Source organism: Triticum aestivum, chromosome 1A (genome assembly GCF_018294505.1).
Source record: "Triticum aestivum cultivar Chinese Spring chromosome 1A, IWGSC CS RefSeq v2.1, whole genome shotgun sequence".
Taxonomy (NCBI): domain Eukaryota; kingdom Viridiplantae; phylum Streptophyta; class Magnoliopsida; order Poales; family Poaceae; genus Triticum; species Triticum aestivum.
Genome location: NC_057794.1, coordinates 438247955 through 438318812, shown reverse-complemented (window position 1 = coordinate 438318812; position 70858 = coordinate 438247955). Strand labels below are relative to the sequence as shown.

The window sequence follows — 70858 nt, the reverse complement described above, 5'->3', positions numbered from 1 at the left end:
CTCCCAATAAATAGTTACTTAACATTTGCAAACTTTCCTAATCAGACACGTCACAAACGGGTAGGTACTGATATCACGTTACCAAACAATAAAACCCCATTTGCATAGAAATCAGTTCAAAAATCCCAACTTTCCTAAATTTTTACCTTTCCTTGAAAACAACCAATATTTCATATGTTTTCCACCTATTGAAGGAAATCACCCCTCCATCGATATTAGCATTTTTTTGGAATGAGATCTCCGGGTTATGATTTTTTTTGTGATTCTTTCCAATTGTGACCTCTCCTTCCACTCCGGCTCCTTCTCGCATAAACACCTCCACCACAGCCAGGTGACACCACCCCAGACCTCTTGCCTCTCCTTACCTTCTCCGCCACCTCCTTCTCGTACTCCATTAACAATTCCTCCGCCACATTTGTCCACAGTGGTGTCGAGGGCATGGCGAAGCAACGTACCAGCGGTAGAGCAGCGCATAGCAGCAGGAAGCAGCACGCATCAGGCGGGGCGAGCGGCCGACGATGGAGGGCAGAGATGCGGCCGGCGTGGCTGAGGGGGCGGCCGGCAGAAGATGGCCACGACTGGAGGCGGCGGGAGGCAGGGGTGCGACAGCGGGGCGATCGAAGGGATAGGCGGCAGCAGACGGGGCGAGCGCAGCCAGCGAGAGTGTGGCGCGCGGCCAGGGTGTGTGTCATGCGGAGCACAGTGGTGCGGTGGCAGCGGCGAGCGCGACGGCAGCGGAGGGCGCGACCGACGCGGTGTAGCACGGGCGTGGGCATGGAGAGGGAGTGGCCCCGCAGGCGCGGAAGAAGAGCGACAGGCTCGGGCATGGGCATGCATAGGAGCGGGCATGTGCCACGGGGTCAATCCGAGGAGCTCGGTGGCTACCCCTGCAATGGCCATGGCGGACGGCGGTTCTCGGCTGAGGGAGTCCTGGATTAGGGGGTCTCCGGACAGCCGGACTATATCCTTTGGCCAGACTGTTGGACTATGAAGATACAAGATTGAAGACTTCATCCCGTGTTCGGATGGGACTGTCCTTGGCGTGGAAGGCAAGCTAGGCAATACGGATATGTAGATCTCCTCCCTTGTAACCGACTCTGTGTAACCCTAGCCCCCTCCGGTGTCTATATAAACCGGAGGGTTTAGTCTGTAGGACAAGATACAATCATACCATAGGCTAGCTTCTAGGGTTTAGCCTCTATGATCTCGTGGTAGATCAACTCTGGTAATACTCATATCATCAAGAACAATCAAGCATGACGTAGGGTATTACCTCCATCAAAAGGGCCCGAACCTGGGTAAACATCGTGTCCCCTGCCTCCTGTTACCATCTGCCTTAGACGCACAGTTCGGGACCCCCTACCCGAGATCCGCCGGTTTTGACACCGACATTGGTGCTTTCATTGAGAGTTACATTGTGCCGTCACCGTAAGGCTTGATGGCTCCTTCGATCATTGGTAACGATGTGGTCCGGGGTGAGGTTTTCCTCCCCGGACAGATCTTCGTATTCGGCGACTTCGCACTATGGGCCAATTCGCTTGGCCATCTGGAGCAGATCGAGAGCTACGCCCCTGGCCATCAGGTCAGGTTCGGAAACTTAAACTACACTGCCGACATCCGCGGAGACTTGATCTTCGACGGATTTTAGCCCATGTCAGGTGCGCCGCACAGTCACGACGAGCATCATGTAACTCTATCGTCGGACAATATTCGGGAGATTGCATCTAAAACTACTCCGGCCGTCAATCCGGAGCAAATCGCGCCATCCGAGAGCGGAGGGATAGACCCCGCCATGCAGGCCACACTCTCAGTGGCGATAGAGCTGGATACTGACCTCATACCTTACGAGAGCCGTGTCGTCGAACCACTGGATTCACCTCTAGCCACGGACTCCGAGCCGCTTACATCCATGCCCGTCGAATCCGACTGGGCGCCGATCATGGAGTTCACCTCCGCGGATATCTTTCAGCACTCACTTTTCGGCGATGTGCTAAATTCCTTAAGGTCTCTCTCCTTGTCAGGAGAACCTTGGCCGAACTATGTCCGGCTAGAATGGGATGCGGACGACGAAGAAATTCGCTGCCCACCCACCACCCACTTAGTAGCCACTGTCGACGACTTAACTGACATGCTCAACTTCGACTCCAAAGACATCAACAGCATGGATGAGGATACAGGAGACGAATAGGAACCAGCGCCCACAGGGCACCGGACAACCACTTCATCACATGACATATTCATGGTGGATACACCCAAACAAGGCAATGGCGAAGAGACAACAGAGGATGGCCCCTCCAAGAAGCAACCCAAGCGCCAATGTCAGCGGCGCCGCTCTAAGTCCCGCCATAGCAGAAACAGCGATAACAGCGCAAGAGAAAATAACACTCCAGTCGACTCAAGAGGAAACGACGACCACATTGCCCCGGCGGCAGAGCATGATGAAGCTGCAAGCGGCGAACATAGTACGGATTCGGCGTCTGAACACAGCGACACCGAGGATAAACCTCATCAAACCCCCTCTGGGGAGGAAAACAGTCCGGACAAAGATGCACACATCATCCCAAAAACGTACTTGGAGCAAGAGAACCTCCGCAGAAGGCTTATTGCCACAGCGAAGAGTCTGAAGAAGCAGAAGCAAAGGCTTAAGGCCGCACAAAATACACTCAACAGCAGGTGGAACAAGGTGCTCGACAATGAAGCAAAGTATGGTGGAAGTTATCACACAAAGAGCTATCCAAAGCGCAAGCTATTGCCTGAATTCGACGACGAGACCTTAGAGCCCACACAACCAAAAAACGAAACGGCCAACCGGTCGGATCAACCACCCTGTGACCGCAATAGAGCGGCTAACAAGGTCGCAAATAAGTCAACACACGATCTACGTGAGGACTTGCGCCAAAAATCCAGTACGACCAGATCCATCTATGAATCTAGGGAGCGCGCTCCGGCACAAAATCAAAACCGAATACTACAACCGTCCGAATGCCATGGTACATCCAAGTACAGGGGTGCCGCACACCCCCTATGTTTCACCGATGAGGTGCTGGACCACGAATTCCCAGAAGGATTCAAACCAGTCAACATAGAGGCGTACGACGGGACCACAGATCCTGGGGTCTGGATTGAGGACTTTATCCTCCATATCCATATGGCTCGTGGAGATGATCTCCATGTCATCAAATACTTGCCCCTCAAGCTTAAAGGACCAGCTCGGCACTGGCTGAAAAGCCTCCCCAAAAACTCAATTGGAAGTTGGGAGGAGCTCGAGGACGCTTTTCGGGCTAATTTTCAAGGGACCTGCGTCCGACCTCCGGATGCAGACGATTTAAGTCATATAATTCAACAATCTGGAGAGTCCGCCCGAAAGCTTTGGAACAGGTTTCTCACCAAAAAGAATCAAATCGTCGACTGTCCGGACGCTGAAGCCTTAGCAGCTTTCAAACACAGCGTCCGAGATGAATGGCTCGCCAGACACCTTAGCCAAGAAAAACCGAGAACAATGGCAGCTCTCACAAGTCTCATGACCCGCTTTTGCGCGGGCGAAGACAACTGGTTAGCCCGCAGTAGCACCAGCGACCCAAGCACATCCGAAGTCAGGAATGGCAATGGAAAACCATGACGCAATAAAAGCAAGCGTCGAAATAAAGAAGATAGCCCAGATAATACGGCGGTAAATGCCGGATTCAGGGGCTCTCGACCAGGTCAGCGGAAAAAGCCTTTCAAAGGCAGCAGAGACGGACCGTCTGGCCCAAACAAGATTCTTGACAAACTATGTCAGATTCATGGCACTCCCGATAAACCTGCAAATCACACCCACAGAGAATGTTGGGTCTTCAAGCAGGCCGGTAAGCTAAACGCCGAACACAAGGGGGGAGACACCAAGCGAAGACGAGGACGAGCCTCGCCAGCAAAGCACTGGAGGACAGAAAAAATTCCCGCTAGAGGTTAAAACATTCAACATGATCCATGTGACGAAGAGGAAAAGCAAACATGCACTCCGAGACACACGCGCCATAGAGCCCGTCACCCCTAGGTTCAACCCCTGGTTGGCATGCCCGACCACTTTTGATCGCGGGGATCACGCGACAAGCATCCGACATGAAGGATTGGCTGCCTTGGTGTTAGACCCAATAATAAATGGATACCATCTCACACGAGTCCTCATGGACGGCGGCGGTGGTCTAAATCTGATATATCAGGACACAGTCCGCAAAATGGGGATAGACCCGACAAAAATAAGCCACCGTACTACTACCTTCAAGGGAGTAATACCAGGCCTAGAGGCCCGCTGCACGGGCTCTCTATTACTAGAGGTTGTATTCGGTTCTTCCGACAACTTCTGAAGCGAAAGGTTAACTTTCTACATCGCTCCATTCTGAAGTGGCTATCAGGCACTACTTGGAAGAGCGGCTTTCGCTTGTTTTAATGCAATACCGCATTACGCTTCTCTCAAGCTTAAGATGCCCGGTCCATGTGGCACCATCATAGTTAGCGGAAACACTGAGCGTTCTCTATGCACGGAAAAAATGTGCGGTGGCTTTAGCCGCCGAGCACTAGACGGCCTCACCAACCAGAAAAAATGACAGGTCGTCAAGACCACGGACACGGTTAGACAAGTCCGGTGCATCACTACATATACATGAGATTGGTTTGATGATCAAACCCTCCTAGACGGTACCAGGGGCTTCCCGCGTGTAATCAGGGCTAGTCTGGCTCAACTTAACTTATCTTGAATTTTAATGGTTTATTGATAATAACCAATTTTCTGGCACGGCAACTTTCACCTAAGTTCTTCTCTTTTATAGATGACAATCGTGCTACACCCGTCCAGGACACGGCACAACGGAGACACAGGCGCAGACGTGCAGCAGGGACCCGCTCAAAGGTTTCTTTTTAGATTAAGACCCAGCGTAAACCTTTTTTACTGTCTCTTGTTATTCACATCCTCCGGATACTCAATACAACCGAGAAGGATGCCGACGTATTGGCATGTGGCCACGTCAGGATATTGCACGTACCTGGACACCCGGGGTTTATTATTAAGGGCATTGTTCAGCCCGGCATATGTTATAAAGGCCGAATACCTTAGGGAGTGTTCGGCGTCGCGAGTTTGGCCTTATATGCATCAACTCCGAATCATGTCTTTGGTCAAATGTTGGGATTGCCCGGCTCCCATGTTTTGGTACCTTACGTTCCGCTATATCGGCTAAGGTAGCACTGGGAGAACTACTGCGATTGTGCCCTGGTTCATCCGGATGAGCACCTCATTAGAGAAAGCCAAAAACTGACTGTCATGATATACCACGAGACTGGTCAACCACTCGATGACTCAGCGGAATCTTCGGGATTCCTCCACATTAACGAAGGGCCGTTTCCCGGTCATGTACGTACGCGCCCTGTAGGATCGAAAGTATGTCTAGAGGGGGGTGATTAGACTACTTGACCAAATAAAAATCTAGCATTTTCCCAATTTTAGTTCTTGGCAGATTTTAGCTATCTTAGCACAAGTCAAGCAATCTCCACGCAATTCAAGCAAGCATGCAAAAGAGTATATGAGCAGCAGAAAGTAAAGCATGCAACTTGCAAGAATGTAAAGGGAAGGGTTTGGAGGATTCAAACGTAATTGGAGACACGGATGTTTTTGTCGTGGTTCCGATAGGTGGTGCTATCGTACATCCACGTTGATGGAGACTTCAACCCACGGAGGGTAACGGTTGCGCGAGTCCACGGAGGGCTCCACCCACGAAGGGTCCACGAAGAAGCAACCTTGTCTATTCCATCACGGCCGTCGCCCACGAAGGACTTGCCTCACTAGCGGTAGATCTTCACGAAGTAGGCGATCTCCTTGCCCTTACAAACTCCTTGGTTCAACTCCACAATCTTGTCGGAGGCTCCCAAGTGACACCTAGCCAATCTAGGAGACACCACTCTCCAAGAAGTAACAAATGGTGTGTTGATGATGAACTCCTTGCTCTTGTGCTTCAAATGATAGTCTCCCCAACACTCAACTCTCTCTCACAGGATTTGGATTTGGTGGAAAGAAGATTTGAGTGGAAAGCAACTTGGGGAAGGCTAGAGATCAAGATTCATATGGTTGGAATGGAATATCTTGACCTCAACACAAGTGTAGGTGGTTCTCTCTCAGAAAATGTGTATTGGAAGTGTAGGTATGTTCTGATGGCTCTCTCCACGAATGAAGAGTGGGTGGAGGGGTATATATAGCCTCCACACAAAATCTAACCGTTACACACAATTTGCCAAACTCGGTGGGACCGAATGGTTAAACTCGGTCGGACCGATTCAGCAAACCTAGTGACCGTTAGGATTTTCGGTGGGACTGAGATGCAACTCGGTAGGACCGATATGGTTAGGGTTAGGGCATAACGTAATCTCGGTGTGACCGATTACACAAACTCGGTGGGACCGATTTTGGTAATAAGCTAACCAGAGAGTTGGTCAGGTAAACTCGGTGGGACCGATTCGCTCATCTCGGTGAGACCGAAGTGTTACAAAAGGGAAACAGAGAGTTTACATTGCAATCTCGGTGGGACCGATCGCTCATCTCGGTAAGACCGAAACGTTACGAAGGGAAACAGAGAGATTACAATCCCATCTCGGTGAGACCGAGATCCCTATCGGTGAGACCGATTTGCCTAGGGTTTGTGGCAGTGGCTATGACATTTGAAACTCGGTGGCGCCGGATAGAAAGAATCGGTGGGGCCGAGTTTGACTTTTGGTTTAGGTCATATGTGGATGTGGGAAGGTAGTTGAGGATTTTGGAGCATATCACTAAGCATTTTGAGCAAGCAAGCCATTAAGCAACACCTCATCCCTCCTTGATAGTATTGGCTTTTCCTATAGACTCAATGTGATCTTGGATCACTAAAATATAAAATGTAGAGTCTTGAGCTTCAAGCTTGAGCCAAACTTTTTGTCCTTAGAATTTTGAGGGATCCACTTTCCTCATCCATGCCATGCCATTCATTGAGCTTTTCCTGAAATATTAATCTTGGAATAATGTTAGCTCAATGAGCTATATGTTGTTAGGAATTACCAAAACCACCCAGGGATAGTTGCACTTTCAATCTCCCCCTTTTTGGTAATTGATGACAACATATAGATCAAAGCTTCGACAAATGATAATAAGAGTGAAAGATATTGTCGCTTTGAGAAGTATGTGAAAAGCAAGAGCTCCCCCTAAATTTGTGCATATCTTAAGATTTGCTTTGGACTGCAAATGCACAATGAGTTAGGATCATGGGTTACTCTTCCATGTCACATACATCTTGGTGGAGCGCTCAAAATAATAAAGATTGAATACATGCACTCATCACCAAGCAAAGTGAATGATCATATAAGGATAAGTAAGATAATATCATCTAACAAGCATAAGTGTAGCTTATGATCAACCACATGATCATCAATGTCTCACAGATAATAGCATAGTATCTCAAGCAATCAAAAGACAAACAAAGTTCAACCATCAAAGCAAGAGAGAATAAAAAGCAACGCTCTCTCTCGAAGCCTATGATCTATACATGTTTCTCCCCCTTTGGCAACAAGTTACCAAAAAGTTCATAGAAAATGCATAGCACTAAAACGTCTCTCAAGCTTGGTCTTCAGGTGGTGGTGTCCGGAGAACTCCAAGAACGAAGGCTTCAGTCAAAGTAGATGGAGCTGATGGAGTAGGTGCTAGAGCTGGTGGCACTGAAGCTGTAGCTGGTGCAGATGACGTGGCTCTGGTGTCTGGAATAGGCACTGTAGCAGACCTCTGAGCTCTAGGCACTCTGGTAAATGCATCAGTGGTTGTCTTGCCCTTCCCCTCCTGCATATCATCTTGAAGTTGCTCCACAACAGACTGAATCTCAGTTACCTTCACATCCAAGTCATAGAATTTTTGCTCCACGATTCTTTCCAAGCTCTTCTGGTTTTGAGTCAGGGTGGCCAGTCCCTTCTCAATCCTCGGAGTGGATGCAATCAGGTAGCCAAGCTGATCTTGCTTGCTCTTTAGGAGATACTGAGATGCTTCTTCAGTAGTTGGCATCCTTGCAGCTTTTTCTGTTTTTGCCTTCTCTCTCTTGGCTTGTGCTTGTACTGAGAATGGTTCATCTTCATCCATAACCACTTGGTTGTCCTCAAAGTCAGGATAGAGACAAAGTGTTCCTTATCCAACAGATATTTTCCTGTGCCCATCTTTGAGTTAATCAACTCCTGAATTTGTGGGGCATATCCACAACTTCTCTTTTGCTCTGGTGCTGTCCTCTTGATAGTCTCAACCATGAGGCTCATGACCTTGAATTTTTGTGGCACATCAAATATGTGTAGCAAATTAATTGCATGCTCTCTGATCATGTTGTGGTCACCTGACTTGGGCAAAAGAGTGTGCCTTAGGATCCAGTTGATCGTTGGCAGTCCTGACAGAAGAAAATGGACTGACCCAAACTTGAAAGTCTCAAGAGCTTTGTCTGGGATCTCCTTGTACATCTGTGACATAGAATTGTGATCCATCTTTTTCTTCGCATAAACATCCAAGTCATCTTCACTCTCTTTTGGGGCATTGATCAGATTGGCCCATTCCTCAATAGTTGATTGGTATCTCGTTCCTTCAGACATCCAAACTATTCTGCCATCTGGATAGAAATGTGCTGTGGAGTAGAATTGCATAATGAGCTCATCATTCCAGTTTGTGAGCTTCTGCCCAACAAAGTCTGCAACTCCACACGCACTGAAGCTGTCATACACTCCAGGATAGTGTTCTTCATTCTCCTTCATGTAGGTCCAGTCGACCCACCTCATATCACACACTATAGGCTTCTTGTCCAACAAGATTGTCTCATAGAAATCCTGTTGTTCCTTTGTGTGGAACCTGTAATCAACAGCAGTCCTTCTCCTGGTGGCATATGGATCTGACTCTCTCCATAGCCTCAACCCTGAGTCTCTCCTGATCTTCATGTTCTCAGCCACAGGATGAGCATCATTGTGGTCTGGAATCTTGGGTTTGAGCTTCCTCAGGACTTGTCCTTCATCATCTTCATCAGCAGCAACTTCAGGCACTGGGGCCTTGTTCTTCTCAGCAGCTGGTATACTCCTGGTATTCCTCTTAGGTGCACTCTTGGGCTTGGAGGCTGCTTTGGGTGCTTCTTTGGGCTTTGATGTTGCAGCCCCTGACTTTATAGCATCACCCATCAGCTTTTGTGCCTTGGGTGCTGGTGCAGCAACCTCTTCTTCCTCTTCCTCTTCAGAATCTCTCATGATTGAGGATCTCCCAAGCACTCTAGCAGTGGTCTTTTTGATCCTCTCCTTCCTCTTCTTCCCTTCTGCAGCAGCCTCTTTGGGTTCAGATCCCAAAGGGACTTGAGTAGATGCTCTGGCCTTAGACATTGGAATTCTCTTTGCAGGAACCTTTTGCTTCATGCCTGGCTTGGTGGCAGCAGCAGTGCTATATTCCTTCTTAACCACTTTCTTCTTGGAAGTGGCCTCATCCTCAACTGCCACATAGTCTTCATCCTCAGATTCAGAGGTCTTCTTCTTTCTGGCCCTGGTGGCAGCTTTGGGTAAGTTGCTTGGGGTGCTCCTGCTACCATCATCTAAACTGCTAGAGGGACTAGTGCCCTCACTCAGGTGAACCTGCTCCTCTGACCTGTTCTGTCTATCACTCTGATCAGACATATTGCAAACACTGACAGCATACCCTGTGAATAGATATAGATGAGATAGAGTGGATGAGCATCACAAAATGCAGAGGTTTTTGCAAAAGAATGAGTCAAAAACATAGTTTTAGTTTTCCACAGAAAGCATTTCGGCTCAGCCGATTTGTAAACTCGGTGATACCGAAGCAGCTGTTGGAACCTAAACTAGTGAACTCGGTCAGACCAAGTCATAGTTCGGTGGCACCGAGACTGCTAGGGTTTCACAAAGTCCTGAACTCGGTCACACCGATTTGCAATTCTCAGTCAGACCGAAAATTACATGTGCAATGGCTTGAGCCGAATCGGTGGTACCGAGTTCCACAAATCGGTGGGTCTGAGATGGTTTCGGCAGAAACCTAACCCTAAATTTTCAATTCAACTCTAATATATGGAGTGTTTTGACTGGATAAGATTTTTTCAATCATGGCAAGATTCATGGCAAACACAATGTGCTAGGAATCGGATTGAGGATAGCACAATGATCAAGTTTATACCCTAGTTCGGCGATGAAATTGCTACGGCGGCAACGGCGGGGATGATTCCCATTGATGGCGGTGGAGACCAGCGGCAGGAGGCGGCTGGCGACGAGGAAGACGATCCGGAGACCCTGGAGGCAGAGCAGGCTAAGCGCGGGTCGAGGAGGTTCGGAAAGTTTTCCAAAATTTGACCCATGGGTATATATAGCCCGACCCTGTCGGTGTGACCGAGTGGAACAACTCGGTGGCACCGAGATTCATAACTGCAATCAGTTACTGAAACTCGGTGGACCGAAAGGTTCAAATCGGTTGCACCGAGATTGAAAACCTAGATCGACTTAGTGATCTCGGTATGATTGAAATGGATGAATCGGTCAGACCGAAACGCACAAAGAAGTTTTGGAAGTTTAAGTCTATGACGAATCGGGGACTTTGAGTGCTCCTCACACAAAGTGGTTCGAATCTGACTTGATCAAATTTTGTGATGTAGCATGAATAGAGTTTGCGACGAGAAAAGCATAGATAGCTAGAGAGGGTTCTTAGGCATTCTTGTCCATCCACTTGGCAAAAGAAAAGAAAACCAATCAATCAAAACAACAAGTGGATGTCCTCAAATGAGTAAAATATGCAATCAACATGCTCACACAATAAAATGGCAATTGAAATATGTGGCAAAGCATGCACAACCAATTCTAGCATCTATCAAACAATTTGCGATGACTAGGTCATCTATATATGAGTATATTGACTTAGGAGTCAAATGAGAACATTTGATCATAGGTCATACTCATCGTTTAAGCACAAGTGGGGTTACCACTTTTACATAAAGCATTGTTGTGTTCACACCATTAGAGTTGCTTTAGCTCAATTCTTAGAGTAAAGCTCCCCCTAGATGTGAGATCCCCCCTAAGAGGGATGAACTAACCTTGGGTTTTGTCGATGATGACTTCATGTAGATGTTGAAGATGTGGATGCTCAATGTTGATGTAGATCATTTGAAGCTATCCATTGGAGTGAGTTGCACTTTCAATACCTACACGGGTTAGTCCCACAAGGAACAAACAAGGATATCCATAGACATAAAGTGATGCACACACAAGATGATGTCTATGAAAGCTTTTAGGTTACCTTGTCCCTTGTCTTACCAACAAGAGGGTTTGTGACTCCTTGAACTAGTGCAAGATGTGGAAGTTGATTGCACTTGTTCTTGCCAAGATGATAAGAGTGAAGTATGTTGGCGGAGTCACCCTCAAGAACTCTCTAGTTCTTCTTCTTCGGGATCCACACCATCTTGATGGGAATCCTCGGTGTTGTAGTTGTACTTGATGAAGTGGAACTTGAAGTAGTCTTGGGAACCCACTTGACCAAGGCCTTAGGAGCTTCTTCAAATGCATCAATTTCCTCTTGAAGCTTGTCCTTGCCTTTTTGCTTGTGGTCTTGTGGTGGAAGATCATCTTGAGCTTGTGTCCCTTTGAAAGAAGTAGGATCATACTTCTCTTGTTGAGGAACAAACTTCGTCTTGGGGTATTGATCTTCTTCCCACTCAACTCCATTGGCATTGAACTTTCGTTCAAAACCAACACCTTGATTCTTCCGGTGCCTTCCTTGCTTGCGTACAATTTCCTCGAATTGCTTACTTCCGGCAAGGCTCTTGTAAACACCTTTCTCTATAATTCCCTTCAATAAGCTATTTTCTTGCTCAAGTGTAACTTGGCTAAGAGAATCATTAGTGGAATCAAGAGAACTACTAGAAGCAACAATATTGGATTTAGCATGATTATTGTTACTACTAGAGGAAGAATCTTTCTTGTTCTTGTTACTAGACTTGACTTGAGGCATGTAAGTGGATAAGAGTAAACGCTTGGCAATGTAAGAAGAACTTTTCTTACGAAGATCATCATTGATTGCTTTTAAGAACTCATGCTCTTGCTCAAGGTTGAGCTTTTCAAAGCGTAATTTCTCATGAGTCCTTAAAAGTTCTCGATGATCTCCTAAGATAGTTTCATGAGCTAACTTAAGAGTGTTTAGTTCTTTAGTTAGAGACTCAATCTTCTCCTTATCATTGTCATTCGTTTTATCTTGATTAGCATGATTAATTGACGTTTCATCACAGTATTCATCACTAGAGTTGTCAACAAATAAATCATCATCACCTAACAAGTCATCTTCATCACTATTGAAATCAACATACTCGGGGTGTGATACCTTTGGGCCTTTAGCCATGAAGCATGTTCCAACTCCTTCATTTGGTGAGTCAAATATGTCGTAGGAGTTGGTTGTCACAAGTGCTAGACTGGCAACACCTTCATCTTGAGTATATTCGGAGTCGGAGTGATAGCTTCTCTCGGAGTGGTTGTCGGAGTCGGAGCCGGATACCCATTCACCAACATGAGCTTGATGTCTTTGTTTTGTGTAGCTCCTTGATGACTTGTCTTTCTTTCCGAATCCTTGCTTCTCCGTGAGGGTCTTCGTTCATAATGATCATCTCTACTCCTTCTTTCTCTAAATGGTGATTCTTCTCTTCTACTTCTTCTCTTGGGAGAATCTTCTCTTCTCTTGTAGGGGGGCGTACACTCATTGGAATAGTGTCCGGGACTTCCACAATTGTAGCAGTTTCGCTCTCGACTAGAAGATCTTTTGTCATTGTAGGACCTTGACCTGGAGCTTCTCTCTTTGCTTCTACTCTTGTAGAACTTGTTGAAGTTCTTCACCATTAAGCTCAATTCTTCATTGAAGGTTTGTTTCTCACTCGATGATGTGGGGGCTTCACATGAGGCTTTGTAAGCACCACTTGATTTGTTGTGAAGTTCCTCTTTATCCTTGAGTGACATCTCATGAGCAACAATTCTTCCGATGACTTCTGTTGGCTTGAGATCTTTGTAATTTGGCATCATTTGGATCAATGTGCACACGGTATCATATTTTCCATCCAAGGCTCTTAGGATCTTCTTGATGATGATTCTATCTGTCATCTCTTCACTCCCTAAGCCGGCAATCTCATTTGTGATAAGAGCAAGCCTAGAGTGTGTTGATGATGAACTCCTTGCTCTTATGCTTCAAATGATAGTCTCCCCAACACTCAACTCTCTCTCTCACAGGATTTGGATTTGGTGGAAAGAAGATTTGAGTGGAAAGCAACTTGGGAAGGCTAGAGATCAAGATTCATATGGTTGGAATGGAATATCTTGACCTCAACACAAGTGTAGGTGGTTCTCTCTCAAAAAATGTGTATTGGAAGTGTAGGTATGTTCTGATGGCTCTCTCCATGAATGAAGAGTGGGTGGAGGGGTATATATAGCCTCCACACAAAATCTAACCATTACACACAATTTGCCAAACTCGGTGGGACCGAATGGTTAAACTCGGTCGGACCGATTCAACAAACCTAGTGACCGTTAGGATTTTCGGTGGGACTGAGATGCAACTCGGTAGGACCGATATGGTTAGGGTTAGGGCATAACGTAATCTTGGTGTGACTGATTACACAAACTTGGTAGGACCGATTTTGGTAATAAGCTAACCAGAGAGTTTGCCAGGTAAACTCAGTGGGACAGATTCGCTCATCTCGGTGAGACCGAAGTGCTACAAAAGGGAAACAGAGAGTTTACATTGCAATCTTGGTGGGACCGATCGCTCATCTCGGTAATACCGAAACGTTACAAAGGGAAACAGAGAGATTACAATCCCATCTCGGTGAAACCGAGATCCCTATTGGTGAGACCGATTTGCCTAGGGTTTGTGGCAGTGGCTATGACATTTGAAACTCGGTGGCGCCAGATAGAAAGAATCGGTGGGGCCGAGTTTGACTTTTGGTTTAGGTCATATGTGGATGTGGGAAGGTAGTTGAGGATTTTGGTGCATATCACTAAGCATTTTGAGCAAGCAAGCCATTAAGCAACACCTCATCCCTCCTTGATAGTATTGGCTTTTCCTATAGACTCAATGTGATCTTGGATCACTAAAATATAAAATGTAGAGTCTTGAGCTTCAAGCTTGAGACAAACTTTTTGTCCTTAGAATTTTGAGGGATCCACTTTTCTCATCCATGCCATGCCATTCATTGAGCTTTTCCTGAAATATTAATCTTGGAATAATGTTAGCTCAATGAGCTATATGTTGTTAGGAATTACCAAAACCACCCAGGGATAGTTGCACTTTCACGCCCCGTATTCGGACGAGCGCAGAAGTACAAGGGGCTATATAGTAGCCCCACAGTCAAACTCCTATGGCTAAGTGAAAGTGTTAAAGCAATATAGTCTGATTGCCTCGTTCGCTGTGCTACCACCTCCTTCATGGACCAAGACGTTGGATCAAGTGTGAATACGCGTTTTTTGCGAACACCCCTGCATTATATGCGTGGGGGCGGAAGCCGACGACTGCAAACTTTCAAGTTATATACATACATATATATATATATATACATACATAAACGGCCGCACAGGAGGCATCATAATACTTTCAGGCAAAAGTATAAACACATCCTTGATAACTCAATAAAACATTGTTCTTACAATGGGAGTACATGTCACTAGAACATAATATTCTTTGAGCACTGAGCCTCTATCGAACGAGCGCCTTCAAGAACTTCTTCAAAGTAGTGCTCGGCAGCCACTCGGCCCACGGCCGAACCCTGTGTTGCAACAGTGGTGGCCTCCATCTCTGCCCAGTATGTCTTGACACGGGCGAAGGCCATCCGCGCACCCTCTATGCATGCCGACCTCTTCATAGCATCGATGTGCGGCACAGCACCAAGGAATTGTTGCACTAAACTAAAGTAACTATTCGGCCTTGGCCCTCCCGGCCACAGATGATCCACAACGAACCTCATGGCGAGTCCGGACAACCTATGGAGCTCGGCCCACTCGGCCATTCGCTCATTCAACAGCAGCGGACGCACTGGAGCATGGAACTGTGACCAGAACAACTTTTCCACTTCGCGATCTCTTTGATCCTTGAAGTACTCGGCTGCATCAGCAGCACTTGCCGCCAAATCCACGTAGGCATCCGCAGAACTCCATAGTTGATCAAGAGGAGCATACTTCGGATCTCCGAACTTAGTCCGCAACAAGAAGGGCTTCCCAGCCACGATATCTGCGGCTTGATGCAGCTCCTCCTTCGTCACTCTGATTTTAGAGAGGGCTTCCTTGGCTGCTACCATGGCCTTCTCCAGGTCCATCGCCCTCGCTTGGCTTTCTTCTTCAAGAAGCTGGTAACGGTCAGCGGCATCTTTCAACTCAATGGCCATCTTGGCTATCCTTTCCTTGCTCTGGAGATGCGCGGACTGTTCGGCCCTCGGCTCTTCGACCGCCTTTAGAGCGGCCGCATCGCTATTCCTTGCTTGTTCCTTGGCTCGGGCAAGCTCTGCCCGAAGGGTCTCCACGGTGGCAGCTCCATCTGCAATCACAACATATTAAAGATACTGGCATCATGCTCATCTTACTATGCGTTGATCACCGGAGAAATCACTTACCCTGTTCCTCGTCAAGCCGCTTGTTGACAAGCACGATGTCGGCATCTGCCGCATCAACTTGTCGCTTTAGTTCGGCAAACCCATCAGTCCAGCTAGCCACTGGAGCTTCAGCCACCTGCACATAAAGGCGGTCTGGTTATTACCTGGAACTATGATCCTCTGTTTGCCGCCGTTTTCGACGACAATCAGAGTCTCAGGGGCTACTATCTGCATAGGGCACACCTAACATGTGCGGTACTGTCAAAAACATACACTATTTCACGTACCTCAAAGCCTTTCAGCAGACTCATAAAAGCTTCATGCAATCCGCTTTCAGTGGAGGAAATCCTTTCAATTACCGTACCCATTAGCGTACGATGCGCTTCTGAGATGGCCACTTGCTCCAGAAGACCCTTCAGTGCGTCCGACCGCACACTGTACGGTTCCGGACTTTTTCTGTTGCTATCTTTAGGAGCCGAATACTGAGGACTCCTGGTGGCCAAGGGATTACCCCCTGGCCTTGGAAGATCAGGAGAAATCCTCCGCGACGACACTTCAGGGTCGCCCGCCTCATGAGGCGGGGTGGCAGGGGGAGGTGTTTCGCTGGCCGAAATCACTATTCTGACCCTTTGAACGAACTTTGTCACAAAATGAACTCGATGTGAAAGTATTTCACGATCTGACCCTTTTAGCAACGCCACAGCCCGCGATGTTTCTGCCCAACATAGAAACGCCGAGGTAGCTAGCGCTTCTGATCAAAGAAGAAACGCCGAGCTAGCTAACATTGCGGACCAGGTAGGAAACGCCGAAGGCGCTGGCGTTTTTGGCCATCATAGAAACGCCAAGGAACCATGGCGTTGCTGCCCTCTTTAGTCATAATTAATTAGACTTATTAATTAGGATGTTCATCCACATTCCACATGCACATGAAAAAGGGCAGCAACGCCATGGTCATTGGCGTTTCAATGATGGGCAGCAACGCCAGCGCCTTCGGCATTTCTTACCTGGTCCGCAACGCTAGCTAGCTCGGCGTTTCTTATTTGATCAGAAACGCTAACTACCTTGGCGTTTCTATGTTAGGCAGAAACGCCGCGGGCTGTGGTGTTGCTAAAAAGGTCAGATCGTGAAATACTATCACGTCGAGTTCATTTAGTGACAAAGTTCGTTCAAAGGGTCAGAATAGTGAAAAAGGCATGTTTCGCTCTCCATCATCCCCGGAAGAAGATCCCCCGAAGACGAACTCTGTCGAGAAGGGCTACGACCCAAGCTACAAGATATAAGCTTCGGTTATTGTCTTCAGAAGTAAGGTAGGATATTTTCACTACTAAGTACTTTTCGATTACTTACAACTCGGTAGAGGGTTGATTCCCTTGCGGACACTGTGCGGCAAGGGTACCCCCCGAGGCAGGACCCTCTGGCAAAGATTTCTTCTCCCGCTTGGAAACCTCTGTTTCCGGATCTTCAGAGGTGGTCCTCTTCCTTCCTCGGGGAGAGGGAATGTCATATTCTTACCCCTGGTCATCCTCCTTCGCGGAGGCACTCATTCCCCCGGTTAGGACAAGTAGTGAGTGAGGCTCGCTTTCAGCCTCTTTATCCTCCCCTTTATCTTCCTTCGAGGGCACCTGATAAGGCGCTGGTTCCAGCATTCTGTCTAGTACTGGATTGGCCAAGCCCTCGGGAAGGGGGGCCGGACACCTGATCATCTTCGCCTTTGTTAGCCTGTCCTGGTCAAAGAATGAATTTTCAGAATAATGTTATGATAAATAAGAGAAACAGTGTGTTCGGCCATGGGATTACTTACTTGGGTATCCGGGCGATTACAGCTCAGACCCGCATCCTCGGTGGTGTCCGGACACTTTATTTGTGGTCCGAAGAACAGCTTGTACATCTCCTCGAGCGTCATGCCGAGAAAGTGCTGAATTATTTGCAGTCCCTCCGGATTGAACTCCCACAAACGGAGAGGTCTACGTTTGCAAGGCGGGACCTGGCGGACTAGCATGACCTGCATCACCGTGACCAGGTTGACGTCTCTCTCAATGAGATCTTGGATGCGACTCTGCAATATTGGCACATCCTTTACTGGACCCTAGTTTAGCCCCTCGCTGATCCATGATGTCAGTTGTGGTGGGGGGCCCGAGCGAAAGGCAGGGGCGGCTACCCACTTGGCACTCCGGGGAGCTATGATATAAAACCACTCCCGCTACCACAAACTGGACACCTCTGGGAAGGAACCCTCTGGCCATGGAGCCTCAGCGCTTTTGCTGATTAGGGCACCTCCGCACTCTGCGTGCCGCCCCTCGGTCATCTTCGGCTTCACATTGAAGGTCTTGAGCCACAGGCCGAAGTGAGGGGTAATGCGGAGGAAGGCCTCACATACGACGATGAATGACGAGATGTGAAGGAGGGAATCCAGGGTCAGATCATGGAAATCCAACCCATAATAGAACATGAGCCCCCTAACAAAGGGATCCAGAGCGAGGCCTAGTCCTCGGAGGAAGTGAGAGATGAACACAACACTCTCGTTGGGTTTGGGAGTGGGGATGACCTGCCCTCGGGCAGGCAGCCTGTGCAAAATTTCGGCGGTCAGATATCTGGCCTCTCTCAGCTTCTTGATGTCCTCCTCTGTAACAGAGGAAGGCATCCACCGACCTTGGAGGTTGGATCCGGACATGGTTGAAGGTCCGAAGCGCCTGACCTGAGCCTTGGGTGTTGGAACTCGAGGCGGGGGAAGGATTCGTTTGAGCGCGAGAAGAAAAAAGGACAGGTCTTGGCCACTTTATAAAGAGGGTGAATGTAAAGCGTCCTCCTCGCGTCCATTTTGGACTCACCTAAAATCGAGGAGTCATACCAACGGGCACGAGTGGGTTACCCATGTCCGTATTGATGAGAATCTCGTAATAAGGGGGACACGATCTCTGCTTCGACAAGACGTGTCAAGAAAACCGCCTCGCGATATGTGCGGTGCCGGTTGAGAAAAACGGTTCGAATAATGACTGGGCCATGACGTGACATCATGCTGTCAAAACGCGTCAGGAGATTAGATTTGTGGAAATATTATTCTCTCTACGATGGTATGTGGAAATTATTTTGCAGGGCCGGACACTATCCTTGGGTCCAAAATCTTCTATGGAGTATTCAGAGGAGGAACCCGCCTTGCAATGCCGAAGACAATACTACGCGCTGGACTCATCGTCATTGAAGCCTGGTTCAGGGGCTACTGAGGGAGTCCTGGATTAGGGGGTCTCCGGACAGCCGGACTATATCCTTTGGCCGGACTATTGGACTATGAAGATACAAGATTGAAGACTTCGTCCCGTGTCCGGATGGGACTGTCCTTGGCGTGGAAGGCAAGCTAGGCAATACGGATATGTAGATATCCTCCCTTGTAACTGACTCTGTGTAACCATAGCCCCCTCCGGTGTCTATATAAACCGGAGGGTTTAGTTCGTAGGACAAGATACAATCATACCATAGGCTAGCTTCTAGGGTTTAGCCTCTATGATCTTGTGGTAGATCAACTCTTGTAATACTCATATCATCAAGAACAATCAAGTGGGACGTAGAGTATTACCTCCATCAAGAGGGCCCGAACCTGGGTAAACATCGTGTCCCCTGCCTCCTGTTACCATCCGCCTTAGACGCACAGTTCGGGACCCCCTACCCGAGATCCTCCGGTTTTGACACTGACATCGGCCACGGCGAAATACCTAACGAGAGCAAACGAAAGGGGAAATAGGGGAAAGGCAAGAGGAGATCATGGCGGTGTCAATGCGCCCTAGGGGAAGACATGGGAGCTCGGGGCGGCGCGGATCGAACGGCAATGTCACGGTGGCCCGAGGTTGAGGAAGACGGCAACGACGTCGATGCGGGGGTGCTGGACTTGATCTCGTTAGTGCAGATGAAGTAGCGAAGGCGTTCGGAGCTCCCGACAGGCTCCTAGCCCGCAGGGAGGGCAGTGGCCGTGTGGACGGGGTCGGTCATGGTGGATGTGGCATCTGACTTCGTCTAAACCGGCGGGATCGAGCGAGCGAGGAGGAGAAGTGGATTTGGGAGGGGCGTCGAGGAGGAGTGAGGCCATGGGGGCAGGGAAGGCAGGGCGTCACCCTTATCCATTCCCCTTCGATGCCAGCGAGGTGGTCGGCGGGTCGGGGAACAGGAGAAGACGACCGCGCGGGGACTGGACGCTGAGCCGGTTCGGTGGCAAGGCCCGGGGGGCAGGGCAAATCCCCTTTTACATCGTCCTTTTGGTTTTTCAATGTATTCTAATCTGTTTCTCCTTTTAACACCGTTTTCTATTTATTCTTATCAACTAATTGATCTCTACTCCTAATGTCTCAGTTGGTAGTCTCCGTTCCGGGTTTATTTTCGTCCCACCTCCCCTGGTTTTTTTCGTCCTCCCTCCCACCTCCCAATTTCTTGTAGGTGCTTCTCAAGCTCGAGGACAACATATTAGTCAAGACATTAGGGATCCTCATTGATGTTTTATCTCTTGTCTGGACTTATTTTGTTTGCTCCAATTCTATATATTCTCACGAGTAGATGAGGTGTAAGCATGTGCAATGTAGTTCCTTTTTCTACATATGGTGATTGATTTCTTCTTTGGTAACCCAACTAACGGATGGTAATCAATCTTCAAATACCAAAACCAAACGTACAAGGCAACAATCAATTCATGCATCACAATCAGATTCTTCTTTAGTACCTAGCTTAACTCATGGATGGTAATCAATCTCCAAACAAAGGAAACAATCACCGTCGTTTACCTCTCGCCAATGTTACATAAGAATAACGCTGAGAATTTAGATGTGTTGTTTGTCATGGAGCTGTGGCTGGCCGATTACATGAAATTAATTCCCTTAGTTGTGGTGGCAAATATAATACACATAATCCATATTGTTATGCAGTAGCGCGTGTGCGTGTGAAATAGATGGATTATGGTCCCGTACCGAATAAGATGGATATGTGTGTGTGTGTTAGAGAGAGAGAGAGAGGGAGGGGGGAGAGAGTGGGGAAGAGGGAGAGAGAGGGTGTGTGTGAGAGAATTTGATGGTAAAAAAGGTCGTCAATGTCACTTAATATGTATGAAAATATTAAATGTAATATTAACATAATTGATATTGAACCCTTAAAGTTAATGTGACTCCATTGCAACGCACGGGCGTTCTTCTAATATGGATAGGAGTAGTGGCATATGTTGCCAAGATGACGGATTCAGACATATTGTTGTAATATTTTGTAAGGTCTTCAAGAATAATCAATAAAGTGGCGCATGCATCTCCCAGATACAGAGGCCAAGGGTCATCCTCCTTTTCTAAAAGAAAGTATTTGATTAAAATTTACACAGATTACAAAGTGAACCAATAAACCAGAACGAATGTAGTACATGCTAACACAAACTAACACATATAGAATTTGAACCGATCAGCACTAACTAGTTGGCCCCAAACGCTCACACTTCACACGCTACATATAAAAGAACTTGGGACAAAGATCGTCAAATCTAGGGAACTAATAAGTGCAAGACTTAACCAAATCGAGGACACTAATAAGCAACATCAATCTTAATGAAGCAATCTTCCGGGCCTTCTTCCGTGCTAAATACCAATCAAATCCCGAGATCATCGTCATCGGAGCTAGTGTCCCGGCTCGCCGGCGAAAGCGGTGGCGCCGGCGTGACTCGGCGAAGTCGACCGCCGCGGCAGCAAATGGCCGCACAGCAGAGCCGAGCCGCGGCTGCAACTCTGAAGGCGATGTAGGGCCGGCCCTAGGCCATGGCAAAAGGTGTGGCGGCCTATGGGTGTAACACCCTCGATGCGACTATAGCTCCCACGTGTCGAGACACGACTTAGAGACATAATCGCATTGAAGGCATATGTCGCAAGTTAGGAAATCTTCACAACATCCCATGTAATAATAATAAAAGGGGAGATAACATAGTTGGCTTACACTCGCCACGTCAATCAAGTACATAAATAACATTACATCATCCATACACTCAAGGCCCGACTACGGCGCCAAAATGAAAGAGAACCCAACATGCGACACGGTCCCAATCACCCCCAACTAGGCACCACTACTGATCGTCGGGAAAGGAAACATAGTATCGTTGAGAGTCTTCGTCGAACTCCCACTTGAGCTTGTACGCGTCTCCTGGAGCGGAATCATCAGGCCCTGCATCTGGTGTAATAGCAATCTGTGAGCCACAGGGACTCAGCAATCTCGCACCCTCGCGATCAAGACTATTTAAGCTTATAGGTGTGGCAAGGTAAAATATGAGTGAAGCTGCAGCAAGCGACTAGCAAGTGTGGTGGCTAACTTATTCGCAAAAGAGAGCGAGAAGAGGAGGCAAAGCACGAGCGAGAAGCTAGTGAACAACCTACGCAAACATTACTCCAACACCGTGTCCACTTCCCGGACTCCGCCGAGAAGAGGCCATCACGGTAACACACTCAGTTGATTCATTTTAATTTAATTAAGGTTCAAGTTATCTACAACCGGACATTAACAAATTTCCATATGCCCATAACCACGGGCACGGCTTTCGAAAGTTCAATCCCTGCAGGGGAGTCCCAACTTAGCCCATGACAAGCTCTCACGGTCAACGAAGGAATAGACCTCCTCCCAAGACGTTCCGATCAGACTCGGTATCTCGGTTACTCAAGACACTTCGACAGGTTAAAACAAGACCAGCAACACCGCCCGAATGTGCCGACAAATCCCGATAGGAGCTGCACATATCTCGTTCTTAGGGCACACTCAGATGAGACTAGCTACGAGTAAAACCAACCCTCAAGTTTCCACGAGGTGGCCCCACAGGCAGCTCAGTTCGGACCAACACTCAGAGGGAGCACTGGCCCGGGGGGGTTAAAATAAGATGACCCTTGGGCTCCGGTAACCCAAGGGAAAAAGAGGCTAGGTGGCGAATGGTAAAACCAAGGTTGGGCATTGCTGGAAAAGCTTTAATCAAGGCGAACTATCAAGGGGTTCCCATTATAACCCAACCGCGTAAGGAACGCAAAATCCGGGAACATAACACCGATATGACGAAAAGTAGGGCGGCAAGAGTGGAACAAAACACTAGGCGAGAGGCCGAGCCTTCCACCCTTTACCAAGTATATAGATGCATTCAGATAACATGGCAATATAATAATATCCCAACAAGTAAAAAAAAGATGTTCCAACAAGGAACGACCTCCAATCTTCACCTGCAACTAGCAACGCTATAAGAGGGGCTGAGCAAAGCGGTAACATAGCCAATCAACGGTTTGCTAGGACAATGGTGGGTTAGAGGTTTGACATGGCAATTTGGGGAGGCTTGCAAGCAAGTGGTAGGCATCGTAGCATTGGCATAGCAAAGAGCGAGCAAACTAGCATAGCAAAGATAGTAGTGATCTCGAGGGTATGATCATCTTGCCTGCATAGTTGTCAGAGTTGACTGGATCCTCGAAAGCAAACTCAACGGGCTCCTCATTAGCGAACTCGTCTCCCGGCTCTACCCAAACAAGACAAACAAGCAACAAGGATACAATCAACCACGTGCAAACTCAAACGACACGATGCAAAGATGATATGCTATGCGGGATGCGATGCGGGATGCAAAATGCAAGATATGACAGGAAATACATGAACCTGGCCTCAACTTGGAATTCCAAGGGTGCCACTGGAAAGATGAGATGAAATCACTTGAAAACGATATAAAGAACGCCGGAATCGGAGTTACGGTTTGGAAATGACAAGCGATTCAAAAATGACACCGGTCTGCGATTTACAGCAAGTAGGCATCTAAATGCAACGAAATGAACATGCTACATCACCCAAACATGACGACAAAATACATGGCAGGGATGCACACAAGATGCTTAACAAAAGTCTATCACTGATCTACGGCCAATTCATCCATTAGGAGGTTCAAACAAGCATGGCAAAAACGCAAATGGTAAAACAGATCTCAGACTTAGTGAAATTAACACTTGTCTGGAATTTCAGATCATATAGCCCTCTTCGGAGCAACAAATCAACATGCTACAGGACCTGAACATGACAAAGAAAGACATGGCATGGACCTACTCATCAAACTTAACAAAAGTCCCTTAGTGACCTTGAGCAAAAAGGGATCACAAAATATATTAACAAGCACACAAACATAGCAAAAAGCATAATCAGTTTTCAGACTTAGTGAAAACTGGGACATGCTGAAATATAACTTACGAAGGCATGTTTACGAGCTCGATGCACTCACCACGGTGCAAGTCATGGCAAGACAAGCATACATCTCTTAAGAAGGCACAAAATACAAGCTAGACATGGCAAGAACAATGGCATAGCATGCACGGATCAACTACAATAACATCGGCAAAATCGCAAACAAGTTGACGATCTGCCCAGATTTGCAACGAAGCAAAAGTAGAGCTCGATTGACTCAAGCTAGGGTGCTCCATAATTGCAAACAAAGACATGAATGTATAGAGCACTACAATATTAACAAAACTCCTTTACTGATCATCCTCAAAAGAGGCACGGATCACTAGGAAACAACATGAACATATGGCATCGTGAACTAAACAATCCCAGGACTTGGTGAAATCACTAAGTTCCTGAAAACAGAATTAGCAAGTGCACCACTTTGCAAGCTTGCACAAGTCACCACACACATCCTAAAAATACATGGGTTGCACCTCTGGAAAGATGACAAAACCCTTAACAAAACATATGAAGAACTCACGGGCATAGCATGCACACATTAATCATGGCAAAAATGACAAAAGTGCTAAACGGAGTAACAGATCTGACAATTAACTCAAGTAGCCCTCTTCTAACAGCATTTCGGGCATCAAGATGAGCTCAAATGAAAATGATGCAATGGAATGAAATGATGTACTCTCTGAGATGAACATTTTGATATGCTATATGCATGAATCAGAGCTATGGACGCAAAGTTACGGAGGCGCGAACATAGCAACTTGGATCAGGAATCTCCGGGACTTAGCAAAAAAAATCAACCTCTCCTAGGGTTTACTGTAGCTCCGATCCAGATCTGGATCGCACGGAGCCCGAGGATCGACGGCCGGAGGAGTCGCCGGAGTTGGGCCGGCCGGAGTCGGGGACGAGGCCGGGGCGGCCGGTGGTGGCGGGCGGCGGCCGCGGCGCCGGCGAGGTCGGTGGCGGCGGGCGGCGAAGCGGGCGGCGGCGGCCGGCTCGCGGGCGAGGTCGGTGGCGGCGAGCGGCGGACGGAGTGGCGGCTCGGGCGGCGGGGCGGCGCCGGCAGGGAAGCGGCGGGCGCGGCGCCGGGAGGAGGAGGGCATGGGCGGCGCGGGCCGGGGAGGGTCGGCCGCGGGCCGCGGTGGGCTGGCGGTGGAGGCGGCGGGCGCAGCCAACGGGGCGGCGCCACGTGGCGGCGGCGGGCGGTGGCGGACACGTCCGGCCCGAATCGGACGTGTCCGTCGGCAGGAGGTGCAGTTTTAGGGTTTCGGAGAGGGAGAAGATCCGAAAACGGAGGGGTGTATATATAGGCCTAGAGGGAGCTAGGAGAGTCCAAATGAGGTGCGGTTTTCGGCCACGCGATCGTGATCGAACGCTCTAGGACATAGAGCAGAGTTTGGTGGGTTTTGGGCCAAATTGGAGGGGTGTTGGGCTGCAACACACACGAGGCCTTTTTGGTCCCTCGGTTAACCGTTGGAGTATCAAACGAAGTCCAAATGGTATGAAACTTGACAGACGGTCTACCGGTAGTAAACCAAGGCCGCTTGGCAAGTCTCGGTCCAATCTGGAAATGTTTAATCCCTACACACGAAAGAAAGCTAGAAATGGCCACCGGAGGAGAACGAAGCGCCGGAATGCAAAACGGACAATGGGGAAAATGCTCGAATGCATGAGACGAACACGTATGCAAATGCAATACACATGATGACATGATATGAGATGCATGACAAAGACAACAACACACGGAGGCAAAACCCAAACCCGAGGAAATAAATATAACTTAACGCCGGAAACGGCAAGAGTTGGAGTATAAATAGGGAAAGTTACATCCGGGGTGTTACAATGGGCCATCTTAAGTAAGGGTCTAATATATCTACATACTTAAATAAATTAAAAAGGGGGGCATTTGCCCCCCTCCCTCCTCGGCGCACTTCATCATGTTGTATCTATTCAATAATTATTTTATAGTTGAGTACGTTATATCACATGTAGATGGTGTATGGAGACTTTATTTGCTAACTAAAATTAAAATAATGATGTTTATGCATATATATATTTTTCATGATATACGATATATATTGTACAAAGTATAAATATATGTTATACTTGTGCATGTCCAGCCGCGAGGCGGGAGTCAGGGTTCTTGGTAGAAGGCACCTGGATGTCCTTCTCACGAGCAGAAAGGCGATGTGGACGGGATTCAACCGCATGGTGGGCGCTGCTATCACATCCAAGTTCTAGAGGAGATCGTGTTCTTTTCCACCAAAATCCCTCCATGCTATGAATTTTGCAGCTCCCCCGTCGTCGCATCCCAACGAGTAGCCATCGTTGATGCGTTGTTGGAGGAGTCAAGGTCATCTTCGTTCATGTTTCTTTTCCAGGAGAAACAACCGTCGCCACAGCCAAATGACCGACGCCGTGGCCCATGCGAGTAGGTCTAAAACCTTCACCGCCATTGACTAGAATCCACACCTCGACCATTGATTGCAAATTTTTGTTGATAGCTTACCGGACCAACAACCAAACACAACCTTAGTCTTAGCAATCCAATATATGGGTTGTAATCTGAGAGCACTTTGCTTAGAACTTGCAAAATTTATGAGATTTGGATCTCAAAATCCAAAAGATACAGACATACCAACCTTCATAACCAATCTGAGAGAGTGACTAAGGTTGGCTGAGGATGCATCACTTGGCGTGTTGTCAGCCGCTACCACGTATTGCGTTCTGGGTGCTCCCTCGGGATTTTTTTCTATAAACGTTTACAATTTCTATAAGGTTGGCTTTTCGTTTTTTGCCCGGCTTTTCCTAGGTTTTGGAGGGGAAACAATTGCGCGAAAAATATTTATTTTTCTCCCATGAAAGGCACAATTTTGCTTCTCGTGGAGGCACAGATTTGCTTCCGTGAGAGGCACAACTTGCCTCTCGGAAAGAAAAAAAACTCGCATTTTTTGCTTCTGCGAGAGAGACAAATTTGCTTATCATGTAGGCACATATTTGCTTTAGCGAGAGTCGCTGTTGTGTTTTTTTTTCGAGAGGCGCACAGATTTGCTTCTCGTGGAGGCACAGGTTTGCTTCCGCGAGAGGCACAGCTATGCCCCTCGGAAAGAGAAAACATGTTTTTTGTGAGAGATTGCTTCTCGTGGAGGCACATGTTTCCTTCCTATTAACATGAGATCTAGTTTTGAAAATGCCGACGCGAGAAACCAACAGTGAGAACGGACCGTGGTTTTGACGCACAGATTTATAGATAAAAACATTTTGAATAAACAAATCTATGAAAAGAGGAAAACTTCTAGGTTGTGAAAAGTGGCAATGGTACTCCTTAATTTTTTTAAACAAAACATCGCCTTTATTCATTGGAAATAACAGTTACATCGTTAATAAGAAAAGTTACAATATCATTCATAGGTTTCTCAAAACAATCTCTAGTCACGGAAAATTTAGCTAATCTAGCAAGTTTGTGAGCAACTTTATTTGCTTTTCTATTACAATGCTCAAAATTGATACGCGGAAAATCGCACGCCATAAAATAACAATCATCAGAAACTGCCACCACCACTCCCGCAGAATGTCCTCCATTCTTCATTAGTTGTCAGGGGAAAGTCCTTGTGATTCGGCCAATCTGTTATCCAAAAAAAAAGTGATTTCGCCAATCTGATATTTCTGTTTTTTTTTGAGCGTAATCTGATCTTCCTGGATACGCGCCTTCTGTCCCGCATGGGCCGTCGGCCCGTCTGTGCGCGACGTCGCGTTCCCCAGTCCGGCAGTCCAGTCCCACTCGCCCGAGCGGGTCTATTTTTCCACCTCAGCTCGTCTCCCTCGTGCCCTACCTACCCCGCTTGTAGCCGCCGCGTCTGACCCAAGCCTTCCACTTCCACCCAGCCGCCCGCCCCCCATGCCGCTCCCGATGCGCCGCCTCGCCGCCGCTCCCTCCCTCCCAGCCGTGCACCCGCACGACTCCCCCGCGCCGCCCTCCGTTCGGCTCCGGCGACAGCATGGCCGGGTGTCGATGGAGAGGTCCTCGACGACGACGGCCCGAGGTATTTCGCCGCGGCTGGCGGAGACTGGTCTTATCTCTTGTTCTGTTAGCTAAGGCCTGCGGCAATTACCCGTCAAAAAGTTTACGCCTCCGTGCAATGTACCATGTATCGAAGTATCCTTCTGTGCTCGATTACGGGTTTTTAGTCTATTTGGGTCGGCTTCGCATGCTAGGATATAAGTCTGAAAGTTCGCCATGTATCGAATATCTCATCTGCGAAGCAAAAGTTACACGGTGTTCCTCCTTTCTTGCTGGAATATATTTTGATAAACTAGCCTCCTACGGTGAAATGGTCGAAAGAAATGGAACATATTTTTCAGGCCTCTGGAGCCTGTTTTCACTAAAATAGTTTACTAATGACCTCTGGTATTGTTGAATCTGGGTTTCCACATCCTTTGATGAAAACTGGTGCTGGTACTAGTAGTGCCCTATTCTCCATGGGCTGGCCATTTTAGACCAGAGGGAGATTTGCAATAGGAAACTTGACCGACCTATTTTTGTGTTTTTTATGGAGGGGGTATCATTTTGCTTCTGTTATGATGATATCATCATATGGTTGTTGAAAATCTGCAGGTGTTAGTTGCGTGATGGCAAGTGGAAAGGAGCATGCAGCAACTACTAGTGGTGATGAAAAGAAAGGTGGACTGCGTGGCAAACTGAAAAAAGTTGTTCTAGCTTACAGCGGTGGCTTGGATACATCAGTAATTGTTCCATGGCTTAGGTACAACTGCAAATGTTTCTAAATTCAGTAAGCAATTTACCAAATTAAAGGATGAATTGGTTTGTCTAAACTATGTTTCTTTTTTTTTATTGAAGGGAGAACTATGGCTGTGAAGTCGTCTGTTTCACTGCTGATGTTGGTCAGGTATGTTAACATAACTTCAGTGATTCTACTGTCTTCCTTTAATCTGCAATGTTGTGCTAAATTACTAACTATGTCCTGCTTGATAAGTGCCACAACTTTCTCTCTCCCGTCCCTCTTTGTACATTTTTACTTAGTTTTTGCTCTTCTGATGGTTATATTTTTTTTACCTTGAGTTACAGATTCTATAATTTATTCGTTTGTTGTCTCTGGCTTCATGCTGTTCCAAATTTTACAACTTTGAGTTGTTTTTGTATCATACCTTTTTACGGAGTATTTTGTTTTCTATCAGTACATAACTGAACTAGCATTGTTTGGACCTTTTTTCTAGCTTCCTTCCAGTGAACCATCAGTTAAGCTCATATTTTACCCTTTTAGGGTGACATTGAATTGGAAGGATTGGAGAAAAAGGCAAAAGCTAGCGGTGCAAGCCAGCTTGTTGTGAAGGACTTGACAGAAGAATTTGTTGGTGAATATATATACCCCTGCTTGCGTGCTGGTGCAGTTTACGAAAGAAAGTATCTGCTTGGGACTTCCATGGCTAGGCCTGTTATTGCTAAGGTGAAATTGATAAACTAGTTGTATTTTGTGATTTGTGTGCATATTACTTCTGCAACATAATTGTCTTACAAGTAAATTTGAAATGAATCTGTTGTTGATCTTCAGTTACAATATCTTTTGGAGTGTTTTTTTTTTGTAAAATCTGCACTTTCTTGTACTAGAATAAATGCTTCTGAGGTCATTTATATAAGGTTGCTGTCACTTTTTATAGCTAGCCATCCACCCTGGTACCGTCTAAGATTTGTTACATACAGCATGATTAATTTCTCATTGAGCTTATAAATGCAAGTTTGTTTTCCTTCAAACTTTATTTTATTTGTTCTAAGAGTTGCACTTGTGCTGTAAGCTTTGTAGGATCTTAACTTAAATATGTAATTCTAATAGTTGGTGGGATGGATGAAATATTCAAATGAAGTACTTGCAACTATATACCACAAATTTTATATGTCCTTATATTCCTTTGAGGACTACTAAGCAATATATATCTTTATTGCAGGCAATGGTTGATGTTGCCAAGGAAGTTGGCGCAGATGCAGTTGCTCATGGGTGCACTGGGAAGGGCAATGATCAGGTACATACTGGCATACTGCTTTTCATGGAAATGTTAATGTGGGCAGTCATCTGATGCTATCGTTTTCTGTAGGTTCGCTTTGAGCTTACATTTTATGCCTTAAATCCGGAACTTAAAGTGGTGGCACCCTGGAGGGAGTGGGATATCACAGGACGTGAAGATGCAATTGAGTATGCAAAGAAACACAATGTGCCAATTCCGGTTTCAAAGAAATCAATATACAGCCGAGATAGAAATTTGTGGCACCTTAGCCATGAGGTATATATAACCTATTGTCTTGTTGATGCCTCTTAGGGTTTATGGAGCTGTATTGTTTTTTTTTTGGTTTGAAGGATACATATCGTACAGTAATTCGTACATGATGCGTAACATTGATGCCATCGAGTAATCTTCGATTGAAAAGGGTGATGCTTGTCAGATGATCTGAGTTATTCTCAACATTTTCAGGGTGACATTTTGGAAGATCCAGCAAATGAGCCAAAAGAAGATATGTATATGATGTCTGTTTCTCCAGAAAATGCACCTTCAAAACCTGAGTATGTGATCAATCCTTTTTCTTTCCATAAGGCCACACCTGTTGTCCTGAATAAGTATTCTTTATGCTCTTTATTTTATATTTACTGCAGTGTACCCTTTTTACTAAATCTGTACAATGGTTCATCTTTGCTGCAATGTGGCCTATTTTACTAAATCTGTGCAATGGTTCATAACTTCATATCCCCCCACGTAGAGTTGAATTGCGTAGAGAACCACCCAAATGATTTGGATTCTGGACACGATTATTCTAAACTAGGCGTGTTGAATCGTGGCATGATGAACTTGAGTTGTTCAGCATTGTGAAGTTCCCAAGTTTTTTACATTGCTAAGTTTTTCATGTTTTCATTTACCCATTTACCCAGCAGCTTTTAATGTAAAGTGACACTGTCATACTGAATAGAAATGGTCACGTTGTTGTGGCCATCAACTATCTCTAGGTGGACTTATGTTATGGTTCATGAAATCATCTTCTATAACTTGAATCAGGAACATTACTATCGGTCCATTTCTGTTGTAAGCACTTTGTTCGTGTATTGTTTTTAACTACAATTTTTGCTGAATATCATGCGTGAAATCATTGGAACTGGTAACACTACCGTCAGTCCAATTTTGTTGTGAACAGAACACTTTGTTTGTGCCTTTTTGTTACATTATAATTATAATTGGCTGTACAAAAACAATCGGTTAACTGCATGCTTGGTTGCAGAACAGTGTTGTTTCCATTGTTCCACGATAACACACATATTTATACTTTGTTAGCTTGTTGTGTATAAAAACTAAACTTCATGCAGGTATCTGGAGATTGGTATAGTTGCTGGTGTTCCTACTTCTATCAACGGTAAAGATCTCTCGCCAGCAACTCTCCTCGCCAAGCTCAACGAAATCGGCGGAAAGCATGGCATCGGGCGCATCGACATGGTGGAGAACCGCCTGGTGGGGATGAAGTCCCGTGGCGTCTACGAGACCCCCGGCGGCACCATCATGGCGGCCGCGGTCCGCGAGCTCGAGTCCCTGACACTGGACCGGGAGACGATGCAGTGGAAGGACATGCTGGCCCTCAAGTACGCGGAGCTCGTCTACGCGGGGCGCTGGTTCGACCCGCTGCGGCTGTCCATGGACGCCTTCATGGAGACCATCACCGCGACGACGACCGGGTCGGTGACCCTGAAGCTGTACAAGGGGTCGGTGACCGTCGCGTCCCGGAAGAGCCCCTACAGCCTGTACAGGGAGGACATCTCGTCGTTCGAGAACGGGGAGATCTATGACCAGGCTGACGCTGAGGGTTTCATCAGGCTGTACGGCCTCCCCACCCGGGTCCGCGCGATGCTGGAGAAGGGCATCTAATCTAAGGTCGTCTTTGCGTCTTGAATAAATTGTTTTCTCATTGAAAACTGCCGAGTGTGTGTCTTTGAGTAACTCTGGACAAATGGAAGATTTCCAGGCGGGTGGGCTTTGAGCACATTGTGGAGTTTCTGTTTTGTTTGGTAGTATGTATTGAAGAGTTGCTCCAACTTGCAGTAATATACTGTTTGGTGCTGCGGCCGGGTGTGTTCGGTTACTCGCATCATTTTTGGGCTTCCTGGGACCTGACCCGTAGAGACATCATAACGATGGAATTCCTCCCTGCCCCCATGGTGTTGGCTCCAACATCGTTGGTAGACTTTGAGAGTGGTTCCGTGGATCTGGACGAGCATCATTGTCGTACAGGAGTGCATCCTCTCTTTGTCAAGCCTCGTATTCTTCTAACTTACCCATGGTGGTTCTGGGACAGATCGATCTTCAGCGACTTGTTGGTCAAGCGTGTGCTTTGTCCTGCCTCTTGCGATAAGTTTCTGTTGACGTTTCTATAGCCCATGGTGGCGTGTGTGGTTGCTAGAGATTCTGGTTCCATCTTTGCAACACCTTTCTGACAAAATTTTCTTCGGGAGCGTTCTTCACGGGCTGGCTAAAAAGACGGAGTTGAATGACTTTGTAGGCTATGGTATATTTTTCATTTCTTGCTTGGGTCTTTAGTGCATTCCTTTTTTTTTTTTTTGCGGAAAGGGTCTTTAGTGTATTCCTTGACTTTTGAAATGCCGGTGGGTGTTTCTTCTCAAAGAAAATAAAGTTACACGATTGGCTTTTCGGTTTTATCATTTCTTCACCAGTCGCTCTTGAAGCTGGCTGTGCTTTGCTCTCTGGGCGCCCAAATTTTGCAGGGTAGGTGTATGCAAGGAACCTGATTCAGTTCAGGGCTCGTTGAGAGAATTTAACAGTGTTTCATTTTCTCCTCGCGTTACACACTGACAATGTAAACTACAGAATTGGCACTGTACAATCAGGATTGTTTATCTTCACCTGCTTCCGCCAACTCGTTTCACTGGGTTCCAATCATTTTACTGTACATACATTTGACTGGTTACAAAATCTTGCTCTAGCCACCCTAAAAGAATAAACACACCATCCTACTGTCTTCAACAAAGTGTTTGATTGTCAGCACTGTGGTTGTGTGAACTGATTGCCCGGACAAAATCTACAATCAAATGAAATATAATTACGAGGTGTCCAATGAACATGGGAAATTTCTACTCCCTCCGTTTTGAATTACTTGTCGCAGGTATGGATGTATCTAGATGTATTTTAGTTCTAGATACATCCATTTCTGCGACGAGTAATTTGGAACGGAGGGAGTAGTAATCAAGATTTCCTGGAAAGCCTTAGATGAAACTTACTTGCTAGTCAACCCTGTTTTGTTCAGCAAGTTCTGTGGAACTGCTCCACCCAGATCATTGCCTTGCAAGAATCTGGATACATGAAGAAAAACAGTAAGCAAGTGCTTTGCTATGGCTTGTGCAAAAGCAAATAAAGTGCAGCTAATTTGGAAATGAAAATAAGTACTCCCTCCGTTCCTAAATATAAGTCTTTTTAGAGATTTCAAATGGACTACAAAGAACAGATGAACGGATGTATACTTACTTACTTACGAAGCCTTTTATCCCAAACAAGTTGGGGTAGGCTAGATATGAAACCCTTTCACGAGGACTTCCCAGGAGGTCACCCATCCTAGTACTACTCTCGCCCAAATGGGTTTCATACCCAAAAGACTGGCTAGTTTTTACGTTGGCTCGCCAAGCCTATCACAACCCTTAGATATGAAACCCTTTCACGAGGACTTCCTAGGAGGTCACCCATCCTAGTACTATTCTCGCTCAAATGGGTTTCATACCTATGGGACTGGCTAGTTTTTACGTTGGCTCGCCAAGCCTATCACAACCCTCCTCCTTTACCCGGGCTTGGGACCGGCTATGCCTAGAAGACATATTTTAGAGTGTAGATTCACTCATTTTGCTCTGTATGTAGTCACTTATTGAAATCTCTACAAAGACCTATATTTAGGAACGGAGGGAGTAGATTGTAGGAACATTCAAAACTTGTGATGCACCAAGGAATAAGATGGTACAAGCAAGAATCTCTAAGATATTGACAATTTAGAACTTACTCCCTACGTTCCAAAATAATTGTCCTTGTTTTAGACTTTTAGTTCAAATTTGAACTAAAACCGCAACACTTATTTTGGAACCGAGGGAGTACAAATTTACATGCGGATATTTTTTTGTTAAACATTGCTCGGAGTCCATGCAAGTACAATCTATTTACAAACGACCAGTCATTTTTTTCTAACAAAATGCCAACTGCAAAAACTCACAAAATGCACTAAAGGAGCTGCAATTGGCTACTCAGGGGTTAATCAAATATACCCAATGGGTAAATTGCCAACAGCAGAAATAAACACACCATGCAGATACCGAATATTGGCCAAGGAATAGTTATGTCTTCAGAATGAAAATAAACTACTGTAGATCGACATGGAAAAAAGTTTGTGGCTTGAGTACTCTCTCAGCGTGTATGGCTATTTTGGGGAAAGGGGATGGGAATTTACTGGTGGGGGTTTATTGGGGGATTAGGCTTGGGAAGTTGATTATTAGTCCCAAACCCACGTTTGGTGCTTGGTGGGAATCAGGAGCGGGAATTTGAGAGGAAGTTTCATCCCACGTGAATTAACGACACCAATCTAGGGAACTTGCAATGAGAATAAAATAAGATCCCCCAGGTTTGAGGTGTTGCACTTATGGCAAAAGACTGTGGATAAGGGATCAGTTTCCCTTATGGCCAAGGAGCCGCTTCAGCTTCCAGATATGAGCCTCCATGACCGCCAGAGCTGCCACATTTACCACTACAGCCACTGCGCCAATCAAGCAAAGCACCTCTGGAACAGAACACCACAGAAAAGATCTGAACGGCGCATAGTAACCATCCTCCTCCAACACCATTGGCAATGGACGAGCGGAAGAAGCCACGCTGCAGTCAGTCCTACGATCTACGTGCTGCCTGAAAGGGCAACCCGGGGGCCTGGCAAATGTTTCTAAAATAGTTGCTATGCTTTTCGTGTTTTATGCTTTCTGTTCTTTGAATACTCTGACATGAGCAGTAATGTAGGCAAATATTCTGAAACTGGAACAATAACCAATAAGTAAAAAATATTGACACAAATAGACTCACAGTTCACGCAAAGGCTGAATTGTCCCCAACGTCTGAGCTATTGTTCCATTCAACTTGTTATCGTTCAGGTGCCTAAAGAGTAAAGACAAACCAATTTTTGAAGTAACGTATGAATAGTATGATTGTATAAACAATTTTCGAACTAAATTGCAAAGGCCGAAGGGTTAGCTTACAATCGTTGGAGTTTTCCCAGATTGATGAAATCAGGAATAGTTCCAGACAAGCTATTGTTTGCAAAAGATCTGCCAATGGTAATAGTGTCATTTTGCTAGCTTATATTTTCATTCACCTTCATCGATTATAAATAGAACTTACATATCAGTAAGAGCAGTCAGATTTGCAATGTCAGGTGACAGAGATCCGGAGATACCCATACTTGAAAAGTTCCTGGTGTAGACCAATACAAAGAATTGTTACTGCAAACTTGCAAAGGATAAAAGAATTGCATCGTATAGATGGAAGGATCATGAGTTAAACTCACAATGAAATGACACGTATATTTTGTCCTTCATCACATGTAACTCCAGTCCAAGCATATCCATGAGGCATACATGGATCTCCAATCCAATCATCGGGTATGTTTTGGAGGCTTCTCTTCATACTCTCCATAGCAAGCGCTGTAAAGAAATGAAAATACTAGGTCAATTTCATAAAAGAGACAGGCGCAAGTTAGAGCAACTTGCTGCATTGCAAGAACATCATGTAATACGCCCACAACAATATTTAAAGGACAATCACTACAACCTAAAGTCGATGTGTACACTTGATAAAATACCTGAAGAATACAAGTATGACTCGAGGTGATGCTAAAATTGGGAGAGATGTCGAATGGTCATGTATACGCAAATTCACCGAAAGCACATTTTGATGACATGTTGCTAACACAGTACATAAACATGCAATCTACCATACAAATAACTGAATCAGTGCTACCAGAATCATTACACATTTACATACGTAATGTGCATTGCATCAGGCTGAACAGGAAATGTTTCATTGCTTGTTTGCATGCACTGTCAACTCAGGGGGAAACAATTGATAATAAAGGAATAAATGCAGCTAATGATGTACCATCACGTGTAATTGTCAGTCTTCCGATGGGAAAAATTCCAAAGACTTCGCCAGCATTGATAAGTGGTGGAAGAACAGACTTAGAAGTCAATATAACTCTGGTTAGGCCTGAGAGAATCCATTGAGTTGCAAAGACAGAAAGACCAGCTGATGTTACTGTCCCTTCGTAAAACTGGTAATCATTAATATTCACATCCAAGGTCCTCGAACTATTAGCCAATGTATCAGCAAAATAAAGAGAAACATAATAGCTGCCATTCTGAAGAGATATTGGAGGCCATTGCAACACCAAGGGTGAATTTTGTTCTGCTACCAAAGCTGTATTAAATACGTCAGGAGGAGGAAGATTCCAGAAATCGGCTGAGGTAACGTTGTGGGTACTACTGACTGCATGTTTTCTGTCTGGAAATGGCTGCCAATAGCGGTCAAAACTGTCATCAGGGTACCTAAGTTTGAATGTAATGAAGAAAATGAAGTCAGAGATCTACAGAACTTCCTCACAAGAAAAAACTACATAAAGCTTCTAATTCGTAGTCCTCTACAAATGGGAGAACGGAAGAAAAGGAAAACATATATGATATAGGCCGACACACTTCTTTCCTTTTTGTACTTCATTTAGAGAGCATCTTTTTAACAAGTACTTATTTGTTCCTTGGAATAAACTTGTAAAGTTCTAATCACTAGTGCATGCACATGTTTCCTCGAAAAAGTAATGAGAAAGAGGTTCAGGAACTTTTGGTATTTTTGCTTAAGAACTAGGGATTCGATATGATGAATTCTGCTTCTTTGATATTGGGGGATCATGTTCGTTGCTCAACATGCTATAGGAGTCAAAGAAGCAACAGCCGCAACATGACGATAGAAATTAGAAGAGCTTTAAAGAAAGAGAACTACCAAATCAACCTACATCTACCGAATAAATGTTGTGAACCACATCCAGAGTTACTTTACATGACAAAATAAACCTCAGATCAGAAACAGCTGAAACCTAGAGCTATTCACTTCACAAAGAACTGGCCCAACTGGTACTATCTTGTGATAAAAACTGGTATATGCCTGATCGACAGTATTCTCAGCCATATCGACAATGAGTCAGTTCTGCAGTCCTAATTCCTAAACCTACTCAAATTATGGGAAATCACAGAACATCTACTAGCACTTCATCACTAAAAGGGCACTGAAATCACGGCCAGAGAAGTCGGCACTCACCTCTCGACGTCGCCAATCGAGCCAAACTTGGTGCGCGCAATGAGGCCCATGGCGCTGCCCGTGAAATCCGTGGCGTTGTACACCGAATCATGGAGCTGGATGACCTGCAGCGCGTTGATGAACGGGCCGGATTTCGTGTAGTCGGGGTTGACGCCAAGGCAGAAGGTCAGGTTCCTGCCCCTGGCCGGGAACACGGCCTCGTAGTGCGAGGCGCTGCCGGCCAGGACGTCATCGGCGGTGTCGACGGCGGTCCAGAAGGTGCCGTCCACGATGAGGTCGAACACGGGCGGGGCCGTCGAGGTGGGGCCGTAGAAGAAGGTGAGGCGGAGGAGGTAGCGGCGGTTGGGGTCGACGGGGAGCGCGTAGCAGAACTTGGCGTTGGTGCGGTACGGGAAGGCGCGGAGGGAGGCGAGGGCGGGGTCGAGGAGGCCCTGGACGGAGAGCGGGCGGGCGGAGCCGGCGGAGACGTAGGGGCCGTCGGGGTCCCAGCGGAGGCCGCGGCTGTCGGTGGAGGAGCTCGCGGCGCCGCAGTCGAGCTGGTAGGAGAAGCCGCGGAGTCGCTGGCCGGCGGCGAGGGGGAGGAGGAGGAGGAGGACGGCGGCGGCGGCGGCGGCGCTGAGGAGAGGCCGCATTCTGGTGAGCCTTGCTGTTGCCGGAGGATTTTGGGCGGAAATGGAGGGGAATTGGGATGGTTTCGTGCTGGGCGGGTGGGTTGACTCGGCCGGCGGGGAAGGTGGGCGCGGTCAGCGGAGAACGGGCGGCGGATGCGCATGCGCGTTCCCGGCGGCGGGTCGGGCCGTAGGGCTCGGCTGGGTCACGCGGATCCGCGGACATTTTTTCCAGCTCAGCTTTGTTGTCCTTTTTTTAAGAAAAATTTAGCAGGAGAGCTGCTAAGATTTCATTGATTGGAGAAGAGGTCGATGGCCAGAAACATGAACAACATATAGACAGAAAAACACACAAAGAATAAGAAAAAAATATTTTTTTTTATTATTTTATTTCATTAATCAAATAGTGTATTCCCTCTGTAAACTAATATAAAAACGTTTATAGATCACTAAAGTAGTAATCTAAACGCTTTTATATTAATTTACGAAGAAAGTACAAATTAGACGAGACTTTGCTGACTCATCTAGATTAAAATTAACAAATTCGAAAAAAGAAGACGCCGGCTGCAACAAGAAACAACCAGCGTGCTTTACTCCTTTCGAAAAATAATTCTATGAGACCGGGTCTCTTTTGCCATCCCTTGAGAACCCCTTTTTAGAAAGGTGCCACGTGTTTTCTCACCAATCTCTAAGTACTCTTTCTTTTTCAAGTCCTCTTTTCCCCCAACACTTAATCACATCTGTAATTGGCACCATAGTCGATCTCCTCTTGGACCGCATCAACCATGCTAACTGGGGCGAACCGAGTGAGCACCAATCCACAAAAAGCAACCATATGACAAAGAGATGCGAGCTCTCATTACAGACCATAATTGTGGTAGCAGTACCCATGGTCGTATGGGAGCATCCACAACGAACTCGTCCTATATTAGCCATCGGACAGCATCGACAACGCCATGCGCCGTCCTCCGGGGCGATGGAAATGAAGGCGCCCACGGTTTTCCGCGTCTCCGGGCTCGAGCTGGACGGCGTGCCGCGACTCTCCCTACCGTTGTCGCGCTAAACATGTTCCAACCAGCGTCCCTAGTGCACACCGACTTGGCGTGTTTTGATGCCGCCGAGGCCGCCCTGCCTCGTGTTGCTCGGCGGCGTCTAATGGCTAGCTACATCCATTAATCCGAAAAAGGGCCTACCCAGTTGAGGCCAATGCTACTAACGCACCTACATCATTACACGACGAACAAATCGTTGGATGCATCACCGTTCACCGGTAATTTGTGTTAATTTAGACGCACCTAGTAGCGGTGAGGTCATTTGTGTTAATTCAGATGACCTGATAGGTCCGCGAATGTTGGAGGGCTTCGTGTGCGAACCGCACAAATCCGTACGTTTACACGTGATTTGACGTACATAATTGGAGATGCCCTAGGTGGCAAAAACATTGTGCTCAAAATACAATTTGGTCCATGTTCGGTTTATGTGTTATTTTTTGTTGCTAGCACCCAATTTTCACGACGGAGGGTGCAAAGCCGTGGCCGACTCGGAGGTTTTCGCGGGAGGACGCGTGAGGTGTTCGTGGGAAGACCTCATCATCCTACTGTCGTTCCTGTGATGTTGTTTGGTATCGACCGAGGACACGTGAAGCTTCATCCAGGGCCAGAATTTGGGCCTTGTTTTTTCTCTTCATTTTTGTGTAGATGATCGACTTCCCCCCACGAAGGGGAAGATGTCGCACATTTTTTGTTTGGTCTCCTTCGTCCGATGAAGCTCATCGAGATGGAGCTTCGTCGGGGAACTTGCAAGTTTCGTGCCTCCCTCCCCTGTTTGGACGGAGTTGGGATTATCTCCGGGCCCTACTCGGTGCTAGCTTCTCAGGGTTTGCGGTCTGTGTAGATCATGACCATCGACATCTTCTAGTCTACGTCAACGACTTCCCAGCCGATGTTTCGTCAAGCTCCTGGGTTTCAACAAGATTGCTCTACTGAGACAGAGGCAGAAGAAAATCGGTGCTTATTTCTTTAAAGACTTGCTTGTAGTTTCTTGTTCTTGGATGCAAGTTTTTCTTTTTTGGTAAGGGCCGGTTTTATCTAATATACGACCTTGGGCCTTTCCGCAAAGGAAATAAAAGGAGGAGAAAGTTGAGGACCAACGGGCCTGGTTGCACTTGCACTTGCACTGTGGGCATTTGCAGGGTTGCGTTGCAAACATACCAAGGGGAGTGGGCGCACATCGCAGCAGGTTCAATCCCGTCCCTTGTGCACACATCCGATGGCCGGGCAGCAGGAAGAGAGCAGTCCAACGCAGAAACGGGCACGAGGTTCACATGACGAAGCTACACCTGGAGATGGACCGTGCTTCACTCGCTGATATGTTGAAAGGGCATGAGAAAAATCTACCGGCAGCAGGACCTCTTGTAGAGGAGACAAGGGGATGATGAAGATGTTCTAAGAAGTGAATGTGTCGTGGGTAATAAGGCGTAGCGCAAATTCTGCCGCGGGTATAATAAGTTAGCTGAAGTACTCAGTAGACTTGAGCGATGAACTTTCGCAAGGGCCTGGTTTTCTGTTGCCCCAGATTGTATCCTGGGGCAGTATTTGATCCAAAAACGAAGACGCAGAGGCGGGCACGAGGTTCACGTGGCGAGCCAGCGAGCCGCACCTTGGCGCCACCGCGTCCAAGTGTGGAAGATGGCGGACTGACCAAAGACCGAGGACGGAGCAGCAGCAGAGCCAGAGTAGACCCTCGCGCCGGCCGGTCTCTTCCGGTCGCCCTCGCCGTCTCCACCTACCCACACCCAGCGCCAGCGGCGACCCTCGCTCCGGAGGGCTCGTCCCGCGCGCGCGCACGATCGATCCATGGCGCCACCACCACCCACCCACCCCACGGCCACGGACCCACCCAAACGGAAAACCCAAACGGCTCGTTCCAACGTACTGCGCGGATGCCGGAAGCGAGATACGCACGCAGCGCATCAAGGTAAATTTGACAATTTTAACATGTGGATAAAATCATTTTATAAAATAAACTGCTTCTAAAAAAATTCACTCAGCTGACCTTTTTGAGTGGCGTCCGACACGAAGGCGCCACACTACACCGTGCAGCGTCCGACATGCCTAGCCAGTATCGCACCCGGATGATCCGAAAATTACTAAGTTAGTGTGCAGCGCCTAGCGTCTAGGCGTTGCATTAGTGGAGCAGCCACTAGTGCAACAGCTAGAGGCTAGGCGCTGCACATTTACCTAGTACTCCCTCCGTTTCAAAATAGATGACCCAACTTTGTACTAACTTTAGTACAAAGTTGGGTCATCTATTTTGGAACGGAGGGAGTAATATTTAGGCAGTCCGAGGTGCGATGCTGGTCAATCGTTGCACGGTGTAGTGTGGCGCCTTCGTGTCAAACGCCATTTAAAAAGATCAACTGAGTGAAATTTTATTGGGAACGGTTCATTTTGTAAAATGATTTAACCCACAAGTCAAAATTGTCAAACCCCGAAACGGCGAAACCAGACTGCCGTGCCGTGCCCTGCCGTGCAGCCGTGGGTACGTACGTGACTCGTAGTGGCCTGGCTGGCTCGCAGGTAGCCGCCACGCTGGCCCTCCTCTGCCGTGACGTCCCCCTCTTCTCCTACTCCTCCTCCTGCTGCCTACACACACCCCGCGCCCCGCCCCCCTTTCCCTCCCTCCTCGCTGGAAGGAAGGTACGCCCGCCGATTACTACTACTTACAGGCTGCTTGGACCCCGCGACGAGCCAGCCAGCCAGCAACAGACCAGCAGCCAGCCGAGCGCGCCGAGTAGGGAGGGAGAGGGAGAGCCTGCCTTGCCTGGCCGAGATTCCTCTCGGAGTCGGGCTCGGGGGATCTCGCCGGCCGCTACGCGATGGAGGGGGAGGACGGCGGCGGCGGGGTGGACTGGGACAGCCTGGCCGAGGCGGCGTCGGGGGCCGTCGGCGCGCTCGTCAGCACCACCGTGCTCTACCCGCTCGACACCTGCAAGACCAAGTTCCAGGCCGACGTCCAGACGGACCAGGGCGCGCACAAGTACAGGTCAGTCCCTCCTCTCTACCCCTTCTCCTGCGTCCCCGGCTTGACTCCGTTGCGCTCTTCTGTCCGTCTGGAATTCTGGATATAAGGTGATCGCAGGCTCGAGGACCGGAATTTGGGTCCTCGGTCGAGTGCGAGTTCGGATCTGGGGGACTGGATTCTGCAGACGATGATTGGGATACTCCGTGGATCGTTCTGACAGCTAGGAATATCCTGCGTTAGATGTGGAAGGGTTGGTTTCTACATGAGCCGATCGTGGATTCAGTAAATCAGTATCTCGTTAGGCCCAAGTTTTTCGTATGGTGAAGGGCAAAGAGTTACCCACTTGTGGTCTTTGCACAAGTTGCCAGGACTGTAGTTTTGGTAATCACCACATTAATGGATTGTTAATCCATTTAAGGTTTACAAGGAGTTCGTTTAATCTAGAAATTGTACAAATCTGCATGCATGATTACTTCAGGTCGTGAAATAAGGAAGGAGCTTGGGATTCAGTTCCAAGCAACAGGGCTAGGTTGATTTCTTACAAGCTCTAGAAATAGTGAGATGGATCATTGTTGTAATTTGTAAAGCTGTAAAGGAAAGTAGTTTAGCCAAAATAAAAGGATCATACCCGTGAAGGTGTTTCCTTGCCGATCACCTAGACCTAGTAACTGAAAAGTGGCGTAAACAATACAATATCATACACTAGTAAAAGAGATGTGTTGACCTTAATATTTTGGCTAGTTGAGATGTTTGATTGGCTGCATTTGTGTGCTCTAAAAAGATTTAAAAGGTTTTTGAGCTTATGAAGATTTATCTTCTCATGTAGTATGTCCTCCCCTTTATGTTTTTCGGTGAACGAGATTTCACTGCATGCTGTTACATCTCTAGCATAAAATTCCTTTTCATCATATACGTTGAACTTCTCTAGTTACTCATTGTACATACTAACTGGCCTCATGACTTTTCAGGAACCTTTCAGATGTCTTTTGGGAAGCAATTAAGAAAAAGCAATTTTTGTCCCTATATCAGGGCCTTAAGACGAAGAATATCCAGTCGTTCATTTCGCAGTTCGTTTACTTTTATGGCTATAGCTATTTCAAAAGACTCTACCTGGAGAAGAGTGGAGCTAAGTCCATTGGAACAAAAGCCAACTTGTTGATTGCAGCCGCTGCTGGTGCTTGCACAGTTGTTGTGACACAGGTAGCTAGTCCTATAGATTCTTGAAAAACAGTTTTAGCTGCCTGATCTTATACTCGTTTTTCTCACCATTTCAGCCATTAGATACGGCATCTTCTAGAATGCAAACAAGTGCTTTCGGAAAGTCCAAAGGGCTGCGAGCAACTCTCGCGGAAGGTACTTGGCTTGAGGCATTCGATGGCTTGGGCATTTCCCTCTTGTTGACATGCAATCCTTCTATTCAGGTACTAACTTCTGCATCATTATTGTACGGCATATCTTGTGGAACTTAATGTTGGTCCTCTGAGTTACATTGTCCAACTATGTCATTTTCTGACTACATTGTTCGAGTAATTTTTGGTAAAGAGATATGTAGATGCTTCAATCCAATTGAACAATTTTTGTTTGAACAAACATGGGAGCCATCACAAACAAAACATTCAGCTAGGGCAAAATTCTTGGAATGTTGTCTGGTTGTACTATGATGTACATGTAAATACCATTGCAGTTATCTGTAACTTTAATGGAGCTCTCGTACAGTCGTACCTTCCATTATAGAACTTGGGATAATATCTAGAACAAACTACAAGGAACAACTTCAGAACTTATCTGTGGATGCGTGTTGTTGTCCATGTCTCCCACTAGAGCAAGTGCATATACCAAATTATTTAGGCCTGCAAACTGGTGTGAATCATTGGCCTCGTGATTTTCACCTTCTTGATTCAGTCAATAAATTTAGCTCGCCAGGAGGGGGTGGCATTTGCATACGATTTTGATGGCATTTTTAGTTTGAGGGGATGGCAGTTTCTTCAGAGTGACATGACAGTTTCTGTGAGAGAAGGTAATTTTCATTTTTAAACTGCCATTGTTTGATCTCTTCAGAACTAAAACTGCCATCAAAAGGGGTTCGCTTGCCACCCCTCTCCCAGCGTCCAGTCGCCAATTAACTTTCCCGAATTATTTAGGTCTGCAAAATGGTGTGGATCATTGGCCTCGCGATTTTCACCTTCTTGATTCAGTCAATAAATTCTCGATGTTTTGTAGTAACTGTAGAGCCTTCAAACATGTTTCAATATTGTTGAGTATGTAGTGTCTGCATTACCATATTTAAAGTGAAAAGTAGCAGTGTATTCTTAATCTGAATACAACCTTAACGGTACTGCTCTTGGGTGTAACTTGTAACGTTATAAGCTTTATTTTCTTTTCCTTTTTCGTGCACGAGATAACAACTGTTTTATGTGCAATCCTTTGCAGTACACCGTGTTTGACCAGCTTAAGCAGAAGCTAATTCTGAGGCAGACGCGTAAAAACGCAGAATCAGCGGGTGATTCTTCCCCGGTTGCTCTTTCTGCTTTCTCGGCGTTTCTCCTTGGTGCCATCTCAAAAAGTGTTGCAACAATCTTGACTTACCCATTAATCAGGTATGGAAACTTTACTTTGCCAGCACTTGTTATCTGGACTTCTCCACTTGCTTCTGCTTGTTAGTGCTGCCTATAAAGTATAAATTCAACCGCCACTGCAATTATATGATGCCATTTTTCAAACAGGTGCAAGGTCATGATTCAGGCTGCAGACCCCGATGAGGACGACGAGGACGAATCTGAAAAGCCAGGCAATTCAAGGCCTCCCAAAACAATGTTGGGCGCCATGCATGCAATGTGGAACAAGGAAGGCATCCCAGGGTTCTTCAAAGGGTTACATGCTCAGATACTAAAGACAGTTCTGAGCTCCGCATTACTGCTGATGATAAAAGAGAAGATTTCAAAGTTCACTTGGATCTCGCTGCTTGCCCTGCGGCGATATCTCTTTGTTTCTCGGAAGAGAATCAAGAGTGCATAGTTGTATCATGCATATGTCAGACCTGAGAAAACCAGTCTAATCGTCCACTGGTATTTCAAGATCGTATTATACCAAATAACAGAAGTACAGAAGCAGAACAGCACGATCATCTTGAGAGCGCCATGGAATGTTCTGAATAAATTTGTTTGTTTTTCCATGTAGTAGCTCTGAGCATCTGATTCGTACTTGGAATGTAATGGAATGGAGTGGAATAGGTGTTGTCCAGAAGTAGTTCTGGTGATGTGATTGTGGTCTGGTAGACTGGTACCATACGTGTAAAATATCACTTTTGTTCTATTCTTTCTTTCTTTGCTGGAATTGAAGCAATAGCAATAAATCTCCCATGTTGTGAATTTCGCGCCCTACCCTAAGGCTTCATGCCGAAAGAATTTTCGCTTGGCGCTTGCAAATTTTGCTTTGGCACTGGCACGCGGATCGCCGGGACGAGCAGGAGGTCGGAGCGCCGCCGCGTGGTGAGCCCCATCAGCTCGGCCATGTCCAGCTCCCCGGGCACCGTCCCGTCCGGCAGCTCCCAGTCGAAGTGGTAGAGAAGGCTGGCGAGCGCGAGCTCCATGTTGGCCAGCCCGAACGCCATCCCGGGGCACATCCGCCGCCCGGCGCCGAACGGGATGTACTCGAAGTCCGTGCCCTTGAAGTCGACGCCGCCGCCCTCGAACCTCTTCGGCGAGAACTCCTCCGGCGAGTCCCAGTGCGCCGGGTCCCTGCCGATCGCCCACGCGTTGACGAGCACCATGGCGCCCGCCGGCACGTCGAAGCCGAGGACCCGGCACGGGGCCCGGCACTCGCGGGGGAGCAGCATCGGCGCCGGCGGGTGCAGCCGGAGCACCTCCTTGATGACGAGGTCCAGGTAGCGCAGGCCCGCCAGGCTCTCCTCCGTGACCCTGTCGCGCCCGTCGAGAGCTCGCCGGACCTCCTCCTGCGCCTTGCGCATCACCCTCGGGTTCCTCATCAGCTCCGCCATGGCCCACTGCAGCGCCGTCGCCGACGTCTCGCTGCTCGCTATGAAGATGTCCTGTCCGAGTTGAAGCAGAGGAAATTAGTCGCCGACGTACGGTGTTGAAAAATTCTCCTGCATTGTAGTACGAGATGAGAAGCTTACGACGATGACTGCCTTGATGTCGTCGGTGGTGAGGGGAGGATCGAGCTTCCCCTCTCCCTGGATCCTCAGGAGGACGTCGAGAAAGTCGTCGCCGTCGGCGCCGGCGCCGGCCGGGTTGTTCTCTTGATGCTCCTGGATGATGGCGTCGATGAAGTCCCTCATCTCCCGGCGCTCCCGCTTCATCTCGCGCGGCATCCGGCTGACGAGCATCGCGAGCCGCGACGACGGGAAGAGGTCCGGCAGGGACTGCGCCGGCGCGAGCTTCATCCTCCGCTCCAGCATCCGGAGGAACGCGCCGCGGTCCTTGAACCGTCTGCCGATGACGGCGCGCACCGACGAGTCCGCGACGTACGCGCTGATCCGCTCGCTCAGGTTCACCGCCGACGACGGAGACGGAGACGGCGCCACCGCCACCGACCGGAGCAGCCGCGCGACCTCCTCCTCGCGCACGGGCCGGAAGGACCTGACGCGGCGGGAGGTGAAGAGCTCGAGGGGGCAGATCTTGCGGAGCTGCCGCCACGCGTCGCCGTAGGGCGCGAACACGATGCCCAGGCTGTCGCCGAGGAGGGCCGTCCCCGTCGGGGTCATGGGCCGCGACGCGAACGCCAGGTCCTGGGTCTTCATGATCTCCCGCGCGGCGTCGGCCGAGGAGGCGACGACGACGCGGAGCTCGCAGAGGCGGAGCAGCATGAGCGGGCCGTGGCGGCGCGACAGGCCCAGCATCGCGCGGTGCGGGAGCGCGCCGGCGACGTGGTGGAGGTGGCCGATGACCGGCAGCGCCCACGGCGACGGCGGGGGCCGCGGCCGGCTGCTTCCCTCCTCATGCCGGCGGGACGACCGGATGAGGTAGAGCACGGGGACGACGACAAGCAGGCCAAGGAAGAGCATGGAGAGTGGAGCTAGCTCGGCCATGGCTCGATTGACTCTGACCTCCGATCCGAGCTAACGCAGCAGAGCTTCTCTTCGTCTGTGTGTGCGTGTAGCGTAGCGTAGTAGACCAGCAGGAGCAGTAATTTTTGAGCACTGCTATACACACGACGGATGGACGCACGACCCACAGGCGACAAGTCAGGTAGACCGTAGGATTAGCTGGGGTTTTTAATCTGTGTGGCTCCTGCTCCCGTCGGGCACACATCGTCCAGCAGTCAATCGTGTGCAGAGCACTTTCGGTAATTTTTTGTAGTCAGCGTTCGCCTGATCTTAATCTGGTCAATATCCTGTAGTAGACCAGTAGAAGCGTTCTGTACGCTACACTGACGCTTTGCCCAACCACTCACTCACTCTGAAAGCGATTTTCTTAGCGTAGCCAGTTTCTTCTAACGGAGTTCAATCCACCATCCATGTTTGACTTGGGCGAGTATTTATTATAGTAAAAACTATCATTTGACAAATCCGCATCTCAGGCATTGTGTACCACTGAACTATCATTTGACAAATTTTGCCTAGAAACTACCTAGGCGGTGGCTGAAGAGGAGAGTGGTTTTTCTAGCGGGTAATGGGATGCGGCGCATTTCGATTGGGGGATGTGCGCAGGTATTGCCCTACTATGGCAATACTATACATTGTCTGACACATATATTCCCTCCGTTACCAAATATAAGTTTTTTTAGCAGTTTTGCTAAAGCACATCTAGATGTGACATAAATATTGCACATCTAAGTCTTATATCATTGATCATACATTAAAATTCGTGTGGATATTTTCTTTTTTCCTTTTTCTTTTTTTATGCTTGATTCACCCGCTTAGATGTGCAATAACTAGAGCACATTTAGAGGTGCCCTGGACACACCTTTTTTTAGAGATTCGGCTATGGACTACATACGGAGCAAAAAGAATGAATCTACACTCTAAAATATATCTACATACATCCGTATGTAGTTTGTAGTGAAATCTCTAAAAAGACTTATATTTAGGAACGGCGGGAGTACATCACACTATCTTCTCTCTTCTTCAATCCAACTAACTTTCTTATCCACCTCTATGACTTGTGGGATAGCTAATGAAGAGGCCCCATGACAAACTGACTAGTGGGTATGTTTGAACTAAAAAGTTAGTAGTACATCTCACCCACCAGTGCTTTTCAGTCTGATTACATAGTTTGTATCAATTTTATCTTTTGAACAAAATATCCGATTGACAAACCGTTTGGATATTAGAACTCATGATATTTAAATCTTCAAAACAAGATAAATTTTGCACACAGTTGAATTTTTTTCAAATTCAAATTACTTTTACGTTGCATGTTTTCATTGCTTTTTCAATCCGGACATCGTGTACTATTTCATTGAGGTTTCATTTCTATTTTGGGTCTTGAAATAAGTTTTCATATCGTTTTGTTAAATTAACTTTCATGGCTGGGATGTGTTCTAAAGGCGTTATTTTCATAATTTTCTGTACGATTTCATTTATGTGCCACGACTATTTTACATGTTTTCATTATTTTTTTCATGCATTCTCTTTTGCATGTTTCATTATTGTACCATCTAGTATACTCACTTCATTCACAATAGTATATGACACGCATGTCATAAAAAGCATACCCTCGAATTCCTATGTGAAAGGAGTTTGTGATGATATAACCTTTATATCATACTTCCTCCGTCGCATAATATAAGAGTGTTTTTGACACTACACGAAAGACGTATCATATCTTAAGAATGGTGTTCCAATGATACAATCATCTAGAAACCATACCAAGCTCATGAATGAACTTTCGATTCATCACCCTTAATTTTTGCTTCTAAAACAATAATATACTTAGCCTTCTATTATAGAATTCACCACAATAACTTTCTTGGACCAATTCCAACTTACTGTGCCACCATAAATCACTTTTAATTTGAAATAGAAAAATCACTTGGAGTACAGATGAAGATTTTATCGATGTACTACTTACAACGATCCTTCATTGATGTAACTCCTTACAACAATCTCTTCATTTTCTCCGTGTGTGAGAAACATGTTGTTAATCCTTAACAACATTTTCATAGTTGTCCTATGATCAACAATTTGACCATACTAGTAACTTTTACTTATAACTAACTTGGAGTATTGGAAATATCTGGTTGTTTACATTGAAAGTGCGTTATATCGACTAGAGGGGGGGTGAATAGACGATTTTTATGAAAGTCTTCAAAACGTGGGAGTTATGAAGACAAACAGCGAAGATTATGCCTATTACTATGCAGCGGAAGTTAGATTACACTAGGCCAGCCATGGTCAAGTATTCAATAGAGTGAAAGCACAACGACAAACAACTGCAGTGTAATAAGGATCAGGTAGGAAGAAGTTATGAAGCCAAACAGATCATACATTCATGTTGTGAAGACAAAAGATAAAGCAAGCATGCAATGTCTTCATAATGAGTAACAGTAAGAAAAGGAAGTGAAGATGAAACCAGTGACTCGTTGAAGACAATGATATGTTGGACCAGTTCCAGTTGCTGTGACAACTGTACGTCTGGTTGGAGCGGCTAGGTATTTAAACCTTAGGACACACAGTCCCGGACACCCAGTCCTGAACACACAGTTCAGGACACCAAGTCCTCACCGTATTCTCCTTGAGCTAAGGTCACTTAGTCCTCGCCCAATCACTCTGGTAAGTCTTCAAGGTAGACTCCCAAACCTTCACAAACTTCGTTCACTGGCAATCCACAATGTCTCTTGGATGCTCTGAACGCGACGCCTAACCGTCTGGAGGATTCACAGTCCTCAAGTGTAATAAGTCTTCAGATCACACAGACAAGAAGACTTAAGTGATGCCCAATTTACTCTGGCTCTGGGTGGTTAGGGCTTTTCTCCTCGCTAGGAATTTTCTCTCAAAGGCTTCGAGGTGGGTTGCTCTCAAACGACAAAAGCCGTGCACTGAAATCTGAGCAGCCAACCGTTTATGGTTGTAGGGGGTGGGCTATTTATAGCCACTTGGCAACCCGACCTGATTTGTCCGAAATGACCCTGGGTCACTAAGGAACTGACACGTGTCTCAACGGTCAGATTTCAAACTCTCATGGCAACTTTACTTGGGCTACAAGCAAAGCTGACTTATCCGGCTCTGGACAAGATTCGCTCTCATTGTCCTCACTCAAAGACATAGGTTTTGATTTAGGCATCACTTCAGTCATTCTGACTGGTTCTCCTGGACCCCACTTAACAGTACGGTGGTTCCTATGACTCAACACAAAATAAAAAGAACTACGAAAGATCTAAGTCTTCGAGCTCCATAGGCTTCATAACGTGTCTTCTTTTGTCATAGTCTTCAATGTGAATATCTTCATATACCACCTTTGTCTTCAATGTCTTCATACATTTTTAGGGGTCATCTCTGGTAGTAAAACCGAATCAATGAGGGACTTCTACCTGTGTTATCCTGCAATTCTCACAAACACATTAGTCCCTCAACTAGGTTTGTCGTCAATACTCCAAAACCAACTAGGGGTGGCACTAGATGCACTTACAATCTCCCCCTTTTTGGTGATTGATGACAAACTAGTTGAAGTTTTCAACGGGGAATATAGTCTGTGAAATTGTAAAGGATAGGAATTGTCTTCATAAGTTGCAAGGGCTCCCCCTGAAGATGTGCATATAAGTTAATTTGCTTTTGGAATGCAAATGCACATGGCAGGTTGTACTTGTGGAGATCCACTTCAGCTTATGATGACAATCCACTATGCATGTGAAAGTATATGAAGATAATGACATGCATAATGGAAAATGGACGTCTGCAGAATGAGATAAGTGCGGAATTTATCGTCGCACATGCGGAATTTATCTTCGCAAACAGGTGGCAAACGAGTAGCAGACGACCATCGAGTTTTAGTGTTACAACTCAAAGAACCAAATGAAGCAAAAACAAGAGTTGTAAACACGAAGCAAAATATAGCAAAACATAAAGCACCCGCCCATATGGACCCGCTTGAAGACTATCAACCCATATGCTTCTCCCCCTTTTGTCAGCAAGGACCAAAAAGGTTTGAAGACATAGAGTGTCTACTCGTTTCCAGGAGCAGCAGGGTCGTTGGAGGTGTTTGGCGGTGCAGAAGAGCTTGGAGGTGCTGAAGCAGGTGGCGGTGATGTAGCATCGTCGTCTTCATCAATGATTCTGGCAGTGACTGTGGCAGCAGATGAAGAAAACTCAGAGTCTTCAAGTGATGGTGTGTTGCGCATCACAGCCCTTCTAGGAGGTGTGGTGTCAAACTTGAAGCGCTCAGTGAAGCCATCCTCTTCAAGTTCAGCTTCAGTACATATCATTGAGAGCCCTTTCCATGTACGACGGCAGGTTTCATGTGTAACGAAGCATTCTTGGTGGCAAGGTTTCGAAGACGATTGACATCCACCAAGAGGCTTTCATCTGACGCTTTAGCCAGTCGTGATGCCTATCTTGCTTTTGGTGAAGGGCCACAAGAAGCTCTCGGTCAGTGAGGGCACGAGCGCGCTTCTTGGGTCTTGAGCATTTGTGCTGTCTGTGGCTTCAGTAGATGCTGGGTGGGCACGTGTAGTGCCAGCCAACGGATACACCCTGGATATGGCTTCAACACCTTCAACATTCTGCGTGAAGCTCTGGTGTTCTGCATTCTGAAGACTTATGGTTGCTTGGCAGGCTCAGGATATATAGCTTCAGAGGAGGTATCCACATCTGGCAAGAAGATCCGATGGTTTCGGGCTGAGGGCTGATACGAGATCGCAGAGTGCAGTTTGATCAGCCTCATCACCCAAGGAGCATAGAACTTCAAACCAAATAAATCTGAGCCTGACGCTGCAAGTTGGCGTATGAAGAAATCCTGTGCGTTGAAGCATTTGCCATGAAGGATATAGAATATGAGAGTCTTCATTGCACCCTCAATCTTGGCATGTGGAGAGTGTCCCTTAATGGGCCAGAGAGTCCGCCGGATGATGTGATATATGGTCCTGGGCAGGTACTCAAGGTCTTCAACGAAGAACTCAGTTGGATAGGGTGCATCATGAGGCAATGGCTTCATCATTGAGAGCATCTGACTCATATTTGGTTCAGGCCTCTGGAATATGCTCTCAATAGCTTCAGCATGTAGTTGACAGCCTTCCTCGAAGAATTCGCCAGGAGTGGGCAGGCCGGTGAGCTCAATGATATCAAATGCATTGGCTTCATGATGGACATTGCCGGTCATCCACTCCAGGACCCAAGTCTTCGGATCTCTGTTGTATCCTTTAATATGGAGGGTGGCATAGAACTGAAGCAGAAGCTCTTCATTCCAGTGCTCTTCATCTGTGACAAACGGCAGCAGACCCACTTGCTTAAAGCAATCCAAAGCTTCCTCTAGACATGGCAGACCAGCAATGGCTTCAACCTCAAGGCGCTTGTGCGGGAAGATGCGACCTTGGTTGTATAGGATGCTTGAGTAGTAGCTGCGCTGAGGATAGCTCCAGAACCTATCTGATACAATCCTTTCCCTTGAATAGGGGTTCTTGGAGCTGTTGAAAAACGTGTTATCTGCCTTGAAGCTATTATATCAAAGGAGCCAGGTGCTGATGCAGGACCTGGGAACCTTGGAAGCCTTGGGACTGCTTCTGACATGAGGCCTGTGCTCAACATGATAATCAAATTGAGGACCTGCAGCAGACTCAGGAACAGAAGTGTCTGGCTCAGTAGCTTCGCTGTCTGCTGAAGCATTTGGTGGGGCGGGCTCCACATTGGCTTCAGTGTTTGTGGTGGCAGCCTCAACATTTTCTTCCTCCACTTGTGTAGTTGGAGGGACAACCTCAGGCACGTTCTCCTGGAGAACTGCGTCTTGATGGAGCGGGGGAAGTGGGTTCTGGTGGTGCTTCTTCATTGTCTTCGGCTGATGCAGCCAGAATTTCTTCAGTATAGACTTGAGGCCTTGGACCTTTGCGAAGCCTGCGGAATGCAGACGACGCTTGTGGGGTTGGAGTGGGCTGGGCCTCAAAGTCTTCTTCCTCTTGAGGGCGATCCGCCCATGACTCATCTTGTGCAATTGGCGTCAGAGGACGACCAATGCTGATGAGTTCGCTTGTTTCAAGCTGAGGAAGGGCTGCATCATCTTGCACATTGTCCTGGTGACCAATGTCTTCAGCAGCTATGGGGTCGGCTGCTGGAATATCTTCAGCTTCAGGAGCCTCTGTGGGAGCAGGCTCATGAACTGTCAGTTGTCTTTCTGCATTGGGGTGAACCATAGAGAGGGGTTCAACTATCAAGGGCTCTGTGGGAGCAGCCCGAGATTTCTTGATCTTGCGCTTCTTCTTGCTGGGGTCAGAAGGAGAGGCTTCAGAGTGTTTCCTCTTCCTAGCTTCAGCCTCTGCATTCCGTGTATTTTTGAGCTCTGAAGCGGTTAACCGGCTCTTTGGCTTCGAGCCAGTCGTGGCGGTTGGGAAGACAATCGGAACAGCTTCTTGCCTTGGTGCCTCTGGTTCAGCTGGAACAGGCTTCTTCTTTTCTTTGCGGCCATCTTGGGGTCGATGCCAGGACGCCCAAGTGCCTTGCGTTTTTCGGCCTCATTGTAGGCTAGCACGCATCATTCAGCCAAAGACTTCATCCGCTCACGTGAGCCCTGAGCTTCTGCATGCTTTTTCAGAAAATTTTCCTTGAGCTCATGCAACATGGTTTTGAAGCTCTTCACTTCCTGCACGCTGAGCCTGGCCATGTGCTTCTTGAACTGAGCCTTTTCATGATCAATTTTCTGCTTCAGCTCAACAATGCGCTGGGCAATGGCAAGTTCTGAAGCAATTGCGCCTTGGAAGGCGACGCTGAGGCCAACGGGCAGCTGCAGATCTTCGAAGCTGATGTCTGGTGAGGCAAACCATTCGTCGATGAAGTTGTGGATGATGGCGACATCAAAGAGAGGCAAATTGTTGAAGATTTCAGCTTCTTCTTTGCTTTTGATAAGCTGCTCTAGAGCGTCATCTCCAAGATCTTCATCGCTTGATAGATCAATGGCTTCGCTGCGCAGAATGGCAGCAGCAGTGAGCTCTTTGCCGGTGTGTTGCTGGGGCACCTTTTCCTTCTGGGGCTTGGAGACGCGGGATACGTCTTCAGACTGCACACTGACTTCAGGAGGTGCAGTTTTCAATGGCTTCTCCCTTGAGATTTTTGAGGCAGGGGCTGGCTTTGAAGCTTTTGGCTTCTTTGACTGCTTTGGCTTCGGCACAGCAGGAGCTTCATCAGACTCAGAGTCAGCTGGAGGGTCATTCACGGCAGTCCCTTGGACTAAGATGTGGGTGATCAGGCCCTCAAGATTGGCAAACGGACCGATGATATTGGGTTCTACGTAGCGTGTGCCATCTGCCCTTGGTGCTGGGGGACCAGGGTTGAAGTCTAACCCAAATTTCTTCTTGTTCAGCTTCGCTGATTGTTGGGCAAACTGAAAGTTGCGCTTGAAGAGATTGTCGTCACGACACCAGAGGAGTGACGATGGATGCGCATCATCAGGCTGTGGTCCTCGGACCATGCACGGGTAGAAGCCTTGAGCAATGGCTTCATCTCTGGTCTTGGGTATGAGATTCTTGTAAAGGATGTCCCCCCATGGTTTCTTGATGGCACATTTCTCAGCATACTCCTGGGTGACGAAGCGGTATTTGAACCATTGTTCTGCCCAATAGCGTCGAATCCATTGGATTCGAGTCTTGTGCTGCCCATAGCTCTCTTCAGGATCTGTTTTATACATTTCTGCCAAGTCTTCAGGCAGATCTTTGGAAGTTCCTTCACGTCTCTGTCTGCCCCCCTTCCTTGCTGCTGCTTCTGAAGCCATAAACTTTAACTTGAAAGGCTTCAAAACTTTCAAAGGCTTAAAAGGCTTTCCTTTTCTGGACCAACAGGAACTGGCTTCAGGAGAGTTTATGTGTTGCTGTAGGAATACTGCAAATGAATGCAGACTATGAGAACCGAAGGATTCTCCCACGGACATGTACCACACTTGGAACTGCTAGACGGAAGTGGGAGATGATGCCGAGCAGTTCAGTCCTCCGTGCCCTAACTTGGCGACGGAAGACACCTACGGTGACGGCGGAGAGAACGATGTCCGCGGTCGGCGTGAGGACGGCGTCGGAGAGGTTGCGGCAGCAAAGCGCTTCGTCGCCAGCGTCGCCGAGTGCTAGCGGTGACGCTAGGGTTCGTGCGAGGGTGGAAGAAGGAGATAATGACCGCAGTAATTGTGAATTTATAGGCTCAGGCGCGGCACTGTGCTATTACACAGGTGCCCCTGGCGATTCGCATCTGAGGAACGCGTGGCCAGTTTGCGGAAGTTTTGGGTCTGTTCCACGTCCTACGCACGCCTGGATTGTCGGGCGGTCGTTCCTGCTTCTCCGGATTTTATGTGGAGGAATGAGCATTAAAGACGGACTTTATGGTTGTCTCTATATCTTCAGCTGACAAGGACACAGTGAAGACATTCGACAGTTTCAATAGAATGCATATGACTTGGAGAGATAGAATTTGAGATAGAAAGCATAGAGAGATTAGGGTCCGATCACATTCACTTAGTTCAAAAGATTCAACCAAGAAGACATAGCTATAAGTGAATGCTGTAGAGGACAGAACACTAGTATGTATATATCTATATAATCAACGTAGTGAAGATAATCATGAGGACATGTTGAGTTCGAAGCCAAACCAAATGTGAAGACATTGCAAGGTAACGCCATGAGTGAAACACTTCAAAATGGAACGTTTGGTGGTGGCCTTACCCACCGTATAGGAAGTATTAGACCCAGACACGACGCACAATTATCGTGGCGCTCCGAAGTCAAATTCCACATTAATGTATTCACACTTAGAATGTATATCTTCATTGATTGAAGATATACTTTACTTTGTGTGTTGCACATCTAAGTCATCATATGCATAAGTGTTAGGATGTGTGCCTGATCACAGGACATTTGAGGATTTCAGGATATTTAGCTCACACCGTAACTTGCAAAACCTCTTCTCATCCAAGGGCTTGGTGAAGATATCTGCCAATTGCTCTTCAGTGTTGACGTGTATGATATCAATGTCTTCCTTCACAACATGATCTCTGAGAAAGTGATGACGAATTTCAATGTGCTTTGTCTTCGAGTGCTGAACTGGGTTGTTGGCAATCTTGATGGCGCTTTCGTTGTCGCAGTAAAGTGGTACTTGCTTCAGATGAATGCCACAGTCCTTGAGTGTTTGCTTCATCCACAGAAGCTGAGCGCAGCAAGATCCAGCAGCAATGTATTCAGATTCAGCAGTGGAGAGAGATACACAGTTCTGCTTCTTTGAAGACCAACATACAAGTGATCGTCCCAGAAAGTGACATGTGCCTGATGTAGACTTGCGATCAACTTTGTCACCAGCATAATCAGCATCCGAAAATCCAACCAAATCAAACTCTGAGCCCTTTGGATACCATAATCCTAGAGTTGGGGTGTGAGCCAAATATCGAAGAATTCGCTTCACAGCTAAGTGATGCGACTCCTTTGGTGCCGCTTGAAATCGAGCACACATGCAAACACTAAGCATAATATCTGGCCTAGATGCACATAAATAAAGCAAAGAACCAATCATGGAGCGGTATACCTTTTGATCGAACTCTTTACCATTGTCGTCAGGACCTAGATGATGTTTGGCTGGCATTGGTGTTGTGAAGCCTTTGCAGTCTTGCATACCGAACTTCTTCAGGCAATCTTTGAGATACTTCTCTTGAGATATGAAGATGCCATTGCGTTGTTGTCGTATTTGAAGACCAAGGAAGAACTTCAGCTCCCCCATCATGGACATCTGATATTGCTCTTGCATCATATATCCAAACTCTTCACTGTACTTCTGATTGGTGCAGCCGAAGATAATGTCATCCACATATATTTGGCACACAAACAGTTCACCATCATATGTCTTCGTGAAAAGAGTGGGATCCAGGGAACCAGGTATGAAGCCTTTGCTCTTCAGGAAGTATTTGAGTGTGTCATACCAGGCCCTAGGGGCTTGTTTGAGGCCATACAGTGCCTTGTTGAGCTTGTATACCATGTCAGGATGTTTTGGATTTTCAAAGCCAGGCGGTTGTGCAACATACACTTCTTCTTCAATCTTGCCATTGAGAAAGGCACTTTTCACATCCATTTGATATAGAAGTATGTTATGATGATTTGCATAGGCCAGCAGTATGCGTATGGCTTCAAGCCTAGCCACAGGAGCAAATGTTTCATCGAAGTCAATGCCCTCCACTTGAGTATATCCTTGAGCAACGAGACGAGCTTTGTTTCTGACAACTTGACCATGCTCATCTTGCTTGTTGCGGTATATCCATTTGGTGCCTATTATGTTGTGCTTCCGTGGATCAGGACGCTTAACCAGTTCCCATACATTATTCAGTTCAAACTGTTGAAGCTCTTCTTGCATAGCTTGAATCCATTCAGGTTCCATGAAGGCTTCTTCAACTTTCTTGGGTTCTGATATTGATACGAATGCGAAGTGCCCACAGAAATTTGCTAGCTGAGTTGCCCTTGAACGAGTGAGTGGACCAGGTGCATTGATGCTGTCAATTATTCTGTCAATCTGCACTTCATTGGCAACACGAGGATGTACAGGGCGAAGACTTTGCTCTTGCTGATCTGTGTTGTTGTTGGGAGGAATGTCTTCAGGCTGAGCATTGTCTTCATGTTGATCAGGTGCTGAGATGATAAGTTCTTCTTCAGGATGAGCTTCAGAAGGTATAATCTCTCCAGTTCCCATAGCTTGATTGATTCACTAGCTGGAATTCATCTAGCACATTTGGCAGTTGCTCTCTTTGTGAACCATTTGTCTCATCGAACCGCACATCCACTGTTTCAACCACTTTGTAATGAAAGAGATTGAAGACTCTGTAGGAGTGCGAATCCTTTCCATATCCAAGCATAAAGCCCTCATGTGCTTTTGGTGCAAACTTTGAGGTGTGGTGTGGGTCCTTGATCCAGCACCTTGCGCCAAATACTCTGAAGTAACTGACATTTGGCTTCTTGCCAGTTAGGAGTTCATAAGATGTCTTGTTCAGAAGCTTGTGAAGATAAACACGATTGATTGTATGGCATGCAGTGTCAATGGCTTCAGTCCAGAATTTTCTTGGAGTCTTGTATTCATCTAGCATTGTTCTGGCCATCTCAATGAGTGTTCTGTTCTTGCGTTCGACGACGCCATTCTGCTGTGGCGTGTACGGAGCTGAGAATTCATGTGTGATGCCCAAGGTATCAAGATATGTATCAAGGCCAGTGTTCTTGAATTCAGTGCCATTGTCACTTCTGATGTGCTTTATCTTGGCGCCAAAATTGTTCATAGCTCGATTGGCGAAGCGTCTGAAGACATCCTGCACTTCAGTCTTGTAAAGGATTATGTGCACCCAAGTATATCTAGAGTAATCATCAACAATGACGAAGCCATAGAGGCAAGCAGTAGTAGTAAAAGTTGAGTAGTGAGTGGGACCGAAAAGATCCATGTGGAGCAGTTCGAAGGGTTGAGTAGTAGTCATGATTGTCTTCGAAGGATGTTTTGCCCTTGTCATCTTCCCTGCTTCACAGGCACCGCATAAGTGATCTTTCTTGAACTTGACGCCCTCGATGCCTATGACATGCTTCTTCTTCGCAAGGGTGTGGAGGTTCCTCATGCCAGCATGCCCAAGCCTCCGATGCCAAAGCCAGCATTCTGAAGCTTTTGCAAGAAGACATACTGCAAGTTGTGGCCCTGCTGAGAAATCTACCACGTACAAATCATCTTTCGATACCCTTCAAACACTAGAGACTTGTCAGATTCCATTAGTACCAGGCAACGATATTTTCCAAACATTACGATCATGTTCAAATCGCAAAGCATTGAGACAGACATTAAGTTGAAGCCAAGGGATTCAACAAGCATGACTTTATCCATGTGTTGATCCTTTGAGATTGCAACTCTACCTAGACCCAATACCTTACTTTTACCAGTGTCAGCAAATGTGATGTGGCTCTTGTCGGATGGACGTAAGGTTGAGTCCATAAGAAGGCTTCTTTTGCCAGTCATGTGATTTGTACACCCACTGTCAATAATCCATTCTGAAGACTTTGAAGTCGCTGGTGTCGTACCCTACAGTGCAGTTAGGGGGATAGGCTTCACGAAGAGAATTGTGAAGCAAAAACATTTGACGAACCAGTGGGTTATGAAAACTTAGATCCAGATTAGGACTAATAGGGAGAGTAGCATGCGATTCAGGAACGAAGTACATAATGATGCCATTCGGGCATTTTATCTTGCGCCCTACAAGATTTTTAAGGTCCCCAGCAATAGCGTCAGAAGATTTTGTTTTTCTGCTGGAGACCTTTCCCTGCAAAAGAGAGTTAAGCTTTCTTAACCACCCACATCTTCAAGGGTGGCTTAGAAGCAATAAGTCTAAGTGCAGCATCTGAGAATTTTGGCTTTGAAGCCTTAGCAAACAGTCTTGCAGGTGGACAATAATACTCATAAGAATAAGCAGAATAATTTTTGGTCATATGAACATGACGGTTCGATGAACCGCTCTCATATTCATATGCCTGAGTATGGTTTCCCTGCAAAACATTTGCGTTAGTGTGACTCAGGTGAGTCCTCTGTTTGTATGAAGCCTTTGGACCGTATGAAGCCTTTGGTCTGAGGTTTGTCTTCTTCAAGTGAGGTGTCATGAAGACATTCACAGGAAGATTTTCCAGACACTTTTTCGGAACCCAGATCTTCTTCATAGGCGGTCCATTCCTGCAGTTAGTACCAATGTACCTGGCAAACACTTCACCATTCTGATTCTTAAACAGTTTATAGTTTGCATCAAAGGATTCATCAATGATAATGGGGTTAGCACAAGTGAAGCCAGATAAATTGGATGGATCTGCTGAAAGTTCCTTTGCAGCAACCCATGTGGTTTTGGGGTACTGCTCAGGTTTCCAGTAAGAGCCATCTGCATTTATTTTCCTCACGAACCCAACACCCTCTTTCCTAGGGTTTCGGTTCAGAATCTGCTTCTTGAGGACATCACATAATGTCTGATGTCCTTTAAGACTTTTGTACATCCCTGTTTCAAGCAATGTCTTCAACCTAGCATTCTCATCAGCAATAGCAGTGGTATCCTCAGCAGAGGGGTTAGTTACCACATCAACAGTTGAAGATATTGCAACAGCAGTAGCAGTGGAACATTCAGCAACAGAAGTAGCATTATCACGCTCAATGCATTTAAGACATGGTGGTTCAAATCCTTCCTGAGCGGAACTGATCTGTTCGGCGCGAAGTGACTCGTTTTCCTTTTGAAGATCTTCATGAGCCGCTCTCAATTTCTCAAGTTCTTGCTTCCTTTGAAGATAATCATAGGAAAGCTTTTCATGAGTTGTTGAGAGAGTATCAAGACGATCTTCAAGTTCCTGATACTTAACGTGAAGATTTTTTATGTCTTCAATTAAGGATTCAGATCGAGTCATTTCAGCACCCAACAGATCATCGCTTCTGTCTAACAGTTTTTGAATATGTTCCATAGCTTTCTGTTGTTCAGTTGCAATTTTAGCAAGTGTTTTGTAGCTGGGTTTTGAATCACAGTCAGAGTCATCGTCACTAGATGTTTGATAGCGAGTAGTGCGTGTGTTTACCTTGGCACCGCGTGCCATGAAGCAGTAGGTAGGAGTGGAGTCGTTCTTGTCATTTGCATCGGTGTCGGTGATGAAGTCATTGTCTTCAGTGTTGAAGATGGACTTGGCGACGTATGCTGTAGCCAGACTCGCAATGCCAGAATCAGACTCCTCCTCAGACTCCACCTCTGCCTCCTCAGAAGCGGACTCCTCCTCTGAATCCATTTCCTTGCCAACAAACGCACGTGCCTTGCCAGATGAGCTCTTCTTGTGTGATGAAGACTTTGAGGAAGACTTGGAAGAAGACTTTGAGTATTTCTTCTTCTTTTTGTCGTCAGAATCATATTCCTTGCTCTTCTTCTTCCTTCTGTTCTCATTGTCCCACTGTGGACACTCAGAGATGAAGTGTCCAGTTTTCTTGCACTTGTGACATGTTTTCTTCTTGTAGTCATGAGCAGAAGCTTCATCATTCCTTGAGCTTGATCGTGAAGATTTTCTGAAGCCTTTCTTCTTGGTGAATTTTTGGAACTTCTTCACTAGCATTGCAAGTTCCCTTCCAATGTCTTCAGGATCATCAGAACTGCTGTCAGATTCTTCTTCAGATGAGGAAACAGCTTTTGCCTTCAAGGCACGAGTTCGCCCATAGTTTGGACCGTAGATATCTCTTTTCTCAGAAAGCTGAAACTCATGTGTGTTGAGCCTCTCAAGTATGTCAGACGGATCGAGTGTCTTGAAATCAGGACGTTCTTGAATCATCAGGGCTAGGATGTCAAACGAACTATCAAGTGATCTCAGCAGCGTCTTGACGATTTCATGTTTGGTGATCTCAGTGGCGCCGAGGGCTTGAAGCTCATTTGTGATGTCAGTGAGCCGGTCAAATGTGTGCTGGACATTCTCATTGTCATTTCGCTTGAAGCGGTTGAAGAGGTTGCGAAGAACACTGATTCTCTGATCTCTCTGGGTTGAGATGCCTTCATTGACCTTGGAGAGCCAGTCCCAGACCAGCTTGGATGTCTTCAAGGCACTCACACGGCCATACTGTCCTTTTGTCAGATGACCACAGATGATATTTTTGGCAGTAGAGTCCAGTTGAGTGAACTTCTTGACATCAGCAGCAGTGACACCTTCTCCAGCCTTGGGAACGCCGTTCTCGACGACATACCATAGGTCGACGTCAATGGCTTCAAGATGCATGAGCATCTTATTCTTCCAGTAGGGATATTCAGTTCCATCGAAGACGGGGCACGCAGCGGAGACTTTGATTATCCCTGCAGTCGACATAGCTAAAACTCCAGGTGGTTAAACCGAATCACACAGAACAAGGGAGCACCTTGCTCTGATACCAATTGAAAGTGCGTTATATCGACTAGAGGGGGGTGAATAGGCGATTTTTATGAAAGTCTTCAAAACGTGGGAGTTATGAAGACAAACAGCGAAGATTATGCCTATTACTATGCAGCGGAAGTTAGATTACACTAGGCCAGCCATGGTCAAGTATTCAATAGGGTGAAAGCACAATGACAAACAGCTGAAGTGTAATAAGGATCAGGTAGGAAGAAGTTATGAAGCCAAACAGATCATACATTCACGTTGTGAAGACAAAAGATAAAGCAAGCATGCAATGGCTTCACAATGAGTAACAGTAAGAAAAGGAAGTGAAGATGAAACCAGTGACTCGTTGAAGACAATGATATGTTGGACCAGTTCCAGTTGCTGTGACAACTATACGTCTGGTTGGAGCGGCTAGGTATTTAAACCTTAGGACACACAGTCCCGGACACCCAGTCCTGAACACACAGTTCAGGACACCAAGTCCTCACCGTATTCTCCTTGAGCTAAGGTCACTTAGTCCTCGCCCAATCACTCTGGTAAGTCTTCAAGGTAGACTCCCAAACCTTCACAAACTTCGTTCACTGGCAATCCACAATGTCTCTTGGATGCTCTGAACGCGACGCCTAACCGTCTGGAGGATTCACAGTCCTCAAGTGTAATAAGTCTTCAGATCACACAGACAAGAAGACTTAAGTGATGCCCAATTTACTCTGGCTCTGGGTGGTTAGGGCTTTTCTCCTCGCTAGGAATTTTCTCTCAAAGGCTTCGAGGTGGGTTGCTCTCAAACGACAAAAGCCGTGCACTGAAATCTGAGCAGCCAACCATTTATCGTTGTAGGGGGTGGACTATTTATAGCCACTTGGCAACCCGACCTGATTTGTCCGAAATGACCCTGGGTCACTAAGGAACTGACACGTGTCTCAACGGTCAGATTTCAAACTCTCATGGCAACTTTACTTGGGCTACAAGCAAAGCTGACTTGTCCGGCTCTGGACAAGATTTGCTCTCATTGTCTTCACTCGAAGACATAGGTTTCTGATTTAGGCATCACTTCAATCATTCTGACTGGTTCTCCTGGACCTCACTTAACAGTACGGTGGTTCCTATGATTCAACACAAAATAAAAAGAACTACGAAAGATCTAAGTCTTCGAGCTCCATAGGCTTCATAACGTGTCTTCTTTTGTCATAGTCTTCAATGTGAATATCTTCATATACCACCTTTGTCTTCAATGTGTTCATACATTTTTAGGGGTCATCTCTGGTGGTAAAACCGAATCAATGAGGGACTTCTACCTGTGTTATCCTGCAATTCTCACAAACACATTAGTCCCTCAACTAGGTTTGTCGTCAATACTCCAAAACCAACTAGGGGTGGCACTAGATGCACTTACAATCTCCCCCTTTTTGGTGATTGATGACAAACTAGTTGAAGTTTTCAACGAGGAATATAGTCTGTGAAATTGTAAAGGATAAGGAATTGTCTTCATAAGTTGCAAGGGCTCCCCTTGAAGATGTGCATATAAGTTAATTTGCTTTTGGAATGCAAATGCACATGGCAGGTTGTACTTGTGGAGATCCACTTCAGCTTATGATGACAATCCACTATGCATATGAAAGTATGAAGATGATGACATGCATAATGGAAAATGGACGTCTGCAGAATGAGATAAATGCGGAATTTATCGTCGCACATGTGGAATTTATCTTCGCATACAAGGTGGCAAACGAGTAGCAGACGACCATCGAGTTTTAGTGTTACAACTCAAAGAACCAAATGAAGCAAAAAAACGAGAGTTGTAAACACGAAGCAAAATATAGCAAACCATAAAGCACCCGCCCATATGGACCCGCTTGAAGACTATCAACCCATATGCTTCTCCCCCTTTTGTCAGCAAGGACTAAAAAGGTTTGAAGACATAGAGTGTCTACTCGTTTCCAGGAGCAGCAGGGTCGTTGGAGGTGGTTGGCGGTGCAGAAGAGCTTGGAGGTGCTGAAGTAGGTGGCGGTGATGTAGCATCGTCTTCTTCATCAATTATTCTGGCAGTGACTGTGGCAGCAGATGAAGAAAACTCAGAGTCTTCAAGTGATGGTGTGTTTCGCATCACAGCCCTTCTAGGAGGTGTGGTGTCAAACTTGAAGCGCTCAGTGAAGCCATCCTCTTCAAGTTCAGCTTCAGTACACATCATTAAGAGCCCTTTCCATGTACGACGGCAGGTTTCATGTGTAACGAAAGCGTTCTTGGTGGCAAGGTTTCGAAGACGATTGACATCCACCAAGAGGCTTTTCATCTGACGCTTTAGCCAGTCGTGATGCATATCTTGCTTTTGGTGAAGGGCCACAAGAAGCTCTCGGTCATTGAGGGCACGAGCGCGCTTCTTGGGTCTTTGAGCATTTGTGCTGTCTGTGGCTTCAGTAGATGCTGGGCGTGGTGCACGTGTAGTGCTAGCCAACGGATACACCCTGGATATGGCTTCAACACCTTCATCATTCTGAGTGAAGCTCTGGTGTTCACTAAAATCTTAATACGTGTCAAGAAATTTACATAACTTCCAATCAACAATATATCATGTACATATAGTGTTTAGAAATATTATCATGCTTCCACTTACTTTCTTGTAAATACAAGCATCTTCGCTTTACACGATGAAATCAATTTATTTGATCATTTCATCAATATGAAGATTCCAACTCCACTGCTTGCTTCAAATCATTATAGGTTCTCTTGAAGTTTGCATACTTACTAGCATCCTCTGGATTGAAAAAATTACCTTGGATCGTATCAAACATACGACCTTAGTTCTATTTCCATCTCATGGGAATCATTTTGACATCCATCTGTTTTATCTCATAATTGAAGTATTTAATAATTGCTAGTTCAACCTGAACTGACTTTAAGTATTGCCGTGACGAGACAAACTCGTCATAGTCAATTCTTTGATCTTGTCATAAACTATTTGTAACAAGCATCATAAAACATTTTTATCTTTGTCAGTTTATAGATCCATTACTATTCTTTAGACTCTCGGTCTTTCGAAGGGCTCATCAAGTTCTAATTAAGCTTGAATTATCTGAATGGATACTATCTCGGATTATGTTGGCCTATAGCAAATTTACGGAATCAGGGGCCATCAACGCTTCTCTATGAATTATAGGTTCATAGTTTGCCCAACAATATTCGTGTGCATACCACAAAGGTCTGCACAAATTTTCCGAACCTATATAGTTCAGCTGCAAGTTCGACCATAGTCTCTATATCTCATGTAGAGACTTTCGTATCAGTCGCAGTAAGAAATTCTAGAATTACTTCAGTGTTTCTTTTCTTTGAGCTGATTACAAAGATTCCGCAATCTTGTCGAGTTGTACTGTCCTCCCACTCACCCTTTGAAAACATTTTCTTTAAAACTCCTGCACTCTATGGCAACACTTTGCCTCGGTGTAGTGATAGAGGAATACCCAACTATTTGGGATAACCTACAAAGTAGCACTTATTTCAATAAATTTGATGGCGCTCCTTTTCCAGTGTAAAAGTCGTAGTCCCTAAAGCATCACTTTGAGAGTATATTGGCGAAATAATTAATGTCATCTTTGATCTCACCAATTCATACATAGCTTGATTGCATCTACTTAAAACACTCTACTCTTAGTAGTGTTCTAGGAGTTGCAAGCTATAAAACACTCTACTCATCAGACATTCTCTAAACTTGTAACTCAAATATTCCTTTCTATAGACTAATTGAAGAAACATAATTTTCTTATTACAATAAATTCTACTTCATTATGAAAACCTTCTGAAATATTTCAAAAGGTCTAGTTTTATGTCTCAATAAGTAAATATAAATATCCACTTGAAGATAGATAAATCCACTGCTTGCAATAACACTTATTGGACTATACACATCGATATGCATATTGCCAATTTTTTTGTTGCTCGTTCTCTATGGCCTGTGAACGGTATTTTAGTTTACTTCATAATTGTACGAGACTTACAAGTGTCAGATGATTCTCAATGAGATGACTTAAAAAATTCATCACTATGAAATTTCTTCGTGCTGGTTTCTCCAATGTGACTAAATGCAGTGCCACATAGATTGGGTATTCTTTTAGTCTTGCGACATTTAGCGTCAGTGTTATGGATGTACAATTTTATTATCAATATTCATATTCATAACATACATCTTATTCACAATAAGAGTATGCCCTTTTTGTTCATTAGATCCAACAACTATTGTTGTGTCATGAACAACCTCCTTGGAACTTCTATGCAATGGACTAGAGTGTACAAAAACTCTAAAATGAATTATGATAATAAATACAGAGGAAATACACTGATAGAAATACTATAACCTTTTACAATCCATCAAAATATTTTAACCTCATTATTTGTTGATAATTTAGGCCGTTCCAAGTTTCTTGCAATGATTTGCAATAATATGCAAGTCGATATCCCTGTGATTAACCTTTTAACCACAATACCGAAGAATCAGTGATCAATAAATTGATCATATTTCCCAAGAACTACACTTTACTTACCAACCATCTGTACATCTCATAACTTGTATTACATTCATACCTAAGCTGGACATTCTAGTCTTCTTTTCTTTTCGCCATTTACTTCTTATAGTTTTACTTCAATATTTCTATTACTCTCAGAAGAAACAACTTTAAGAGTGGCGTGAGCCCTAAACTTCCCTAGGCGTGTACATCTCATTACATCCTTTGGTTTTGTTCTTTCTCTACAAGTTTTCACTGTCAACACATGACTGGCTTTGTTCTGGATCTTTTGCATTTCAGTCTTAAACATAGCTCAACACTTCACTAGAATTTGCAAACAATACATTTCTTCATATATCGCATATCTTTTAGCCTTTGTTTGTTTCCGAAAACAATTTTCAGTTCCAAGAATATCACATAACTATCCCAAACATTATGAAGCTCGGGTTTCTCAGAAGCAAGCAAACCGTAATGCAATTCTAACTTCTGGATCAAAGGACGTGAGTCTCATAGACAGCATCAACAAGAGAGTATTGTAAACATGTAGTAGGACAAAATCCTTCTTGGCACTTTTAGAGGACGATCCTCTCAAACATAAAGTTTCAACTAGATAAATAATACTCAATCAATTTCAACAACAAAGGTGGAACCATGAGCCATAATTCTACAACTATAATGCAAACTACACATAGACATTGTTCATAATTAATTTGCACTAGTTATTAAACTTAATTAACACATAATTTTGCTCCCAGTGAAATAAATATCTTTCATAATTGACAGTGAGTGATTCAAGATCCAAATCTAGTTCTCAGCCATTAATGTGGACATCACTGATGACGAGAATTTTGACAGGTAGGCAAACTTTTGTTGATCATATGGCTCTTGTTCATCTTTCAATGGCTCGTGTTCATCTTTCAATGCTTTGCGCTTCGAGCTCAGAACGATTTTGCCAGAACTTCAAGACAACTGAGTGTTATCTGCATACATGGTCTGACCATCTTCGTCTTACACCTCACGTCCTGTTTGTACTCGTGTGGACATGACGCACTCCGGAATGCTACATGTTATAGATGATTGCAACACTAGGAAGAGCACCTTTTAACTTGATATTTTTTGTGAGAGATCACCCTAATAATTGACTACTGCGCAATCAAAGGGTGCAAACAACAAAGGGATAAACATATCAGGCAATTCATAATAGCATGATATGGTATAGCCCTGGGCGCCGGGAGTTCTCCGTGATCGTCTTCAATCTCCAGTTGAAGCAACATGACAACCAATATTTCGTTGCTGTGGCAACTGTTTCAAAAATGTTGCCGTGGCAGCAATCTCAGAAAATTTTGCCGTGTTGATTGTTTTAGAAAACGTTGTCCTGACACCAGAAATATGAAATTCCACCGTGGCATGGAATTATATCTCCTCATCCCGCGCCTTGGTACACCTTCACCTCATCGGGATCCTCCGTGTACGTCTTGCCACCATAACCTGTAACCTATCTCTATGATATTTACATTATGGTGGCAATCTCCTAGCTCCAGCCACCATGCCATGACGCGCAGGCCACTTAACATTACAACATATAACCATCTCATACATAAACTCATTATCATAATGAAGGCTATACCACATCATATGCAAAACCAAGTTAGACGTCCTCTAATTGGTTTGGCAAATTTTAATTACGTGGCTTCTAGGGTTTCCGGATAAACCTAGCTACCTACGTGCACACCATAAAGTGATAATCCTTGTTGCTAGATTAACTTTCAGGGTGTGTGAAAGAAGATACTTAAGTACAAATCTCGTTCCCCCACACTAAACTTCGCCTAATACGCGTGACCACCTTGAATATCATCCATCTTCATCGCCCTCTTGGGTATGCGATGGTTCTCTATTCTCGACAATGGTGAAGCCCAAGGAACTGTTAGCAGATCGTCGACAGCCAGAGCCGAGCGATTGTTAGAACCTTGTGAAAAGTGACACCATGACGTCAATGAACTGAACCGAAGCAACACTCGAGGGAAGCATAGCAAGAACATCACCCTCACATCCACATGTGATCTAGATCGCAACCTGCATCTACTCATAGAACCGCTCATGATGCCACTGTTGGGAAACATCATAGAAAATATTATTTTTTCGCCCTACGATCACCCAAGAACAATATGATGATACATAACGGGTTGGGAACAATGATCGTTACTGACTCCGGGAGTGCAACAGAAGTAGACAAGTTTGTGTAGATCATACTTGGAGTCCTTCGAACATCGATGCCGATCCCGCGAACCGCCCTCGAACGATCTCTCGAACAGAAGACCGGAAGCACGACCTCTCTACTTGGTTGCAAGCGTACGATCTTCACGATCCAGTAGCGCTTCACCGTCCAGAGCTAATCGTCGCCAGAGAATCAGAGGAAGGAGTTTAGAACCACACGGGGCTTCTAATTATGAGGATTATAGGTGGCTAGGGCTCTCTCTAATTAGTCAACTAGGATCAACTAGAACGTGCACTAGATAAACTAGAGGAGGCTCCAAAATTTTTGTGTCATAATTAGGCACCAAACCTCCACTATATATAGGTTAGAGGGAAGAGGGAGGGTTGTCACCAAGGAGGGTTTCCCTCCTTGGGGCGTCCAACTAAGGGGAGGAGGAGGAGGACTCCTCCCCTACTCCTACTAGTAGAGTGCCCGTGCGTTGGCACGGACTTTTGAAAATTTGTATCGGCTGCATGTAAAATTTTACATACATAGAAAGATAGGCAATAACAAATAAAAATAATAATTGGAATCTAATTCGCTTTCAATGTACTTTCATTAAAAAAATGTAATTCGACCATATACCTGATGCACAAAATAAAAAAGGGGGTACACAAACACTGAACTCTTTATTCTGCAATGCATTACAAATGATAATAACACTTGAATGCCTTTTTTTAATTCTTAAAATTGTTTGCCTCATGAAAGCATGTCCATTGTTATTATCTATTAATTAAAAACGATACATGGAGGATTTTTTTCCTTTAAATAAATGTTCCAACCAGAAACTTCATTGCAATATGCAATTGGCTGACAAACTATTACATAATATGGATTTAGGCTCTTCAAACCATACAATTTACCATTTAGAAAGTAATACAGAAAAACACATGTTCTAGAACATGCTCCTCCTACCTCTTGTGACAGGTAGACATATCAATCTTTGATAACATTTATTGTTTAAACTTTTATTGGCATTTATTTGTATTTTTATAATAATTTTTCAATTTTGTTTGAGTTATGTAACTTCATATTTTGTGTATCGGCTCAAAAGGATTTTCACATAAAACTCAAAAGGAAATGCGTGTGTTGTAATAGGAGCTACGCCATAAAAGGGAAGCAAGCAACCCCTATTGAAACACCAACCAACCGGAGAGAAACCCTCATTAGACATACACTCATACATTAACATCAAATATAAGGGTGAAAGTGTGAATGACATATATTTAGGAACATGGGAGTAGCTCACAACTCACAAGTTTACAACATATTTTTTCATCTATTAGCACAAAAGTCAAATAATGCACGGTAGGACCGAGGAGAAGGTCTGTAATGTGTGTGTGTGTGTGTGCGTGCCAGAGAGAGAGAGCGAGAGAGAGAGAGAGAGAGAGAGAGAATCGACACCCCCAAATTGTCTCTGTATGTCTAGGCTATCCGAAAACCCATACAATATGTGAGAAGGAAATGGCAAATAGGGATAGAGTTATTAAGTTCATCACACTGTTTATTTGCTTACTGTAGAAATAAGGCAACATCCCCTGGAAAAAAGGCAATGAACCACTCCCTCATGCAATTTGCCACATTTTCTAATGTAGGGAAATTATTCCACTTAGACATCTGTAGTTGAACAGACTAACCCCAACCCCCATCCCGCTAACTCACAACCCTCAGGCTTCTCACTAAATCCAGTAACTCGTGTTCTAAATGAGCCATTGATCGATGTCGTCATGGCAGGCCAGCAACAAGGGACAAGGGTGGCAACCGCCTTCCCATCTTAGTGCTAGTACCTCCTACTTCTATACTGGAAACACCATTCATTTTGGGCTCTACCACGACAACGCCACTCATGTGTTGTCTTAGAAATAGAAAGCTATGTTAAAAGAAAAATCATTACAGTTTAAGAATAGGGAATCACAAGCTAGCTAAGCTAAGTAAAAATCTAAATTCAGATTGAATAAACATATAGATTCAGTTAAAAGATGATGTTCCACACCGAGATATAATACATCCCCCTCTTTTGGCAGATACTTAATAATGTATGCTGACATACATATATACCAAAAAGTATACATAATAATAATTATTTCAAAATATATCATCAACCAGATCTTAGATCTTGGTACAAACACATGTATAGACCAAAACTGAATTATCATAAGTAGAAATAGAGACTCCATAGCATGCAAAGTATATGGCATGACCAACTTCGTCGAGTAACAAGAGAAGGGAAGAACAAGACAGTTGGGAGGGATAAGGCAACAATGGCAACATAGCATC

General features: G+C 45.9%; 4 protein-coding genes across 4 annotated transcripts; 2 read left to right on the top strand and 2 right to left on the bottom strand.

Moving 5' to 3' along the window:
* The first annotated feature begins 27576 nt into the window (after positions 1-27576).
* On the top strand, positions 27577-31944 carry LOC123054635 (argininosuccinate synthase, chloroplastic). Its single transcript, XM_044478443.1, has 8 exons — positions 27577-27856; positions 28429-28576; positions 28672-28720; positions 29096-29278; positions 29775-29849; positions 29922-30107; positions 30297-30385; positions 31178-31944. Exons 1-8 carry the CDS (start codon positions 27712-27714, stop codon positions 31728-31730), a joined length of 1428 nt encoding a protein of 475 aa, XP_044334378.1. The 5' UTR covers positions 27577-27711; the 3' UTR covers positions 31731-31944.
* A 680-nt stretch (positions 31945-32624) lies between these two features.
* On the bottom strand, positions 32625-38016 carry LOC123054626 (putative leucine-rich repeat receptor-like serine/threonine-protein kinase At2g14440). The gene is made up of 8 exons (XM_044478433.1): positions 37206-38016; positions 35997-36442; positions 35407-35542; positions 35241-35312; positions 35099-35167; positions 34926-34997; positions 33098-33169; positions 32625-32898 (listed from the first exon to the last, which is right to left on the bottom strand). Exons 1-8 carry the CDS (start codon positions 37835-37837, stop codon positions 32859-32861), a joined length of 1539 nt encoding a protein of 512 aa, XP_044334368.1. The 5' UTR covers positions 37838-38016; the 3' UTR covers positions 32625-32858.
* A 3437-nt stretch (positions 38017-41453) lies between these two features.
* On the top strand, positions 41454-45204 carry LOC123054616 (peroxisomal adenine nucleotide carrier 1). Its single transcript, XM_044478425.1, has 5 exons — positions 41454-41857; positions 42805-43036; positions 43111-43257; positions 44267-44433; positions 44560-45204. Exons 1-5 carry the CDS (start codon positions 41691-41693, stop codon positions 44849-44851), a joined length of 1005 nt encoding a protein of 334 aa, XP_044334360.1. The 5' UTR covers positions 41454-41690; the 3' UTR covers positions 44852-45204.
* Positions 45205-45218: 14 nt separating this feature from the next.
* Positions 45219-46978, bottom strand: LOC123054609 (desmethyl-deoxy-podophyllotoxin synthase). Its single transcript, XM_044478416.1, has 2 exons — positions 45972-46978; positions 45219-45884 (listed from the first exon to the last, which is right to left on the bottom strand). The coding sequence occupies exons 1-2, from the start codon at positions 46881-46883 to the stop codon at positions 45219-45221; spliced, it is 1578 nt and encodes a 525-aa protein (XP_044334351.1). The 5' UTR covers positions 46884-46978.
* Between the last annotated feature and the right edge of the window lie 23880 nt (positions 46979-70858).

What these genes read in the sequence shown, in the direction of transcription:
- LOC123054635 (XM_044478443.1), top strand. Translation starts at nt 27,712, where the DNA reads ATGCCGCTCCCGATGCGCCGCCTCGCCGCCGCTCCCTCCCTCCCAGCC. An exon ending in CTCGACGACGACGGCCCGAG is followed by an intron (nt 27,857 to 28,428) that starts GTATTTCGCCGC and finishes GAAAATCTGCAG; the next exon opens with GTGTTAGTTGCGTGATGGCA. An exon ending in TCACTGCTGATGTTGGTCAG is followed by an intron (nt 28,721 to 29,095) that starts GTATGTTAACAT and finishes TTACCCTTTTAG; the next exon opens with GGTGACATTGAATTGGAAGG.
- LOC123054626 (XM_044478433.1), bottom strand. Translation starts at nt 37,837, where the DNA reads ATGCGGCCTCTCCTCAGCGCCGCCGCCGCCGCCGCCGTCCTCCTCCTC. An exon ending in CTGGGAAAACTCCAACGATT is followed by an intron (nt 34,998 to 35,098) that starts GTAAGCTAACCC and finishes TTTACTCTTTAG; the next exon opens with GCACCTGAACGATAACAAGT. An exon ending in ATTCAGCCTTTGCGTGAACT is followed by an intron (nt 33,170 to 34,925) that starts GTGAGTCTATTT and finishes TCATGTATCCAG; the next exon opens with ATTCTTGCAAGGCAATGATC.
- LOC123054616 (XM_044478425.1), top strand. Translation starts at nt 41,691, where the DNA reads ATGGAGGGGGAGGACGGCGGCGGCGGGGTGGACTGGGACAGCCTGGCC. An exon ending in GCACAGTTGTTGTGACACAG is followed by an intron (nt 43,037 to 43,110) that starts GTAGCTAGTCCT and finishes TCACCATTTCAG; the next exon opens with CCATTAGATACGGCATCTTC. An exon ending in TTGACTTACCCATTAATCAG is followed by an intron (nt 44,434 to 44,559) that starts GTATGGAAACTT and finishes TTTTTCAAACAG; the next exon opens with GTGCAAGGTCATGATTCAGG.
- LOC123054609 (XM_044478416.1), bottom strand. Translation starts at nt 46,883, where the DNA reads ATGGCCGAGCTAGCTCCACTCTCCATGCTCTTCCTTGGCCTGCTTGTC. An exon ending in ACATCAAGGCAGTCATCGTC is followed by an intron (nt 45,885 to 45,971) that starts GTAAGCTTCTCA and finishes CAACTCGGACAG; the next exon opens with GACATCTTCATAGCGAGCAG.